At 43.7% G+C, this 72,089-nt stretch overlaps 1 protein-coding gene across 1 annotated transcript; it reads left to right on the top strand.

Moving 5' to 3' along the window:
• The first annotated feature begins 35,540 nt into the window (after positions 1-35,540).
• Positions 35,541-69,059, top strand: coq2 (coenzyme Q2 4-hydroxybenzoate polyprenyltransferase). Its single transcript, XM_063043464.1, has 7 exons — positions 35,541-37,159; positions 37,948-38,114; positions 48,018-48,139; positions 50,039-50,124; positions 52,055-52,188; positions 55,470-55,658; positions 67,301-69,059. Exons 1-7 carry the CDS (start codon positions 36,952-36,954, stop codon positions 67,451-67,453), a joined length of 1,059 nt encoding a protein of 352 aa, XP_062899534.1. The 5' UTR covers positions 35,541-36,951; the 3' UTR covers positions 67,454-69,059.
• Positions 69,060-72,089: the final 3,030 nt, after the last annotated feature.

Here is a 72,089-nt window from a genome sequence, read left to right as displayed (position 1 = left end):
CTGGCTTCAGCCATCACCCTCGAGCTAGTCCTCCTTTCCCCCCCCACTACTTTTTATTCTGACGCCTTTCCCCTTCCTTCTCAGTCCTGAAGAAGGGTCTCAGCATGAAACGTTCACTGTTTATTCATTTCCATAGATGCTGCCTGACCTGCTGAGTTCCTTCAGAATTTTGTGTGTGTTATAAATTAGAATGTGAATATTGAGGGACCCAATATTATTCTGACTATTCTGTGCTCCCCGAGTTCCTCCCAAATTTCTCAATTTTTCCAATTGTTCAATGAAAATGAAAACCAGAAGTATCAAGCTGCAAAGTTTCTGTATAACTATCCATGCCTGTGTGAGAGGAATTGCCACCTGAAGTTCAGGATGGCTGCCCATGCAACTGGAAATACTGACAGAATAAATAAGCAATAGGAGTGCTGGGCCATACAGATCACTGACCTTGGTCCATTATCCAAAACAATGTGGTTGATCCAGTGTCCCAAGAATGCCACTTCTTGTTCAAAAATCTAATAACTTTAAGCTTGAAAACTAATTATCCACAAAGAATTCCAGAGATTTATGGGGGAAAAATCAAGAGAGTAGAGAGATGTTTCCTCGTTTCAGTCCTAAATGGCCAATCTTTATCTTGAGATTATGCTGTCCTAGGTCCAGGCTCTCCAGCCAGCAGAAAGAGTCATTGGGCATCTATTCTTGAGATCCTTCCCACAGCCCTAATGGCTTCCCCTCTCGTTCCTTTGAAATGTTACAGTCAAGCAAAAGCTAACAAGCCTTTTTATAAGGTGTCCAGAATAGAATGGCTATACAGGACAAGTTATCAGGCTGTCATTTTGCTAAACATGTGAATGACAGCATCTTCAAATTAGACTGAACATATGTCAGAAGGACCAGATAGCATTATTACAGCATTATTACATTTTCAACCTGGTTCCAACAAAGAAATTAAGGTAAGCTTGCAGCTGCAATTTCTGTGTCAGCCATTTGAAAGCAGGTACCGAATACCCCAGATATCTGTCTTCAGGAAGAACATATACCAGTCCTCGCTGAGGAGTTGGTAGTGGAGAGTGTGAGCAGCTTCTTCTTCTTCTTCTTTGAGTTTTTACGGCAGTTGGCATCCACATTGTTGCATTACTGCCATCTTCAGGATTTATTGTCCTTCATTGTCTATTCACTTTAAAGCCGTCTTTCCAGTCCCGTCACCCTTAAAAAACTAAACAACCATTTCCTCCCCTAATCACTCTCCCCACATTCCAATAAACCTTTAACACTGTTCTCTACCAGTCCTAGTTTGTGTAATTGTTGTAACATTTGTTGCCTTTCCTGTGCAAATTTCCGGCATGAAATAAGGATATGCTCTACTGTTTCAGTCTCCTGACATAGATCGCAAAACCCTGTTGGATGCTTATTTATGATGGCCAGAGTGCCATTAAGGTTGCTGTGCCCAATTCTCAGTCTACTTATAATTACTTGCTCCTTCCGTTTTACTCCCCTACTTCTTCCCATATCCACTCTGTTCTGAATTGAATGTAAATATCTTCCTTTTATTGATCTATCCCAATGCTGCTGCTACTGTTGATTTATCCTTCTCCACACTATGCTCTTCCCCTCTGATTTTGATAGTTTAATATTGACCTCTATAGATCCTTTTTTGACTGCTGCTTTTGCCAGCCTATCTGCTGTCTCATTTCCCATAATACCTGAATGTGCTGGAACCCACATAAATGCGATATTTTTGCCTTGTCTAGCCAGTCTTGAATTTGCAAACAGGATTTCATAAAGCAGATCCTGGTGACCTCTAGCTGTACCCGCCTTAATGCTTGCAAGGGCCGATACAGAATCGCTACATATCACAATATTACTACAATCAACCTGCTCACTCCATTCTAGTGCTAACAATATGGCAAACCTTTCAACTGCATATACACTCAAGCAATCAGGTGTTCTCTTGCTAATTTCCACTCGATAACTTGGTACAACAATTGCAGACCCTGTTGCACCTGTTTCTGGATCCTTTGATCCATCCGTAAAAATCTGTATGCCTTTATATTTACATTCCCTATAACTATGATATTCACTGACTATCTCAGCCGTCTTATTACTGTGCTTAATCTTAAGCAATTCCAAATCTACAGAGGGATTTTCTAACACCCAGAAAGGTCTGACAGGCCACACCACACTTGGACAAAACTCTTCATCGTATACACCCATATCTTTTGCTGTTTGCTCTCCTGTCCATCCAAATCTTTCTTTTTGTGTCCTCTCCTTCTCCCAGCATGTCTGCAACACTCTTTTTGTAGGATGGCTATCACCATGCCCCCTTAAATCAATCCAGTAATTGGCCTCCAGCTGTTTACGCCGCAGCCCCAATGGCATTTCATTTGCCTCAACTTGGAGTGCACACACTGGGGAAGTTCTAACCGCTCCCAAGCACACCCTTAGAGCCCGAGCTTGCACGATATCCAGTTCTGCCAGCACAGATTTTGCTGCTGATCTGTATACAATACTTCCATAGTCTAATCTTGATCTTATTAATGCTACATAAACATACTTCAGTGATGCAAAATCAGCACCCCATTCCAATCCAGCAAGACACCTCATGACATTTATCACATTTTTACATTTACTAACTACATATCTAACATGTTCTCTCCATGTTAATCTCACGTCAAAGTGCACTCCCAAAAAGTGAAAACTTTCAACTCTCTCCAGGTTACTTCCATACAGATTAAAATTAAGTCTCCTGAACTTTTTCCTTGCAAAGAACATGGCTTTTGTCTTCTCCACTGAAAATTTAACACCCCACTTTGTCCCCCACTCTTCAACTTGATTAATTCCATCTGGCATTTTCGTAAATATGCGTTCAATATTTCTCCCTCTTTTCCACAAAGCCCCGTCATCTGCAAACAATGACCTCCCCACTTCCATTGGAGTATTTACAAATATATCATTTATCAAATGGAGAATAAAGTTGGACTCACTACACTCCCCTGAGGCGTCCAGTGTGAGCAGGTTCAAGTTTGCACTGTATATAAATCTATATAGATTTCTGCAGATGTACGATGGAGAACATTCTGACTGGTTGTATTTCAGCCTGGTGCGAATGCTCCAAAGTACAGCATCGCAAGAGGCTGTGGAGGGTTGTAGACTTAGCCAGCTCCGTCACAGGCTCAACCTTCCCCACCATGGAGGACAACCTCAGGAGGCAGTGCTTCAAGAAGACAGTATCCATCATTAAAGACCCTCACCATCTGGGACATTTCCCCTTCACCCGCCTAACACCAGGAAAGGTAGAGAGGCCTGAAGACCCACACTCAATGTTTTAAGGACAGCTTCTTCCCCTGCGCCATCAGATTTCTGAACACTCCATGAATCCATGAACACTGCCTCATTATTCATCTTTTGAACTGATCATTCATTTTTAACTTATAGTGATTTTTATGTCTTGCCCTGTGATGCAGCTGCAGAACAGCACCTTTCATGACATATGTCAGTGACAATAAAACCTGCTTCTGATTCCCTTCTCTAGCTACTAGAGAACGAAAAGTGAGGCAAATCGAGCAACACACATAGAAGTTGCTCCTGACGAAGGGTCTCAGCCCGAAACGTTGACTGTACCCCTTCCTAGAGATGCTGCCTGGCCTGCTGCGTTCACCAGCAACTTTTATGTGTGTTGCTTGAAATTCCAGCATCTGCAGATTTCCTCGTGTATGAGGCAAATCGACATATTTTGTCACAACCACGGACTTTGCAGTGGGGTCTACCCGACCAGGCGAGCTGCACAGCAGGTTTGCCAATTGCACTCGTGAATAGGCATGTTCTAGCAAATTTACTGTTTCATTATGGTGGTATTTAATGCCCTTTCTGTTGTAGTCTTGTCTGAAGCACAGCAACTGTACGCTTCTTGCTTGCCTCTGTATTTGGCTGAGATGGACGACTACTGTTTTTACTGACACTGGAATGGTGCAGTTTTCATTTAGTATTTAGGTATTGCTTTCAGCCGTAGTGTAGGCATTTTACTTTCATTTTGAGAGTTTTAGTTAACAGCCCTGTTGGCCTAGCGTGTATTGTTTTCCTTTCCCTTAAAATTCTGCAAAGTTGGCAGTCTGAACTGTTGACCCGCTCCAGTCTCTCCCTCTCTCCACGCTTGGGCCATATCTGAACTTTTTGACACATTTATTCTGAGTCTATCCTCTTCTACCCTCTAGTGGAAAATTACAAAACGGCACTATCAGAAAACCTCAATGACTGTTTCCAGAGGAGTAAAAGAATTGAAGTCTAACCTCGGCACTGCAAGAAATGCGCCCTGAACTGTACTAAAACATTTTTTTGTTATGGCACACCAACACCTCAACTTCCTCAGAAGGTCAAGGACAGTTGGCGTGTCCCTGATTACTTTTACCAATTTTTATAGAAATCGATCTCAGCTTTGTATGGCAACTACTTTGCCCAAGACATCAAGAAACTGCAGAGTTTTAATACAGCCTAGTCCATCACGCAGAGAAGCCTTTCCTCCATTGACTCGGCCTCAACTTCCAGCTGCGTCGGGAACGCAGCTAACAACTCAAGGACCCTTCCCATATCAGTCATTCTCTCCCTTAAAGCAGAAAAAAGCTTAAGAGTGAAAAACATAGGACTCAAAGAGAGCTTCTATCCCTCTGTTATCAAAGTCCTGAACAGATTTCTAAATGGTGAACTCTTGATCTGTCAATTTACCTCATTGCAACCCTTGCATTTTATTTCCACTGCACTTTCTGCACCTGCATTTTCCTTGTAACTGCAACACTATATTCTGCATTGTTTCCTTTTTAACTACCCTGATGCAATTATGCATGCCATGATCTGTCTGGTTGACATGTAAAATTAAAGCTTTTCACTGTATCTCAGTACAAAGTCGTGGAATAATACAGGCTGGAAAAGATCATTCACCTCAACTTGTCCACGGTGAGGCCGAATCTGGAGTATTGTGTTCAGTTTTGGTCACCAAATTACAGGAAGGATATAAATAAGGTTGAAAGGGTACAGAGAAGGTTTACAAGGATGTTGCCGGGACTTGAGAAACTCAGTTACAGAGAAAGGTTGAATAGGTTGGGACTTTATTCCCTGGAGCGTAGAAGAGTGAGGAAAAGTAGAAGAGATTTGGTAGAGGTATATAAAATTATGACGGGTATAGATAGAGTGAATGCAAGCAGGCTTTTTCCACTGAGGCAAGGGGAGGGAAAAATTTAAAGAGAACATTAGGGGGGGCTTCTTCACACAGAGAGTGGTGGGAGTATGGAATGAGCTGCCAGACGAGGTGGTAAATGCGGGTTCTTTTTTAACATTTAAGAATAAATTGGACAGATACATGTATGGGAGGTGTATGGAGGGATATGGTCCATGTGCAGGTCAGTGGGACTAGGCAGAAAATGGTTCGGCACAGCCAAGAAGGGCCAAAGGCCTGTTTCTGTGCTGTAGTTTCTATGGTTCTATGGTGGACACCACACTAGTCCCATTTCCCCACAATTAGCCTATTTCCTCTACACCCCTGCTATCTTTTGTCAAAGGAACTCCATTTTATCCAGCATGTTGCTTCATCTGAAACATGGTTTAAACATGACAACTTTGTGTCTTGAGAATTCAATTCAGTTAAATGTAAGTATTTTTCAAACTAACATTTATAGCATACATTACCTATGGTTTTCCTATTGTCAGGAAACTATTAGAAAAAAAACTAAGAGTTATAGGACGAGTTTTTAAAAAAATGTTCATTACTTGTTTTATGTGTTATTGAATTGAGATTGGATAAATGGCCTTTCTTATCCATACTTGTGTTTTAATGATGCCTATCTTGGCTTTGTTATGGGATTCAGGGCTGAGCTCATAACCCATTCCAAAAATTTGAAGGCAAAATCTGGGCTGATTTTCAGTGCAGGATTGAGGGAAAGCTGCCTTGATAAACATTTTCAGGTAAATAGTTTGAAAATGAAAAGATAGCTCCATTTGAAATCCCCAATAGACATTAAATAAGTGTATATGGATCAATATTACCTGGTAATTTTTAATTGGCTGCCATGATTTCTGACATTGAAAAATTTAGAAAATACTTCACTGAGAACTGCTTTAGTGTAGTTGAGAACATATGCTAATGCAAATACTTTGTCAGTTCGGTAATGAGCTTAATGATACACTGAGAGATCATTTAGTTTGTGGAATTTTAAAAGAAAGCATTCAAAAACAGCTCTTAACTGAAGCACAGTTAAAAGAGCAGTCGAAATCACTGTATCAATGGAAACTGCAGAGACACAACTGAGTTGCAGTCAGGAATGAAAGTGAGCTTGAACAAAATTGCAATATCTGAACTGAAACCAGCCTGGCCTAACAAATGGTGTTACTGTTGTGGCAGGGGTTCACATACACCAGACTATTGCAGATTTAAAGGTGAAACTTGTAGATAAATTTAACAAAGTAGGACACATATAAAGAGTATGTCAGGCAGACAGAAATACATGGACTACTCAGGGAAGAGAAAAAGCTAAAAAGTCAAATTGCAGTTTCAAAAAGAGCACAAATCTGACTGCTGTTGATGACAAATCTGGTAACAACGAGTGACACAGGACTGGGTAGCCTTCAGCTTTTAACAGAAGAGAAAAGCAAATTAATTAAAATGGATCATAAAGGGAGCAATAGAAGGATAAATAAGAGAATACTCCAGTAAACTAAATGGACCTTCCTGAAATCAAGAAGAAAAAGGGATAGAGGAGATGTAAAGAATGTGAATAAGAGAATGGTGTGAAAGAAAGAGTAAAAAAAGGGATCAAAGTAGATCCAGAAAGAGAAAAGGGGGAAGGTGTCCAGAGCTGTCTCAGGGTTAACTCTTACAACCAGCATGGAGGAGGGCCTAGAACCTGCGATGGCTTCACAGCCACGTCTCGTCTGCCAAGCTGTGGTGTGGTTCCTCCTCATCAGAAAGACGTTATCCAGCAAGAGCAAGAAATCCTCCACAGCAATTAAATCTCTAGGCCTGGATGGGCCAACTTAAACTTAATATGCTGTGGATGCCTGTACATAGTAGTTGTATTATATAAAGTGTATATAGTTGAGATGCATTCTATATTGATTTGGAATTTATAGCTAAGCAGGGAGGAGTGTTGTGTATTTAATATTTTAGTAATATTTGAGTAATCTTGCATATAATATATAATGTTCATTTAAATTATGATTTGTATAAATATGTTAACTGCACATGTCATCACGCTACCATGTGATATGAACATGCCTGGCTTAAAATGAATTTGAAGTTACACCCACATTTCAGACTCTCAGATCTTCCTTTGAATTAATTTAATGTTTTGAAGTTACAAAACATAACACATGCCCTCTGATATTAGGCATTTCAACCCTTGGAAAAAGATATTGTCTGCCTGCCCTATCTATGCCTCTCACAATCTTATAAACCTTTATCACATCTTCTCACAACCTCTGCTACTCCAGAGAAAACAGACCAAGTTTGTCCAACCTTTCACGATAGCACGTGCCCTCTAAACTGGGCAGTGTCCTGGTAAACCTCTTCAGCACCCACTCTGAAGTCTCATCATCCTTTCTATAATGGGGCAACCTGAACTCTATGCAGACTAACTGGAGTTTTATAAAGCTAAAACAAGACTTCCTAACTTTTGAACTCAAAGCCTTGACTAATAAAGTTAAGCATGCCATACACCTTCTTAACCACCCTTTCAACCTGTGTAGCCTCTTTCAGGAGCTATGAACTTGGACTCTGCTCATCAATACTGCTCAGGATCTTGTCTCTTTGCATTTGACCTCCCAGGTTGCATTTACATTTTGGGAGAGGTGTGCGTTGCAGCAATGCAGGCTCTCGCGTAGGGTTCCACATCGACTTTGCATAGGGTTTGCGGCAACGCAGATCTTACGGTGACGCGTTGACGCAGAAGTATAAACCAGGCTAAAATGTAACTGTGCGTCGCGGGAACGCAGAACGCAACAGCTGTGATTGGTCCACTTGGTAGCATCGCACTTCCTCCTACACTGCAGTAGCTTCCCATTGGGCGACTGAAGGGCAGGGAAGGAACTCTGGCTGCAATGCTTTCCATAAAGCTTTCCAGACCTCCGAGATTATGGAGGACACATTTCGCTTTTACAAAAAAAGACGCTCACTTTAAACTTGTTTACCCTGAGAAAGACTACCATGAGCATGAAGCCTTGCGCGGGCAGGTGAGTGTGCATATGTGACGCGCGTGAATTGCAGAGCGACGCAGACACACCAGCGCACAAGCATAAATGCTCACAACGCGCGTAGGCCACTTGTGTAGGTTACGGTGTCGAGTTAAGGCAGAAGTATAAATCAGGCTTTAAGTGTAAGCTTCGCACGTAATGACAGCAATTTGGTTTAGGCAACTGCACTGCTTGTAGCAATTTTTTAAAAGATATGCATGCTGAATGGGTCTACCCCCAGACCTAATGAACCCCTGATGTTGCCAAAGTGATCCAACATCATGCACCACCCGAAGGATTAAGCCTGATTTAGTCCGTGTAGGTGCGCACGGTGTAGCCCTCGTGCTCTCCCGCCAGAACAGAAGTCCCTTGGGGAAGGGTTTTTCCCTCTAAAATTTCAAATGCGGTCACTAGTGCACAGCCTGTCAATAGGCTGTGATTGTTAGACTTTCCAGAAAAGCCGTCCGCAAAGAGTATTAGATCTGGGTTGTCAAGAGGTGCAGTGGATAGGTCAGGTGGTGGAGACGTAACAATCTCTACTACTCTATACACAGGCGTGGGGTTCTGCGGCCTCTGTCATAGGAACAGGGGTATCCGGGTTGAGTGCGGGTGCTCTCTTAAAAGTCAAATTCAATTTGTTAAGTAACATGACTTGGTATCCCGTGGGGGGGAGGGGGGAAGAGGCAGTAGTGTCACGTAGTAGCTGGGTTGAGTAGCAACATTACAGCATGAAATGTCAGTAGTGTACCATACAGACATGGTCTAGAATAAACAGTGCAACATTTCCGACCATTACCACTATCGCTGCCACCGCCTTTAAACATCCTGGCACTCTAACCACTGGAGGCAATAGGGTGGAATAATATGTCACTGGTCTTCGTAAGCCACCATGTTCCTGGGTTAATACAGTACTCGCGAACCCCTCCCTTTCATTCACACACAGTTGGCACGGCTTGCTGTATTCGGGCAGTCCTGAGCCCACTGTACTGTATCAGATGCATCTTGGGTTACTGCGAGTCGCGGGGCAATAGCTGCGGTATTCAGGTACCCAATGTCAGCAGCAATTCGTCATTCCCAGGAAGGTACTGTATCATCCGTCTCTCGGTGGCAAGTCTGGAAGCCTGTACAGCAGTACTCACAGCAACACACATCCAGGGTGCCGGTGAACACAGCAGGCCAGGCAGCATCCAGGGTGCCGGTGAACGCAGCAGGCCAGGCAGCATCCAGGGTGCCGGTGAACGCAGCAGGCCAGGCAGCATCCAGGGTGCCGGTGAACGCAGCAGGCCAGGCAGCATCTCGAGGAAGAGGTACAGTCGACGTTTCAGGCCCAGACTCTTCGTCAGGACTAACTGAAGGAAGAGTGAGTAACGGATGAACGCAGCAGGCCAGGCAGCATCTCGAGGAAGAGGTGCAGTCCACGTTCGGGCCGAGACTCTTCGTCAGGACTAACTGAAGGAAGAGTTAGTTGCTGGTGAACACAGCAGGCCAGGCAGCATCTCGAGGAAGAGGTGCAGTCGACGTTCGGGCCGAGACCCTTCGTCAGGACTAACTGAAAGAAGAGCTAGTAAGTCATGCTCCCCAATCCAGGCAACATCCTTGTAAATCTCCTCTGCACCCTTTTTATGGTTTCCACATCCTTCCTGTAGTGAGGCGACCAGAACCAATTACTGAAACTGCAAACTAAGTGGTGTAATTTACCAATTACACTTCCATTCTGACGAAGGGTCTCGGCCTGAAACGTCGACTGTACCTCTTCCTAGAGATGCTGCCTGGCCTGCTGCGTTCACCAGCAACTTTGATGTGTGTTGCTTGAATTTCCAGCATCTGAAGAATTCCTGTTGTTTGTTACTCACATGCTCCGGTGGGTTCCTTTGTACAGTGCATACCGCAGATATATTACTGTAGGCTGGCAGAGTTGTCACTTTGACAGCGAGGTTCCACGTCCTCTGGTGGCCAAATGGTTCAACAAAGTCACAGAGTCTTCTCTACAACCAGTCAGTGTCTGTGGGGCCAGCAATAACTCGTCCGCATATTGTAAAACCATGCTGCCTCTGGGGAGTAGTCAATTTGCCAGATCATCCCGGACAGCGGCTGCGTAGACAGCCGGGCTTTCTGTACAACCCTGCGGTAACCTTCTCCACGCGCACTGCAGTGAAGGCAGCCAGATACTGTACTGACCGTCCCCATGCAATGGTACAGTATAGAGGAAAAGGGCTGTATACAAACACCACTCCGAAGGGATAGAGGCCAGTATCGCATACGTGTCCGGAACCACTGGTGAAATGGCCTGCACTATCTGATTTATAGCCCTCAGATCCTGAGCACACCGCCACTCATTCAGCCTCCCTGTGGGTAATATCGGCGTATTGCAAGGGCTTTAAGTCAGTCGCAGAACCCCTTGCGACAACAGATTTCATACCGCTTCTGGAGGCCGGCGATATTGTCTGACGGACTGTAGCCGGGCATTTCGTTTGAGGCCCCTGATGGGGAGCTATGGATTTTACCGATCCTACATGATTAGTGTAGGGGGTGCTCTGTCTATGCAATTCACAGTCAGCATGTAACGGAGTTACTGTTACCACTCTATCTGGTCCATAATAAGCCACCCCTCTTGCCTTCATGTTGAGTCTCATGGTTTCTGTAATCGTCGTCGGGATCTGGATCCCTGAGGGCCGCAGTAGAATGTAGTGCATCACTTACTAGTTTACAAGTTCCGATCAAATGGGCCAAGAATTCCCCCAGTTTAATGTTGACCGATTTGCTGCCACAGCCAATCTCCCAGCACCCCCCCTCCCATCTACCAGCTGTAAAGAGCAGCTGGACTTTGTTTGTTCAGTTTTAGGTAGCATTATAGTGCGGAGCTCAGCGATTCCAAAATTCAATCCTCCAGAAGTGCAGTGAATAATGGCATTTAGTTTAATGGGCTTGGTTCTATCATAAGAACTCCGGCTGTTCCTACAGTCTTAATACTTCCACTGCCTTCTAGTAATGCCACCTCAGATTGGTCAATTTAAAAGAATGTGCTACCTCTGGCTGGAGACACTTGATAAATGTTTGCGCTGCCAGTGGCTTGTTTCCTGCCAGGGTATCTCTGCGCTAGATCCCCAAGTATCTTTAAACTGGGCAATAAAATCAGTAATAGTCTCCCTTTCTTTTGCTGACATTTAGTTACCTCTCCAAAGTCACTGTGTTGCCTGGTGTGCGAGATTGGCATCTTTTGCTCTGTTCAATCAATTGTTCATTCCGTCAGTAGGACTCCCATCACCATTCCCCTCGTTCCCCGGTGCAGGGGCCCAGTGCCCTTGGGGCGCATTGGAAAAATCCTGTCCAAACTCCTAGCCAGGATTCCATAGGCTACCTTGAGCAATGAAATGAATTAAAATTTGGCAAAACTGAACCAACCAATTATGGAAGGCTACTGGGTTGCCTCGCTGATCATGTTGTGTACCTCTGCTGCGTCCTGCGTTTGAGCATCAGACTTTCCCTACCACTGCTGTTGGCAGTCACCATGCCGGGACATCCCAGCCAGTTCAACAACATCATCCGGAAGTTCCAGACTGGGGGAAGGCGTGCTATTTGAGGATATAGCCCGGTGCCTGAGGCAGTCAGAGATGAGGATCCTGATAGGCACAACCTATCAGTCCGCTTTTGACTGCTATCCTATTGAGCGAGAATCACGGGTGGGTTCAGAATCCCATCATCGTCACCAAATTACTGTTGAAGAATTTACTCTGATTTACCACACAAGAACTTCATTGCCAATCACTATGGGAGACTTTACTGTTAAGGAACAGAAATAAAAACACAGACCTCGGTATACGGTTAACCTGTCTATTGCACAATCACAGGGAGCTGTTTGTCTTATGACTCCAACAGTGTCAGGTTTCATCTCAGATTTGTACAGCAAATTTTGGGCAATAGTCAACGGCTAAACATACTTGATCAGCACTTGTTACGTATCTAAAGTTTGCTATGTTCCCCCACGAGGAACAAAATTAGAGATGCACATCTACAGTCCTCTATTTGTCACGGTCCTGACCGTTAATTCCTCATATTCTCCTAATTCCTTTTTCCCCGTGTTCTCCCAGGCTCCTTGATTGCGGACCTGATTCTCATCTAAACCTGCAGCATAAATACCCTGGCTTTGCATCCACTCATCGCCAGATCATTGTTTAGCCAGTGTGGTAATTAGTGTTCCCGACCGCTTAGGATTGTGTATTCTAAGTTTTGCTTCAGTACTGAGATTTGCCTGTGTAACTCTGTCTCTTCCTGTCAAGATAGGGATTGCCTGCCGTCTGCGTTTCCGTTCATTCTCCTGTTTGCCGTTCAGCTCCAGCAACGCTCCGTGTCAAGATAAGTATTGTCTGCCGCCTGCCTCCTGTTTGCCATTCATCTCTAGCAACGCTCCACGTCAAGATAGGGATTGCCTGCTGCCTGCTTTTCCGTTCATTCTCCTGTTTGCTGTTCTGCTCAGCCTCGCTCGCTCCCCAGCATTCCCTGCAACCGTTAAAAAACACACTTTAGATTACTCTATCGCCGTGTCAGTGTCCTGCATTTGGGTTCACCCGTTCCACTCAACACTATTTGGTACTTGCTAGACAAGTCAGAAAAAATGTTAACAATACCCCAGGTCTTGAGCAATATCTAGTTAGTCAAGCTTGACAACATTTTATTCAAACTTAATCTTAACTTTACAATTTTCTTATGTGAAAAAAAATCATTAAAACTGATTTTACTCTTTAACGAACAATCCATAGTGTTGGCATGAATCTGTAATTGTGAACAATCCAACAGTAAGAAAATATTTTACTTTTATAATGGAATTACACAATAGATTGAGGGAAAGGAGGAAAACCTGATGCAACAGGAAGATACACGTGACAATAAACCAATACTGAACAGGCAACAAAAGGCAAGTTCACAAGTGACTTTTTTAAAGAAAATTGAACTGCATCATTCTTGGCAACAGTACACCCCTGACCTGGACTACTCAAGAAAGCAAGAGTATATTGGGTGTTAACCCGAGTATGGTTCTAAATTAACAAAGACAAGGTGCTCTGGTTCAATTAGGATCAGAAGTGGGCTATAATGTGGGCTTTGCCTTCCAGCAAGATCATGACAGTCTTCTGTCAGCTCCATTACCCAGTCAACCTGATTTATGAGACGCTTCCTTTATAACATTTAAATTGACTGTACAAGCTTGTGACGAGAGTACCTAACCCAAATGCTGGAGTATCCGAGGCTGGGATCAAGAAAATGAGCACAAAACACTAGTAGGCTTACAATTAAGCACTGAACCTTCTTCCAACTTTTATGGCGGTTAGCAGTCCAACTTAAGGAGTGTGGTGTAGAGAGTTGGGAAATACGTTTGTAAAACCCCTACTAGTTCTTTATCAAATGAAAACTAAATTACCCCAAAAAGCCCTATGGTTTGTAAATCATGAAAGACAATATTGTGAATTAATTAGGTCACTTCCATATGTAGCCCCCCCGGTACTGCCTCAGGCTCACTCATCTCACTGTGGTCTAGGGGAAGTAGCCTTCGGCCCCACCAAACTGGGTAATTAAGTTTGTGTGGATGCTGTGTGATGTACCCCACCCCGCCAAATAACAGACAATACACCATATATGATTAAATGATTACAATTTATAGCTATTACTGGAACTATATAATTAATAGAGATAAAATATAAAAGGAAAGTAAAAGGCGCCATACTTATCAAAGTTCAATCTCTTCGTGCACAAACAGTTGGACCTCTGGTAATGATCCTCTTTTCGCCATTCGATCCCCTCTGACCATCTCAACCTGCTGCCTAGGACCAACCACGGTGGTCGACCAGACACTCCACACGAGTCTGTCTTTACCTCCTCTCCTCGTCGAAGACCCTGGACCTTGGACTCTGGCTCGGGGTCCGTTCCATCGGCCAGCTCACAGCATCACGTCCACTCTCTGTCTCCCCATCGTGCCTTCTGCCCAAACACCTGTGCATACAATAGCTTACAGACACACAAGAAAGAATAACATCTATCCCAATTGGTTAGCAACAGAATACAACTCGCTCTATAACCCAAACAAGCTGATAGCGAGAGAACTTTCTCAGCGGTTAACATAACAGAGAAGCCACTTTAATTAGCCTACGCAGTAACATAAAAGAAGAAACCCCTTACATATAACTAAGTAAATTTAAAAAAAATGAAAACTGTCAACCCCCAAAGCTAGTAGTGCAGCCTGCATTTGGTTTCTTTCAGCCTTGTATGCCTTACACATTGTAAAGAATGTGTTCAACTGTTTCATAATGAGGACAACACCTACACGCCCCAGAGTGATGTTTTCCAACAAGATAAGGAATAATTAAGCATCGGATGCACAATTCTAAGTCCAGTCAGTATAATTCCTTCCCCCCTTGTCTTACCGCCATCTCCCATCAATCCAGCAGTTTTATGTATTCTGTAAAGGCGTGAACACTGAACCGATATTCAGGTGTTTCTTGAATACCAAATAATGGCGTCTAAACATTATCAAGTCATTAAAGAGGCCGCGCCAGCTATCCATACTCTGGAGAGTTAGAGCAATTAAATCTCAGAAACTGGCGTGGTTGAAAACATATCGGAACAAGACACCCCCTTCCGCCCACCACTCCACAACTGACTCTTGACGGCCCTAGTTGCTCGGAGTAGTACTGATGGCAATCGTGGATGAAAGGGAGATCCATGACATCTTTTTCTGGCACCCGCCATCCAGCATCTCTCCCCCGGTCTGAATCCACCCCCCGCCAGTCCACTAGGTATTGCCGAACACCTCGAACAGTACGCGAGTCAGGAAGTCTTCACTGTGAAGACCCTTTCCCCCCTCGATGAACCTGGCAGGCAGGGAGTCGATGATGGAGGTGGGGCTAAGAGGCTACTGCAGACAGGTTTTAAGTTAGAGCTGTGGAAGGTGGTGTTGATCTTTAGGATCTTGGGGAACTGCAAGGTGTAAGGCACCGGCTTTACTTTCCTTGGGATCTTAAAGGGACCAATGAACTTGGGTGCCAACTTTCTAGATTCCACTTGGAGACAATTCATGAGTGGACAGCCAGACCTGTTGCCCTGGCTGTTACGTAGTTCCCAGAATTCTCCTTCAGTTTGCCTTAGTCTCTGCTCTCCAGGTGGGGCACAGCAAAATCACTCTTACCCTCGTCCAACGCTGCAATGAGAAATGGATAGATGTTCTGCCACAGGAGCCCCCACCTCGGCCTTCTGTTCTGGAAAGATAACCAAACTGGTAGTTGAACGGTGACATCCCATGCGCCGAGTGCTGCAAGATGTTGTGGGCAATCTCTGGTCACACCACTCATCAGGTCTTCCCGAGGCCAGGCAGCCCAGGGTACGTTCTAAATCTTGGTTGGCCCACTCCACCTGGCCGTCGGACTGCGGGTGAAAGCCAGAGGTAAGGCTTGCTGTTGCCTCTATCAGTTTACAGAATGCCCTCTGGAAATGTGATGTGGACCACGATCTGAGACGATGTCCACCACGAATCCACGGATCCTGAAGACCTGGTCCAGAACAATTTTGGCTGTCTCCGCCACGGAAGGTAGCTTCTCTAATGCAAAGAACTTGCAGGCTTTTGAAAACAGATCAAAAGCCACCATGATGACCGACTTTCCCTTGGATGGTGGGAGACCCGTGACGAAGTCCATGGAGAATGTGCCTAAGGTCTCTTTGGAACAGGTAGGATGTGGATGAGCCCTTGAGGTCAGGTATGAGGCTTCTTGTTCCAGGCGGACACCTGACATGCCTGCACATACTGCCGAACTTCTCATTCCGGGCCACCAATATCTCTTCTCGATAAACTCGAGGATCCTGGCAATCCTTAGGTGTGCAGTCATTCTTGAAGAAGGTCTTCATTGGAATACCTGGAACCAGTGGGAACTTGGGATGAACAGCTGACCCGTAGGACCGTTCTTAGGAATCTCCCCTTCAGCTTGCACCTGGTGAACAAGAGCGTCAATCCCCAGTGAGATGGTGCTACCATGCTGGCTTGGGGTAAAATGGTGGTAGGCTGTTCCTCTTGTTCCGGTTTGTCAAACTGGCAGGACAGGGCTTCAGTATTCTGGTTCTTAGACCCCAGTCGACAGGTTAGGATAAAATTTTAAAAAACAGACCACCTGACCTTCCTGGAGATCAGCCTCTTGGCCTCCTGAATATAGGCCAGGTTCTCATGGTCAGTCCAAATGATAAAAGGGATCTTGGCCTCCCTTTAAACAGTGAGGCCATTCCTGCAAAGCCAACTTAACCGCAAGAAGGTCCCGATTCCCGATGTCATAGTTCCTCTCTGCCAGGGATAGCCGCCTGGAGAAGAATGCCCACAGGTGCAGCTTACTGTCCGAAGGTGATCGTTGAGTCAAGACAGCACCTACTCTGATATCTGAAGCGTCCACCTCCACGATGAAGGGAAAGTCTACGTTAGGAGAAACCAGGATGGGAGCTGCAGTAAACCTCTGTTCAAGTTCTGTAAAAGCAGCCTCCGCTTCAATCATCCAGACAAGAGGGCCCGTGGATTTCTTAGGGCCGTCAGAGGTGCTGCCACCGAGCTGAAGTTCCTGATAACTTCTACCAGAAGTTCATCAAATCCCAGTAATCGTTGGACCTGCTTGATATTTTGGATAGTGGTGACCAGTCTCGGACTGCCTGGGACTTGGTAGGGTGCATCTCGAGGTTACCATTAGAGACAATTGAAACCCCGAAATGAAACAGTTGGCACATGAAACTCGGACTTCTCCAACTTGACATAAAGTCCATGATCTAGCAGCCTCTACCGGGAAGCAGGTCTATGGCACAGTCGTAGGGTTGGTGCAGAGGATGAGTCGAGGCCTTTCCCTTGCTGAAAACCTCCAAGTTCTTGTAAACGGAGGGGATTTTGGCCGGGCTGGGGGTTGCTATGTCTTCCAGACCTTCCTTTGAGGATGACTCCTCAGACTTCTTGGTGACAGGGATGCTTCGACGGGCTTCAGAATTCTCTGAGCTCAAAGTTCATTGTGGAAACAGTAACCAAACCAGAGTCAGACTCTCCGTCTGTATCCACAGGCAACGGCAGTGAGGCGTTGCATCCCCGGAAAAGATTTAAGGGATCGAAATAAAGGAGTCTTTCCCTTTTTTGAGACCTGGTGGCTGGATCCCTTCAGCTTAGAGGCATACTTAGTCTCCCATACTGCTCTGGCATCTTCTCCTGACCTAGAAATTCCTTCTAATTCCTGCGGGATTCCGACCAGACTGTGTCATGACTTACACTGTCCCGTTGGCCAGAGCTGGCTTTTCTGCTCTTGAGGACTGGACTAGGTCTCCAGGTCTCAGGTTCCCTTGCACTGAAGCCTGCCCCCTTGTGCGTTGTTGGTCAGTAGAGAGTCTGATTGTTGGAGCACCATGCCGTAAACACAGCTTCTTACAATAACTGGAGCAAGTAATGATTCTCCCCTCTCTCCCGTCCACGGATGGGTTATACAGGGACAATGAAGGGTACCCGGGGATCAGGGGTATGAGTGGAGAGTCAATAATGCAGAAACTAATGTCTTCCATATGATTCCCCCAACCTCATCTGTAATTCCATGGTCTGTTGCTGGACCTGCGTGGAACCTAGCGGCTGACCGGCCGTCCAAGACAGTTGTGGGCATAGACTGGCTCAGCTGTCACAGTGGTATGTCGAACTGACAGGCGGTTTCCAAATCCAGAAAATTACCTGCTGTCTCCGAGTCCATATCACTTGCCTCAAGTTCTCACCCCAGGTGAAGGCCGCCTTTAGCATGAAGCCAGAATTCATGGGGTTGGGCATAGTGGCTGCTGCCACCACAGTCCTCCCAACACTGGACCGTCTTGGCAGTTCCCCAGGTGGCTGCAGCTCTGGACATTTGGCCCACAGGTGACCTGCTACTCCGCACTAATACCAGCAACCTTGACTCTGACGCCGGGGCTTCTCATCGGCAGAGAGTCTAAAACGACCGCCCTGCATGAGTTCGACGAGATCTTGAGCAGACGACCGGCTCGTCAGGGCCTGAGGTTGGGGAGTGGTACTACTATGCATAGGGACCGGCTCTCTTTGAAGTCCTTAAGTGGTCCCACTTTCGCTCTGCCAAACGGTTATCAAGACGGACGGACTGGTCAATGAGAGCCTCTAAGTTCTTTGCTAGCTCTCCCAAGGCAAGAGCATCCTTCAGTTTGTCTTGGAGTCCGTGGCGGTATAGCGTGGCCAAGGCCTCCCGGGCCCAACCACGCTCCTAGGCCAAGGTCCCAAATTCAATCGTGTTTTCGGCCATTGACTGCCCTTCCTGTTGAATCTCCATCAGATGGTCTGAGGCTCGGCTGGCTCCGGCAGGGTGATGAAACGCCTTCCTCATGGTGGCTATGAACTCCTCCAAGTCGGCGCAGAACCCCAGCCTATGTTCCCAATGCACGGTGGCCTAGGCCAGGGCTCTTCCAGTCAGGCGAGAGATAACGAAGGCCACTCTTCTATGCTCCAAACGGAACCAGGACAGCTGAAGTTCAAATACTAACGAACATTGAATGAGGAAGCTGTAGCAAGAGCCCGGGTTACCGTCGAATCTCTCCGGGGTTGGAAGATGTTCTGCCTCCGGTGTGGGACCGACTAGTTCCCCCAAGCGACTCTTACTTTCTCCTTGCAAAAATTGACCAATGGCTACCTGGAGGTCAGGAATCTCCAGGCTCTATATCTGGAAATATCTTCGCTGTAGCTAGTCACAGCGGACGATAGACCCTGGTACCCCACTGGGACCCTGTTGGGGCTCAATCGTACTGTGACATAGGTCATTCAGGAGGATGGCTTAGACCAAGTGGTATCCCAATTTACAACTGGTCTCACCAGTGTGGAGGAGGCTGCATCAGGAGCACCGGACACAATAGATGACCCCATCAGATTCGCAGCTGAAGTGTTGCCTCACCTGGAAGAACAATTTGGGCCTCAGAATGAACGTGAGGGAGGAGGTGAATAGGCAGGTGTAATACTTGGGCCGCTAGCAGGGATAAGTGTCGGGAGGGACGAATGGACAAGGGAATTGCAGAGAGGGTATTGGTGGAGGGGAATTGGTTGAGTTCTTTTGTTAAGAAAGAAGCAGAGAGCTTTGAGACCTTCTTGATGGGAGGGATGGTGGATAGAAGTGTATGGGGAAATGAGGCGGTCAGGCCATGGAATTGAAAGTTAGTGAGAAGACCGACGGCACGAGAAGTGTCGTGGATGTAGGTGGGAAGGGACTGAACCAAGGGGAATAGAATGGAATTGAGGTATGAGGACACAAGTTCAGTGGGGCAGGAGCAGGCTGAGACAATAGCCCTACCGGGACAGTCAGGTTTATGGATCTTCGGTAGGAGGGAGAAGTGGGCAGTGCGGGGTGAGGGAACTGAGTTTGGTGGCAATGGATGGGAGTTCTCCAGAATTGATGAGGTCAGTGATGGTGTCAGAGAGTGAGGTAGGCATGAGGAGATGCCTGAGAGCTGTTGCCTGGCCTCAGCAAGGTAGAGGTCAGTGCACCACACGACAACAACACCCCCTTTGTCTGTGGTTTTGATGGTAAGGTTGGGTTAGTGAATAGAGAGTGGAGGGCAGTCCAAGGTAAAGTTCGAGGAGGAGAGAGGAGTGCTGAATTTGAGATGAATCTGCCCTGTTCATTTGTTTTGGTAATGACTCGGGTGAGGGATGAGGTAAGTACTAGCCAGGACACCAAAAAAATTTCACTTGGTTCTCAGGATTGTTGCCACTTTAAATATAATTTTCTTCTGTTTTTATATTTATGAGGTTTTTATATTTATGAGAACATCAAGCCCTGCAGGTTTACCCCACTAGTGAGTTGCTCGATAGATAGATACCTTATTGACCCCTAAAGAAATTAGCGTCACAGTAGCATTAGAAGTTCACAAATATACAAATATTACAAGAGAAGTAAGAAAGTTTAAAAAAATATGTTACCTCAAACAGTCTAACATGAGGGAGTCATCACTTCCCCAGCTATAGGTTGACTCATTATAGAGCCTAATGGCCGAGGCTAAGATTAACCTCATATTGTGCTCTCTGGAGCAGCGCAGTTGTCTTGGTCTATTACTAAAAGTGCTCCTCTGTTCAGCCAAGGTGGCACGCAGAGGGTGAGAAACATTGTCCAGAACTGCCAGGATTTTCCGTAGGGTCCTTTGTTCTGCCACAGACTCCAGTGTGTCCAGTTCGATTCCTATAACAGAGCCAGCCTTTCTGATCAGTTTATTGAGCCTGTTAGCATCATCTGTGTTGATGCCATTGCCCCAGCACACCACCAAATAAAAGATTGTATTGGTGACAACAGACTGGTAGAACACGTGAAGGAGGTGATCTCTATGGGAATGGGATTTTTATGTCATATGTGGATTTGCATGTGGGATTTTTATGTCATATATGGATTTGCAGAGGAAATACAACTTTGTAGATAAAGGGAACTTTTGGGAGTATTTACAAATAAGACATTGCATTAGTAGCATATTCAAGAACGGTGATCCACAAAATAACACTTTAACTGAATACTTCACATTACCACAGGAAGTTCATGAAGCATCAGTGTTTTATAAAATGTTCAAGCACTCTGTGGGTGAATCGTGTAGCAATCTCAAAGCAGTATGACAGAAGGATCTTGGAAGTGATATTGAAGATAATGAGTGGTCAAATACTTTATCAAATGTGGGTAGACATATTAGGGAAGCGAGAGGGAAATTTATTCAATATAAGATAGTGCACAGATATTACTGGACACCAACTAGACTCTACAAAATGGGGATTGTTGATAACAATTTATGCTGGAAATGTAAAAATGAGGTGGGCACATATTTTCAAATGATTAAGGAGTATTTCATGGTTCGCCCATTTTGGTGTAAAGTTCTTGATTTGTTGGGGAATTGGTCGGGTTCCGCACTGCCCTTGTGGCCACGGCTTTGTCTCCTGGGTGATAGGACAATGATACCTAATGTAAACAATGACAAATTTTTAAAGGTGGGTCTCATCACAGTTGCAAGAATTATATTGCAAAACTGGAAAAAACCAGATGTCCCACCGTGAAGGAATGGACTGAGGAAAGATTAAGATTTCATCATATGAACACGTTGGGAAGAATTAACAGTGAGGAAAAAGTGCAAGACGCGTGGGGTCAATTTTGGTTGTATGTTAATTTAAACTTAAATTAGAACTTCTTTCTGTTTCTAAGTTTTAATTGTTTTCCTGTCATGGGATGGCTGTGTAAATATGCTGTACTGTATCTGCTCTATGATATGCTATGCTGCTTTGTAAAATAAGAATAAATAATAAGAAGAATTTGAATTACAAAAAAAAGAACACGTGAAGGAGAGGCCTGCATATTCCAAAATACTCAGTCTCCTCTGGAAGAATAGATGATGCTGGCCCTTCTTGTACACAGCTTCTGTGTTGGTGCTCCACTCAAATTTGTCATCCAGGTGCAGCCCCAGGTACTGGTAGGTCCTTAACACATCCACATCCACATCCTCACCATCAGTAATAACAGGGAGCAGTGCAGGCTTAGCCTTCCTAAAGTCCATCACCATCTCCCTTGTCTTACTAATGCAGAGCTTGCACCATTGACAAAGTCCTCCACCAGGGCCCTGATAGCATCGGAGCTGGACTTGTTGCGTACCACGTTGCTGTCTGCTGCAGCCATCCAAGGAGGAAGGCATCAGAGGCAATGCATGGCCCAACAAACGGTGCAAATGATAGGGAGTTTTTTTTGTGATCGCAAGACCCCATTGGACATGGGTAGAACACTGCCAGTCCAGTTCACTAGTTCATTGGAAATACTGATGGAAGGGGAGCTGCTTTGCCTTGGCTGTTGTGCAGACCAGCCCTCACGCCGCGGGTTGTCCAGGGAAGGAGATGACAGAGCCGGTGTGGGAGAGAGCTAGAGTCTGTGCTGGGTCGGGGGCTGCCGTCCAATGTTCACTCAGTGGAGGACAAGTTGGATTTGTGTATGGTTGAATGACAATTAAACTCACTTGTAGTTCAAACATAATGCACATCCACTTTGGCACCTTCCTTTTCTGAAAACTAGCATGCAAACATCTCCGAAGCAGAGTAACAGTGAAGATCAAGATGTTCATGAGGGGAGCCAGAATGGGGAATGGAAAAAGGGAGAGAAGAGGGAGGGGAACAAATTACTAGAAGATAGAGAAATCAATGTTTATGCTATCAGGTGGCCCGTGTGGTTGCCCACGGCTACACTTTGGGTTTTGAAAATGTGGGAGGAGCCAAAAGAGAAATTGTTGAGAGCGAGGATCAGTTTCCCCAGACAGAGGAGGGTGTTGGTGTAGCGGAACTGGTTAGGTCTGTTGCCTAGAAAGAAGCAGAGAACTTTAAAGCCTTCTTGAGAAGTATATAGAGACTGGACATAGTGAAAATGAGGGAACTTAAAATTATTGAAGTGATTGAGAGTGTGTGAAGTGTCATGGATGTAGGTGGCAAAGGACTGAACTAAGAGTAACAGAACAGAGTCAAGTTTTGGTGTCAGACATATAAATCATGTGGCCTTCCTAATGGAGAAAACAAGGTACAGTATAAGAAATGCCATCATACTGCAGTTGTTAGCCCAGGAGAGATTTCTGACGTTGGGGTTCTGTTATTCTCCCAGTGAATTAGGACAGCAGTGGCAGTATTTTTCCAGAGCCTTAACGTGCCTGCTGTATGATGTCCACATCTCAAAAACATCTAGGATCAGCTCGATCCAGTACAGAACGAGTACGGTGCCCAATCTGTGGTCTGATCCTCAATCGACCAAAGGTTATATTAATGCACTGAATTTGAACACAACGGTTTTGAACAGCAGCCAATCAGAGATTGGAGGCGAGAGAAGTGACTCACACAGGTCAGCAAGTATGCATTAAAAAGCAGCGCTTTGCGGGAGTTTTGGAGTTTGAATAGCAGACAATCAGAGATTGGGATACATTAGCACGGGCAAATTTTAAAAAGGCAGGGCAAATGGAGCAGCCATTGTGGAGTGGACGGTGTTAGAGTGGGGCTTTTGAGACTTTAGCTCTTTGAGACTTCAGCAAGGAGGGACTTGAATGAGAGAAGGTGAAACTGTGGATAGATTTTTCTCAGCTTATTTATTGTTTTCTTCTTTTATCATTGCACAGTTAGAGTATAGGGATGCCAGTCATGATAGTGGAATGCTCTTGTGGATGTGGGAAGGCAGGGAAACCTTCAATGCCCTGACATCTTCACCTGCAAGAAGTGCATCCAGCTGCAGCTTCTAACAATTCGCATTCAGGAGTTGGAGCTGGAACTATATGAACTCCGGATCATGCAGGAGGCTGAGGGGGTGATAGATATGACATAGAGAGGTAGTTAGAGGTGATAGAAGTTAAACAGCCAGTGCAGAGTACCCCTCTGGCCAAACAATTGTTGGATACTCCTTGGTGGGGGGGGGAGAAGAAATGATCTAGCAGAGGAAAGTCACATCGGTCAGGTCTCTGGCACTGAGTGGTGATAGGGGATTTGTTAATTAGGGGAACAGAAAGGAGGTTCTATGATGAGAATGAGATTCCTAGATGGTATGTTGCTTCCTGGATACCAGGGTCCGGGACATCTCTGATTGAGTCCTCAGCATTCTCCAGTGGGAGGGTGACCAGCCTGAGGTCATGGTCCACAGAGGCACAATAACATAAGTAGGACAAGTGACAAGGTTCTGCAAAATTAGTTCAGAGAGTTCAGTGCTTAGTTAAAGTACAGGACCTCCATGGTTGGGATCTCAGGATTGCTACCCATGCCATGTGGCCAGAAATAGGAAGATCATACAGTTTAACACATTGCTAAGGAGTTGGTGTAAGAGGGAAGGCTTCAGATTTTTGGATCATAGGGCTCTCTTCCAGAGAAGGTGAATCTGTACAGAAGAAACGGGCTGCACCTAAACCGGAGGGAGACTAATATCCTAGCAGGAAGGCAAGTGGAGTGGGGGTGGGAGCGTAGTTTAAACTAAAGTTGCAGGGGGATGGAAAACAGAGTGCCAAAACAGACAGTGGAGAGGTTGTGGAGATAAATGTTATTAAGACCTCAAACAGCAATCAAAAAGTTGAGCATGGTGAAAATAATGTCCTGAGTAGCATATATTTCAAAGCAAAAAGTATTGTAGGAAAGGCAGATGAGCTCAGGGCATGGATCAACACATGGAATTATGATATTATAGCCATTTGTGAGACTTCGTGCAGGAGGGGCAGGACTGGCAGCTCAATATTCTGGGGTTCTGTTGTTTTAGATGTGATAGAACAGAAGAGATTAAAGGGGGAATGGGTGGTGTTACTAATCAGAGAAAATGTCACGACAGTGCTCAGTCATAACAGACTGGGGAACTCGTCTAGTGAACTAAGGAATAAGAAAGGTACAACCATGTTAATGGGGCTATATTACAGACCACCACAGGTTTTAGGGGAACTTGTATGTAGAAAGAGTAGACTGTTGCAAGAATCATAAGGTTGTGAACGTAGGTGATCTTAACTTTCCACATATTGACAGGGATTCCCATACTGTAAAAGGACTAGATGGGATAGAGTTTGTCAAATGTGTTCAGGAGAGTTTCCTTAATCAGTATGTGGAAGTCCCAATGAGAGAGCATGCGATAATTGATCTGCTATTAGGAAATGAGACAGGGCAGGTAACATAAGTTTGTGTTGGGGTACACTTTGCACCTAGTGATCATAATGCCATTAGTTTCAAAGTAAATGTAGAAAAGGATGTGTCTGGTCTGTGGGTTGAGATTCTAAATTGGAGAAAGGCCAATTTTGATGCTATCAGAAATGATCTCACAAGTGTGGATTAGGATAGGCTGTTTTCTGGCAAAGGTGTACTTGGGAAGTGGGAGGCCTTCAAAAGTGAAACTTTGCAAATATAAAGCTTGTATGTGCCTGTCAGAATAAAAGGCAAGGATAACAGGTTTAGGGAACCTTGGTTTTCAGGAGGTATTGGCATCAATCGCCTAGCAAAAAGAAAAAGAAACAAAATCTCACAATTTTGGCAATTTTTTCGGGAGTTTACCTCCAGAAGTCAGGAATCTGCACTACAAAGTGGGCAGCAGCTCTTCAGCCATGTGAAGGAGAGGGATGAGGAGAATCCGGACCGGGACATTCCCTGTCACAGGAAGTAAGGAGCTTCCACCGTCAGGTTTATCTCCCTTCTTGCAGATGGTCAGGACTGGGGCATCTGAGGCTTGTTAATATTTACCAGTTTTCCCAGATGTGGACGATTACTACAGCATCTGAAACAATCTCCTCCCACTGTCATGTATTGAAATGGTAAGGCCAGTTAATGTAGTTTGACACTTGTCAAGTATGGTGACGATGTCACCAGTCTGGGACAGAACAACACGTGATGTGATGGAGCGTGGAAGTGAGAATGAGAAACAAAGACACGTTCAGAGCATGAAATGTCGAGTCATGATTTATGTACTATCTGATTAAGCACTAAGATAGGTTGCAAATATGCGACAGTGGCAACGAGGATACGGACTTTGAAAGTAAGTTTAACATTAATTGATGAGAATGGAGAAATCCAGGATCTAACACTTCCAATGTTTTATGGAGCCAGCTACACCAGGTCCGAGGTGGCTCAACTCACTTGAACTTTATGCTGATAAAGAAGGGAAAAGAAAGTCTACTAATACAAATGAAAGGAAATGCTACAGATGTGGAAACACAGAACACCTAGGTAGAGACCCAAAGTGCCCAGCTCGTGGACAGATGTGCAGAAAATGCACTGGAAAGAACCACTTTGCAAAAATGTGCCAGAACAAAGGATTAAAAATGAACAATGTTGAGGATGAACAGAAGGAACTTGCATTTGTTGCTAATGAGACAGTGATCTAAAAAAATTACTTTTTGTGTAGGGGGTGTAAAACTGTGCATGTTAGTAGATTCAGGAATAGCCAGAAGTAATATACTGGGTGAACATGTGTCCAAGAAGGTAAAGTCCCATTCATATATTCCCAAGCAGAAGAGAAACCTGTCCCCATTTTCACCCAGCACATCACTGGAGGTCGAGGGGGTGTTTGAATGTGAAATAAGCATTGGAAACAGAACAGACCAGGTAGAGTTCATCGTGATAAAAGGCAATGGTGAAGCACTCTGAGGTAGAGACACAGCTACAAAATTGGGTGTGTTAATGACTGGAGAAAATGTGTCAATAGTGACAGACGTTAAAGAGTAACTTAAGCTACAGTATCCAAAAGTGTTTGAAGGGACAGGAAAGCTGAACATTAAGCAGATCAGTCTGTACATTGATCCCAGGTAAAGTCTGTGACCCAGCCACTCAGACACATAACTTACAACTTAAGGGAGGCTTTTGAGAAAAAAGTTGAAAAGCTAATGAAAATGGAGAAAGTTGAAGCCCTGATTCATGTGGTTAACTGGGTAGTAATTTTACCAAAACCCAACAAAGACATCTGAATGTATCTAGACACAAGAAGGGCAAATGAAGCATTTGTGAGGGAGAGATATCCCATTCCAACTGTAGATGAGATACTACAGGGTATGAATGGAGCTGTGGTGCTTAGCAAACTAGACTTGAAATGGGGCTATCACCAGCTCGAACTAACTGCAGAATCTAGAGAGATAACCACATATACTGTGCATATGGGGTGTATAGGTACAAGAGACTGACATTTGGTGTGTCATCAGCCAGTGAGCAGTACCAGCATGAGCATGAGACAGTAAATGCTTCAGATGGAATTGAAGGAGTTGAGAACATCCCAGATGACATGATTGTACATGCGCCTAACCAAAAACTACATGATGAGAGGCTGCATGCTGTCTTAAAGAGACTCGCAGAGTGTGGACTGACACTGAACCTGGAGCAATGTCAGTTCAACATGGACAGGCTGGTTTTCATTGAAATTCTCTCGTTGCAGAAAGGCATCAGACCAACTGAGGAGAGAATGCAAGCAGTAATGGAGGCTTGTGAACCACAAAATGCCACAGAAGTGAGTTGTTTCCCAGGTCTTGTTGGCTACAGAAGCACATTCATACCACAGTTTGCAACTTTGTCAGAACCACTGAGACAACTGACCTGCAAGAACATCCAGCTCAAGTTTGCAGAAGAACAGCATTCAAAGCCCTGAAAGAGGAGCTAGCAAGAGCAGGTACATTGTCCTATTTTGATAAAGATGCTGCAACCAAAATAGTAGCAGATGCCAGCCCAGTCAGACTGGGGCTGGTACTCATGTAAAAACAAAACGAAGAAGTGGTACCTGACTACTATGTGAGTCGTGGTCTCACAGACTGTGAAAGAAAATACTCACAGAGTGAGAAGCATTAATGCTAGTATGGGCCTGTGAAAGACTTCATCCTTATTTGTATGGGAGAAAATTTAACCTGATCACAGATTACAAACCCTTGGAGATGATTTACAGCCCAGGATCTAAACCAGCAGTCCCCAACCACCGGGCCACGGACCAGTACCGGGCCGCAGAGCATTTGCTACCGGGCCGCGAGGAAACAATATGATTTGGCGATATGAGTCAGCTGCACCTTTCCTCATTCCCTGTCACGCACTGTTGAGCTTGAACGCACACGAGCTCATTACCCGCATGTCATCCATGTCAGCGTGGGAAGATCAACTCCTCGAGCTTGCAAATGACGGCGGGCTGAAAAGTATGTTTGACATAACATCTCTGCCGGCATTCCGGATCAAAGTCAAGGCTAAATATCCTGAGACAGCCACGAAAGAACTGAAAACGTTGCTTCCATTTCCATCATATCTCTGCAATGAATGCAACCAAAACTAAATTGCGGAATAGACTGGACATAAGGAACCTCCTTCGAGTATCGCTGTCTCCCATCACCCCTTGAAAGGACCGTGATGTTGCAGGGAAACAAGCCCAGGGCTCCCACTGATTCAGCGATACTGGTGTGTTGCAATGATTTTATATGTTCATACGGGGAAAATATGTGCTGTGTGTTTAATATCCAAACGTTACTTAAAATGTTATGATGCTATTGACTGATAAGTGACTTATATAACCATATACCAATTACAGCATGGAAATAGGCGATCTCGGCCCTTCTAGTCCGTGCTGAAAGCTACTCTCACCTAGTCCCATGACCTGCACTCAGCCCATACCCCTCCGTTTCTTTCCTGGCCATATACCTATCCAATTTTTCTTTAAATAATAATATCAAACCTGCCTCTACCACTTCTACTGGAAGTTCTTTCAACACTTACTTCAAGCTCCCCGTCCTCCCCTGATGATTGACTTATCACTATATTCATGCGAGGAAAATATGCGCTGTGTGTTTAATATTAAATTCGTTAGATAGACCCTTTTAGAAACGAAATTGAGTGTATTAGCCCCTTATTACCAATATTCCGGTCGTGATGAACACCCCCCCCCGAACAGAATCGCCAAAAACGATTTGCAGAGAATAATATCGGCAGTACACACACGCGCAGATCACGCATGCACACTGGTGCATGCGCAAGGCTTCACGGTCATTGTAGTCTTTTTTTGACTGCTACTCTTGTCCGTTGGCAACCCTACCCCCCCCCCCCCGGGTCGGCCAGTCCACAAGAATATTGTCAATATTACACCGGTCCACAGCACAAAAAAGGTTGGGGACCCCTGATCTAAACCATGCGCACACATAGAGCGATGGGTCTTGAGGTTGCAACCATGTGGCTCCAGAGTCATACACATGCCAGGAAAACAAAACATTGCAGACCCAGTGTCACGGCTACTGGGAGAGACTGCTCAAAAAGAGAGACACAAGCATGGTTCAGAGGAATACGTCAGGTTCATAGCTGTGAGTGCCACGCCTGAAGCCCTGACAACACAAGAGGTAGAGAGAGCGTCAGCCACAGATCCAGAGCTGCAGGAGGTGTGTAAAGCCATCATGAGTCATGATCCACTGCACTTCGAGAACTCTAAGGCATAGGCACCCATTGTAAATGAGCTGTGTGGAGTGGGTCATCTTACCCTCAGAGGGACACAGATCGTGTTACCTAAAGCCTTGCACACACGGGCACTCGCCCTAGCTCATGAAGGACACGGGATTAGTTGGTACAAAGCATCATCTCAGAACCAAGGTTTGTTGGCCTGGTTTGGACAAAGCAGCTGAGAAATACTGCAAAACTTGTCATGGCTGTTAAACTGTATCTAGACCCAACCCTCCAGAATCACTAAAACTGAAACCATTACCAGATGGTCCTAGGCAGGAGGTAACTGTGGATTTGCTTGGACCATTACCAACAAACCATTCCATTCTAGTAGGAGTTGATTACTACCGCTGATTTTATGAATATGACATTTTGTCCTCCATAACCAGAGAGAGAGTTATTGACAGTTTAGAGAACATTTTCAGTAGATATGGACTGCCCTTATCTATCAAATCAGAGAATGGACATCAGTTCAGATCTGAACAGTTCAAGGAATATTGTGAGAGTAACGGAATCAAACACCTGAAAACAACGCCAAAGTGGGCTCAGGCAAATGGTGAAGTGAAACGCCAAAATGCATCACAGGTGAAAAAGGTTAGGATAGCTCAAGCAGAAGGACTTGACTGGAAACGTGAACTGAGAAAGTACGTATCTGTGTACAGATGTGTGGAACATGCCACTACAGGGAAAAGCCCTGCTGAACTTCCCTACAACTACAAAATGAGGGGTAAGTTACCAAACGTCAAGGAGATACACACAGCAGAACTGAAAGTATGAGATCGGGATGCAGAACAAAAAGGAAAGTACAAGTTGTATGCAGACGATCACAAGCAGACATCCCACCTCCCCCATAAGTTCCGGGAGTCTCCCGCATATCAATAGTGGCTCCCTGATGCCCAGAAATTATATACAATATCCCGGAAATCGATTTTTTTGAGAAAGAGAGGGAGAAGGAGAGCGAGCATCCTGATTGGTCTATCTTCATGTTTAAGAGTGGTCCCCAACCACCGGGCCGCGAGGAAACGATATGATTTGGCGATATGAAATGATATGAGTCAGCTGCACCTTTCCTCATTCCCTGTCACGCACTGTTGAACTTGAACGCACGCAAGGTCATTACCCGCGTGTCATCCATGTCAGTGCGGGATAAAGATCAATTCCTCGAGCTTGCAAATGACAACGGCTGAAAAGTATGTTTGACATAATATCTCTGCCAGCGTTCTGGATCAAAGTCAAGGCTGAATATCCTGAGATAGCTACGGAAGCACTGAAAACGTTGCTTCCATTTCCAACATATCTTAGCGAAGCGGGGTTTTCTGCAATGAATGCAACGAAAACTACATTGCAGAATAGACTGGACATAAGGAACCCACTTCGAGTATCGCTGTCTCCCATCACCCCTCAATGGCACCGTCTTGTTGCAGGAAAACAAGCCCAGGGCTTGCACTGATTCAGCGATATTGGTGTGTTGTAATGATTTTATATGTTCATACGAGGAAAATATGCGCTGTGTTTAATATCCAAATGTTACTTAAAATGTTATGATGCTATTGACTTATCACTATATTCATGCGAGGAAAATATGCGCTGTGTGTTTAATATTATATTTGTTAGATAAACCCTTTCAGAAACAAAATTGAGTGTATTAGCCACTTCAAAGTGACTTATAGTTGACTTATCACCTATATTCCGGTCGTGATTAACACTCCCCCCCCCCCCCCCGGGTCGGCCAGTCCACAAGAATATTGTCAATATTAAACCGGTCCACGGTGCAAAAAAGGTTGGGGACCCCGTTAAGTAGACCTATCAGTTTTCTCTGTGGGCGGGCTTTACAGTCGACCTCAAAAATAAAGACAGTGTTGCTCATAGAAACATAGAAAATAGGTGCAGGAGTAGGCCATTCGGCCCTTCGAGCATGCACCGCCATTCAGTACAATCATGGCTGATCATCCAACTCAGAACCCTGTACCAGCCTTCCCCCCATAGCCCCTGATCCCTTTAGCCACAAGGGCCATATCTAACTCCCTCTTAAATATAGCCAATGAACTGGCCTCAACTGTTTCCTGTGGCAGAGAATTCCACAGATTCACCACTCTCTGTGTGAAGAAGTTTTTCCTAATCTCGGTCCTAAAAGGCTTCCCCTTTATCCTCAAACTGTGACCCCTCGTTCTGGACTTCCCCAACATCGGGAACAATCTTCCTGCATCTAGCCTGTCCAATCCCTTTCGGATATTATACGTTTCAATCAGATCCCCCCTCAATCTTCTAAATTCCAACGAGTATAAGCCTAGTCGATCCAGTCTTTCATCATATGAAAGTCCTGCCATCCCAGGAATCAATCTGGTGAACTTTCTTTGTACTCGCTCTATGGCAAGGATGTCTTTCCTCAGATTAGGGAACCAAAACTGCACACAATACTCCAGGTGTGGTCTCACCAAGGCCTTGTACAACTGCAGTAGTACCTCCCTGCTCCTGTACTCAAATCCTCTTGTTATGAATGCCAGCATACCATTCGCCTTTTTCACTGCCTGCTGTACCTGCATGCCCACTTTCAATGACTGGTGTATAATGACACCCAGGTCTCGTTGCACCTCCCGTTTTCCTAATCGGCTGCCATTCAAATAATAATCTGTTTTCCTGTTTTTGCCACCAAAGTGGATAACCGCACATTTGTCCACATTAAATTGCATCTGCCATGAACTTGCCCACTCACCTAACCTATCCAAGTCACCCTACATCCTCCTCACAGCTAACACTGCCACCCAGCTTCGTGTCATCCGCAAACTTGGAGATGCTGCATTTAATTCCCTCATCTAAGTCATTAATATATATTGTAAACAACTGGGTCCCAGCACTGAGCCTTGCCGTACCCCACTAGTCACTGCCTGCCATTCTGAAAAGGTCCCGTTTATTCCCACTCTTTGCTTCCTGTCTGCCAACCAATTCTCTATCCATATCAATACCTTACCCCCAATACCGTGTGCTTTAAGTTTGCACACTAATCTCCTGTGTGGGACCTTGTCAAAAACCTTTTGAAAATCCAAATATACCACATCCACTGGTTCTCCCCTATCCACTCTACTAGTTACATCCTCAAAAAATTCTATGAGATTCGTCAGACATGATTTTCCTTTCACAAATCCATGCTGACTTTGTCCGATGATTTCACCACTTTCCAAATGTGCTGTTGATAACTGACTCTAGCATTTTCCCCACCACCGATGTCAGGCTAACCGGTCTATAATTCCCCGGTTTCTCTCTCCCTCCTTTTTTAAAAAGTGGGGTTACATTAGCCACCCTCCAATCCTCAGGAATTAGTCCAGAATCTAAAGAGTTTTGAAAAATTATCACTAATGCATCCACTATTTCTTGGGCTACTTCCTTAAGCACTCTGGGATGCAGACCATCTGGCCCTGGGGATTTATCTGCCATTAATCCCTTCAATTTACCTAACACCACTTCCCTACTAACATGTATTTCGCTCAGTTCCTCCATCTCACTGGACACTCTGTCCCCTACTATTTCCGGAAGATTATTTATGTCCTCCTTAGTGAAGACAGAACCAAAGTAGTTATTCAATTGGTCTGCCATGTCCTTGCTCCCCATAATCAATTCACCTGTTTCTGTCTGTAGGGAACCTACATTTGTCTTAACCAATCTTTTTCTTTTCACTTATCTATAAAAGCTTTTACTGTCAGTTTTTATGTTCCCTGCCAGTTTTCTCTCATAATCTTTTTTCCCCTTCCTAATTAAGCCCTTTGTCCTCCTCTGCTGAACTCTGAATTTCTCCTAGTCCTCAGGTGAGCCACTTTCTCTGGCTAATTTGTATGCTTCTTCTTTGGAATTGATGCTATCCCTAATTTCCCTTGTCAGCCACGGGTGCACTGCCTTCCTTGATTTATTCTTTTGCCAAACTGGGATGAACAATTGTTGTAGTTCATCCATGCGATCTTTAAAGGCTTGCCATTGCATATCCACCGTCAACCCTTTAAGTGTCATTTGCCAGTCTATCTTAGTTAATTCACGTGTCATACCTTCAAAGTTACCCTTCTTTAAGTTCAGAACCTTTGTTTCTGAATTAACTATGTCACTCTCCATCTTAATAAAGAATTCCACCATATTATGGTCACTCTTACCCAAGGGGCCTCTCACGACAAGATTGCTAATTAACCCTTCCTCATTGCTCAATACCCAGTCTAGAATAGCCTGCTCTCTCGTTGGTTCCTCGACATGTTGGTTCAAAAAACCATCCCGCAAACATTCCAAGAAATCCTCTTCTTCAGCACCCTTACCAATTTGGTTCACCCAATCTATATGTAGATTGAAGTCACCCATTATAACTGCTGTTCCTTTATTGCACGCATTTCTAATTTCCTGTTTAATACCATCCCCAACTTCACTACTACTGTTAGGTGGCCTGTACACAACTCCCACCAGCGTTTTCTGTCCTTTAGTATTATGCAGCTCTACCCATATCGATTCCACATCCTCCCGGCTAGTGTCCTTCCTTTCTATTGCATTAATCTCCTCTCTAACCAGCAATGCTACCCCACCTCCTTTTCTTTCATGTCCATCCCTCCTGAATATTGAATATCCCTGAATGTTGAGCTCCCATCCTTGGTCACCCTGGAGCCACGTCTCTGTGATCCCAACTATATCATATTCATTAATAACAATCTGCATTTTTAATTCATCCACCTTGTTACGAATGCTCCTTGCATTGACACACAAAGCCTTCAGGCGCGCTTTTACAACTCTCTTAGCCCTTATACAATTATGTTGAAAAGTGGCCCTTTTTGATTTTTGCCCTGGATTTGCCGGCCTGCCACTTTTACTTTTCACCTTACTACTTTTTGCTTCTACCCTTATTTTACACCTCTCTGTCTTTCTGCACTTGTTCCCATCCCCCTGTTGTGAACTAACCTCCTCTCTCCAAGTATCTTTAATTTGATTCCCACCCCCCGCAATCATTCTAGTTTAAAGTCACCTCAGTAGCCCTCGCAAATCTCCCCGCCAGGATATTGGTCCCCCTAGGATTCAAGTGTAACCTCCGTCCCTTTTGAACAGGTCATACCTGCACCAAAAGAGGTCCCAGTGATCCAAAAACTTGAATCCCTGCCTCCTGCTCCAATCCCTCAGCCACGCATTTATCCTCCACCTCATTGCATTCCTACTCTCACTGTCGCGTGGCACAGGCAGTAATCCCGAGATTACTACCTTTGCGGTCTTTTTTCTCAACTCCCTATATTCTCCTTTCAGAACCTCTTCCCTTTTCCTATCTATGTCATTGGTACCTATATGTACCACAACCTCTGGCTCCTCACCCTCCCACTTCAGGATATCCTGGACACGATCAGAAATATCCCCGACCCTGGCACCAGGGAGGCGAACTACCATCCGGGTCTCTGGACTGCGTCCACAGAATCGCCTGACACCCTTACTATCGAGTCCCCTATTACAACTGCCCTCCTCTTCCTTTCCCTACCCTTCTGAGCTACAGGGCCGGACTCTGTGCTGGAGGCACGGCCACTGTCGCTTCCCCCAGGTAAGCTGTCCCCAACAGTACTCAAACAGGAGTACCTATTGTCAAGGGGCACAGCCACTGGGGTACTCCCTATTACCTGACTCTTCCCCTTCCCCCTCCTAACTGTGACCCACTTGTTTGCCTCCCGTGGCCCCGGTGTGACCACCTGCCTGTAACTCCTCTCTATCAACTCTTCACTCTCCCTGACCAGACGAAAGTCATCGAGCTGCAGCTCCAGTTCCCTGACGTGGTCCCTTAGGAGCTGCATCTCGGCGCACCTGGCGCAGATGTGGACGTTCAGGAGGCTTGGAGACTCCAGGGTCTCCCACATCCGGCACCAAGAACAACAAACTGCCTTCACACTCATACTGCCCCTCTCCTCAAATAACAACACAAAATGAATACCAAACCTTCCTTGCCTCGTCCGTTTGCCTCGTCGGGCAGTGAACCGCGGAAGATTTAAAAGGAACAGAGCCTCATATAGCGGGCAGCGGAGTGCCGCCACCCGCAAACTCCGCTGCCCGCTATATGAGGCTCTGTTCCTTTTAAATCGCTTGCGCAGTCCCGCCTCTCAGTGCTGACTGCACTGTTTGCAACAGTGACTTTTCTATTGCCCATGGTGGGTTAAAATGTAAAAGACATGTTGAGGTGAGTTTAACAGGTGTCATTTGTTCATTAGCGTAGCTAACGTTATTTAAACTAGCTGGCTAGCTGCTAAGGAGCTACGCTATTGATGTCCTACGTGATGAGGCCAAACTCCCTGTAGACTTACTTAAAGTTGTAATAGAATAAACATGATAATATAAGTACATATTTTAATGTCACATTTTCTACATATACCCAACTTGGTTCACAGATTAGATAAAAATCACTAAACAAAGTATTACATACACCCTTGGAGGTCGACGGGGGGCAGGGGTGCTACCTCCTTGAAATGAGTTTTTGCAGGGTGGGATGTCTGCAAGAGTCTACTGTAAAAGTTGGGGACACTGTTCTTATGCAGCAAGTAAATGTGGACAAATTCACCACACCTTTCAACACCCTACAGGGTGGTGAGGCAAACAGGAAATCAAGTGGTAATTGAATCTCCAATTGGAGTGCAGTATGCAAGCAAAACCACATATGTAAAAAAGTTCAACTCGGGAGACTTCTGACAAACAGGAGGAAATTCAAGGATTTGACAATGAGGTACCGGGACAAGAGGACAGATAAAGACAAGCTCAGGTTCACAGTAAGCAAAAGTCATTACCAGATATTGAAAGCAAAGATAGAGAGACTTCAAAAACACCCTCTGAAGTTTAACAATTTTGTATCGAAGTAGAGCTTTCAGTTGTGGGTTTTGAAACGAGAACTGTTAACATGAAGTTTTCAGTTCTAGAGTTATCATTAAGTTAAAATAGAAAATGTGTTGGTTATAGTCATGAATTGAGAGAATATGTGTGTTGAAATGGTTAAATCAGTGAGTTGAATGTGGTCTAAAACATTTCTCAGGAAAGGAGCGATGTCATGTATTGAAATGGTAAGATCAGATAATGTAGTTTGACACTTGTCAAGTACAGTGATGATCTTCTCCACGGATTGTCACCTTGTCGTAGTGGAGAAGCTTGTGTGGTCCTGTGATCCTGAGAGCGATGCCGTCTGGAGCTATGCTCCTGGTAGGGTCACCCACGGCGGTAAGGTCGGGGGTGAGGTCCCTGACAAAGAACAATCCGACCAAGACCTCAATGGTGGAACAGGCAGACGAAGTTACTTCGAACTCAATGACTGTGAAGGCAGATGAAAGCTGCAACAAATCCATCAGCTCCAATCGTCGTGGTTTCCATGCTATTGGAATCAGTTGGTTGATTTGTGAAGTATCGTGTGCTTCTTGGAGTGCAACATCTAGTACACATTAAACAAATATATGCACAGGAATCTTCGCTCTGCGGACTACTTCTTCAGAATGAAGACCATCATCCAAGGGATAGCCACGACGACGACGGTGATGATGTCATCAGTCTGAGACAGACAACCGTAATGTGTGGGAGCGTGAGAGCGAGAATGAGAAATAGACACCAGTGCATGAAGCGTTGAGTCATGATAGATGCACTGTCTAATTCAGTAATAAGACAGGTTGCAAATACACAACACCCACCATCTCTGATTTCTCAAAAGCCCTGCAGTGCGCGGCCATTGGCTTTTGCGGAAGCACGCATGCGCAGCGGCTGACCTGGGGAAGGAGCGATGGTGCGCTGCGGGGCCGGAGACCGGTACTGACACACGCTTGGGGCGCCTCGCTGAGCCGCTGGCGATGCTGAGGTGCGCCGGGCCACGCCGGTTGCTGACGGCTGCGAGTCGTGGCCGCTGGCCGGTGGCGGCCGCGTGTGATCGGCGGGCCCGCGCGCCGCCGGCTTCCCACGTCAGGAGGAGCGGCGGCCTATCAGCGGCGAGGTTGGTGGGGCTGACGCCGCCGCTCGTGCAGCCTTACCTGAAGCTGATGCGGGTGGACAAGCCCACCGGTAAAGCGGGGAAAGGGCCGCCGAGGGTGGCGGAGAGAGTGATGTGGGAGGCTCATAACAGCTGGAGGGTGCTGACACCTGCAAGGCCGTGAGAAGGGGTGGAGTAAATGGATGGGGAGAGGCTGGGACCTTTTCAGGGATCGTTACTGATGCCAGCCCGGAGATCAACTCAACTCTGGGGGGTCCACACCGAACAGAATGCAATTTCCCCATTATTGTAAAAGCGAAGTCCCACTGACACAGGAAACCTGAAATAGACAGACAGATGAGAGCAGGTGCAACCTGCCAAATCACTTGCAGATCTGTCCTCACGGTTGAATAATTAGAATGAACTACACAAACTTTTTAAATGGTGTAAGGCGTGTAAGGATTTTACAACACAGTCATCTGAACTAGTCGATACCAGCAGTCCATGTACTTCTTTCCACTGAACTTTTCTGCATTTCATGTTCTTCATTTGCTTTTATGACTTCCATTTTAAATTATTTTGATCAAAAGAAATGTGTAAAACCTCATTATAATTTGATTCTGTAATGAATCAGTGGGAATCGCTGTAATGATTCAGTGAGATCTCTTGGTCCAACTGAAAGAGTAGATTGAATTTCATTTAATTATCGCTTTTGAAAGATCACACCTCTGCTTCAGATTGTTGGATTAGATGTTTAGAGTGAATCCTGTAGCATGCTGTTTATAATAATGTTAGAATTAACATCCTTTCTGCAATTTTAATTTAGTAACATTGCATTGGCAATCAATAAGTTTTAATTTCTTGTAATTTAATATTTTAGGGACCTGGTTGTTGTATTTGCCTTGTACCTGGAGTATTGGTTTAGCAGCAGAGCCAGGATGCCTTCCGGATTTGTCCATGCTGACCCTTTTTGGAACGGGGGCACTGTTAATGAGAGGAGCTGGGTGTACAATCAATGACATGTGGGATAAAGACATAGATAGAAAGGTAACTTATCTGCTCGAACACACTCTAAGCTGCTTGTGTAATACGCTTTTCATAGTTTATATTATTTTAAGAAAAGTGCCCATTTCAGAGCATATACTTGCTTTTTGTTTTGCATAATCCTTCGGCAGTATTATAAGACCATAAGACGTAGGAACAGAATTCGGCCATTCAGCTCATCGAGTCTGCTCCACCATTCCATCATGGCTGATCCTGGATCCCACTTAACCTCATACACCTGCCTTCTCGCCATTTCCTTTGATGCCCTTACCAATCAAGTTCTGCGTTAAATATACACACAGACTTGGCCTCCACTGCAGTCCATGGCGGAACATTCCACAGATTCACTACTCTGTCTTAAAAAAAATTTCCTCCTTACCTCTGTTCTAAAAGGTTACCCCTCAATTTTGAGGCTGTGCCCTCTAGTTCTGGATACCCTCATCATAGGAAACATCCTCTCCACATCCACCCTATCCACTCCTTTTAACATTCAGTAGGTTTTAATGAGATCCCCCTGCGTTCTTCTGAATTCCAGTGCAGTACAGGCCCAAAGCTGCGAAACACTCCTTATAAGTTAACCCCTTCATTCCCAGAATCATCCTTGTGACCCTCTTCTGGACCCTCTCCAATGACAACACATCCTTTCTGAGATGTGGGGCCCAAAACTGTTAGCAATACTCCAAATGCAGCCTGACTAATGTCTTATAAAGGCTCAGCATTATCTCCTTACTTTTATATTCTATTCCCTTGGAAATATTTTCTCATGAGTCTCCAAGTACCTCAAAACCTCATCCTTAATAATAAACTCCAACACTTTCCCCACCACTGAGGTTATGCTAACTGGCTGATAATTTCCTTTATTTTGCCTTCCTCCCTTAAAGAATGGAGTGACATTTGCAAATTTCCAGTCCTCCGGGACTATGCCAGAATCATGTGATTCTTGAAAGGTCATCACCAATGCATCCGTTATCTCTTCAGCAACCTCTCTCAGGACTCTGGGATGTCATCGATCTGGCCCAGATGAATTATCCACCTTAAGACCTTTCCATTTGCCTGGCACTTTTTCCTTTGTAATAGCAACGGCACTCACGCCTGCTCCCTGACACTCGCGGACTCTGGCACACTGCTAGTGTCTTGCACAGTGAAGACAGATGCGAAGTACTCATTAAGTTCATCTGCCATTTTTTTGTCCCCATTACAACCTCAACAGCATCATTTCCCTGTGGTCCAATATCAACTCTTACTTCCCTTTTACTCTTTATATAATTGATAAAAAGTCTTTCAGTACCCTGCTTTATATTAATGGCTAGTTTCCCCTCATATTTTATCTTTTCCCTTTTTGTAGCTTTTTGTTGGATTTTAAAAGTTTCCCAATCATCCAACTTCCCACTCAGTTTTGCTACTTTATATGTTCTTTCTTTGGCTTTTATGCAATTCTTAACTTCCCTTGTCAGCCATGGTTGCCTACCCCTGCCATTTGAGAACTTCTGTGGGACATATCTATGCTGTGCCTTGTGAACTATTCACAGAAACTTCAGCCACCTCTACTCTGCCGTCATCCCTGCCAGTATCCTCCGCCAAACCACGTGACAAGCTCCTCTCTCATGCTTCTGTAATTCCCTTTATTCCATTGTGATACTGATACATGTGAGTTATGCTTTTCCCACTCAAATTGCAGTATGAATTCAATCATATTATGATCACTGCCTCCTAAGGGTTTGTTTATGTTAAGCTTCCTAATGAAATCTGGGTTATTACACAACACCCAATCTAAGATAGCCTTTCCCCGAGTAGGCTCAACTACAAGCTACTGTAAAAAGCCATCTAGTAGAAACTTATAAAAATACTAAAAGAGAAAAGCCATCTCGTGGGCCTTCAACAAATTCCCTCTCTTATGATCCAACACCAACCTGATTTTCCCAATCCTCTTGCATATTGACACTTACAACACGCTGGAGGAACTCAGCAGGTCAGGCAGCATCCGTGGAAACGATCAGTCAACGTTTTGGGCCAGAACCCTCCATCAGGACTGTAGAGGGAAGGGGCAGAGGCCCTATGAAGAAGGTGGGGGGAGGGTGGGAAGGAGGAGGCTGGTAGGTTCCAGGTGAAAAACCGGTAAGGGGAAAGATAAAGGGGTGGGGGAGGGGAAGCAGGGAGGTGATAGGCAGGAAAGGTGAAGAAGGAATAGGGGAAAACACAATGGGTAGTAGAAGGAGGCGGAACCATGAGGGAGGTGATAGACAGCTGGGGGAGGGGGCAGAGTGAAATAGGGATGGGGGAGGGAATTACCGGAAGTTGGAAAATTCTATGTTCATACCAAGGGGCTGGAGACTACCTAGACGGTATATGAGGTGTTGCTCCTCCAACCTGAGTTTAGCCTCATCATGGCAGTAGAGGAGGCCATGTATGGACATATCCGAATGGGAGTGGGAAGCAGAGTTGAAGTGGGTGGCTACCGGGGGATCCTGTCTGTTGTGGCAGAGGGAGCTGAGGTGCTTGATGAAGTGGTCCCCCAATCTGCGTTGGGTTTCACGACACTTCACTTGTGAGTCTGTTGGGGTCATCTATTGCATCCGGTTCTCCCGGTGCGGCCTCCTCTACATCGGTGAAACCCGACGCAGATTGGGGGACCGCTTCATCGAGCACCTCCACTCTGTCCGCCGCAACAGACGGGATCTCCCAGTAGCCACCCACTTCAGCTCTGCTTCCCATTCAGATATATTCATACATAGCCTCCTCTACTGCCATGATGAGGCTAAACTCAGGTTGGAGGGGCAACACCTCATATACCGTCTAGGTAGTCTCCAGCCCCTTGGTATGAAAATAGAATTCTCCAACTTCCGGTAATTCCCTCCCTCTATCCCTATTTCACTCTGCCCCTCCCCCAGCTGCCTATCACCTCCCTCATGGTTCCGCCTCCTTCTACTACCCATTGTGTTTTCCCCTATTCCTTCTTCACCTTTCCTGCCTATCACCTCCCTGCCTCCCCTCCCCCACCCCTTTATCTTTCCTCTTACTGGTTTTTCACCTGGAACCTACCAGTCTTCTCCTTCTCACCCTCCCCCACCTTCTTTATAGGGCCTCTGCCCCTTCCCCCTACGGTCCTGACGAAGGGTTCCGGCCCAAAACGTTGACTGATCGTTTCCATGGATGCTGCCCGACCTGCTGAGTTCCTCCAGCGTGTTGTGAGTCCTGACGAAGGGTCTCGGCCTGAAACGTCGACTGCGCTTCTTCCTATAGATGCTGCCTGGCCTGCTGCGTTCACCAGCAACTTTGATGTGTGTTGCTTGAATTTCCAGCATCTGCAGAATTCCTGTTGTTTGTGTTGTGAGTGTTGCTTTGACCCCAGCATCTGCAGAGTATTTTGTGTTTACTCTTGCATATTGAATTCCCCTATTACAATTCTAACAATGCTCTTACTACATGCATTTTCCGGATCCTTTTGCAATCTGAACCCCATATCTTGGCTACTATTTGGAGGCCTACATATGATTCCAATAACGGTTTTTACCCTTGCAGATTCTTAACTCCACCCACAAAGTTTCAGCATTCTCTGACCCTATGTCACCTCTTTCTAAAGATGTAATTCCATCTCTTACCAACAGACCTACACCACTGCCTGTGCCTTCCTGCCTGTCCTTTCGATACAAAGTTTATCCTTTGATGTTAAGTTCCCAACTATAGCCTTCAATCAGCCGTGACTCAGTGATGCCTACAGCGTCATACTGACCAATCTCTAATTGCACCATGAGTTTGTCCATCTTATTCCGAATGCTATGCACATTTAAATACAGCACCTTCAGTCCTGCATTCTTCGCTCTTTTGAATTTTGTCTCTGTGGTACAATTTAACTTACTGCTCTGTATACAATTTTTTTTATTTATTAATTTACGGGATGTGGACGTCCCCAGCTAAGCCAGCATTTATTGCCCATCCCTAGTTGCCCTTGAGAAAGTGGAGATGAGCTGCCTTCTTGAACCGCTGCAGTCCCTGAGGTGTAGGTGTACACCCACAGTGCTGTTAGGGAGGGGAATTTGTTGATTTTGACCAAACGAAAATGAAGAACAGTGATATGTTTCCAAGTCAGGATGGTGAGCGACTTGGAGAGACATTTCCAAGTGGTGGTGTTCCCAGGTAACTGCTGTTTTTGTCCTTCTAGATGGTAGTGGTTGTGGGTCTAGAAGATGCTGCCTTAAGAACTTTGGTGTGTTGTTGCAGTACATCTTGTAGATAGTACACACTGCTGTAACAGTTTGTCAATGGTGGAGGGATAGGATGCTTGTGGAAGAGGTACCAATCAAGTGGGCTGCCTTGTACTGGATGGTGTCGAGCTTCTTGAGTGTTGATGGAGCTGTACTCATCCAGGCGAGTGACAAGTATCCCATTACACTCCTGACCTGAGCCTTGTACGTTTGTAGATGGTGGACAGGCTTTGGGGAGTCAGGAGGTGACTTACTAGCCTTTGACCTGCTCTGGTAGCCACGGTGGTTATATGGCTAGACCAGTTCAGTTTCCTGTCAATGGTAACCCCCAGGATGTTGATAGTAGGGGGATTCAGTGATGGTGATGCCACTGAATGTCAAGGGATGATGGTTAGAGCCTCCCTTGTTGGAGATGGTCATTGCCTGGCACTTGTGTGGCTCGAATGTTACTTGTCACTTGTCAACCCAAACCTGGATATTGTCCAGGTCCTGCTGCATTTGGGTATGACCTGCTTCACTATCTGAGGAGTCACAAATGGTACAGAACATTGTGCAGTCATCTGCGAACATCCCCACTCCTGACCTTATGATGGAAGGTTATTGATGAAGCAGCTGAAGATGGTTGGAACTCCTGCAGTGATGTCCTGAGGATGAGATGATTGACCTCCAACCACCACAGACATCTTCCTTTGTACCCAATCATTGGCTTGTCCTTCCTTAAATTCATATTACACCATCATTTATTTGTAAACCTGCCGACTCATCCTCAGCTCTATTATATTGGTTCCCATCCCCCTGCTATATTAGTTTAAACCACTCCCAATAGCTGTAGCGACCTGAGGGGGATATTGGTCCCCCTCAGATTCAAGGGCAACCCATCCCTTTTGTACAGGTCACACCTGCCCCAGAACAGGTACAAATTATCCAGAAATCTGAATCCCTGCCCCCTCCCCCGCTCCAAATCTTCAGCCACACATTTATCTGCCATCTCATTCTATTCCTATCCTCATTGTCGCTTGGCAAAGGCAGCAATCCAGTGATTACATACTTGAAGTCCTACTCAGCTTCCTTCCTAATTCCCTGTATTCTATTTTCAGGACCTCTTTCCTTTTCTACCTTTTTCTACCAATATGTACTATGACTTCTGGCTGCTCACCCTCCCTTTTCAGGATATTGTGGACGTATTCAGAAACATCTTGGACCCTGGCACCTAGGAGGCAAACTACCATCTGTGTTTCTTTTTCACATCCACAGAATCATATATCTGTCCCCCTAACTATAGAGTGCCCTTTTACTGTCATCCTCTTCTGTTCCCTACCCTTCTGAACCACAGGGCCAGAGTCAGTGCCAGAGATACGGTTGCTGTTGCTTCCCCCCCGGGTAGGTCATCCCCTCACTACAGTACTCAAAATGGAGTATTTATTATTGAGGGGGACAGTCACAAGGGTGCTCTCCACTGTCTGATGTTCACCCTTCCCACTCCTGACAGTCACCCATTTATCTGTCTCCTGTAGCCTTGGGGTGACTACCTCCCTGTAGCTCCTATCACCTCTTCACTTTCCCTAACAGGCCGAAGGTCATCTCTTAGAAATCCCATATCTTGACACCCAGGACAGAAAACTGGCATACCCTCTATTTTCTCAAGAGTTAAATAAGAAATAAAGAATGAACTTTCCTTCTTACCTTGCTCCTGCCTGTTCTTGCTGAAGCCCTGTTGAGCCAAAGCCTTACTACTCTGACTCAGACCACTCCCACAATGACCACTCCACTAGACAGTACCCCTCTTTTATAGAGACTGGGTTTTTAAAGCTCTTCGCCAGACTTGCGCAGGAATGCTTCTACTGTGTCTCTGCAGTACTCCAAATAAAAGAACGCTGTAACATTATAAATATAGAACAGGGCTTGAATACTAAGGGGAAACTAACAAAAGGAAATGGATTACAGGTTAGGTGGGCGGTAAAGCTAGGAGAGATGTTTTTAGGACAGAAGGTGAATAGTCTCAACTCAGAAGCGGTGGTGTTCAAGGGAGACACAAGACTACAGTTGCTGAAATCTGGAGCAACACCAATCTGCTGGAAGAACTCAGCAGGTGAAGCAGCATTGGTGGGAGGAATGAAGTTGCTGACATTTTGTGCCAAAACCCTGAATCAGAACTTGACGCAGGGTTTTGGCCCGAAATGATGCCTATTTCTTGCCTCCCACTGGTGCTGCTTGACCTAATGAGTTCTTCTAGCATATTGTGGAAGACTTGAGACATGTTACGTACTTGATTGGAGGGTTGGGGATTCATTCCAATTAGGGATTGATTAAGAAAGGAATGGATTGGTTCTGTTTGATAACAAGCAGATATTGGAGGGAGAGTAGGATCGATCTGAGAGAAGTTTGATGTCCTGGATTCAAAAATCTAATCATGGTTTTGTGCTAATCTTGAAGCCAGTTGAAACTAAGTGCCCTCTTCTTGTTCATCATCCATATCTCTCAATTCCTTTAATTTTCATGTGTCCATGTTAAACTCCACCAAACTGCCTAATTTCACTACTGCTCCTGGTAACTATTCCAGAAACCTAACAAACTGCATTCTAAAAAAAACAACTTGCCTCCTTTAAACAGCAACAACCCCCCAAAGCATCTTTCCTAGTGTATGATATTTCTTCCTGGAGAAATCTCATTATTTAAGAAGAGCTCCTATCAGGACTCCCCTTAGCCTCTGATGTTCCAGGGAAGGGGTTCCCAATCGTTTCTTATGCCGTGGACCTCTACCATAACTGAGGAATCTGTGAACCCCAAGTCGGGACCTCTCGCCTCTGCCCTAGGGAGAACAACTGCCATGGTAGCGTAGTGGTTAGTGCCATGCTATTACGTCTCAGGCCGTCAGAGTTTGGAGTTCAATTCTGGCATCCTCCGTAAGAGGATATATCCTTTGTATATTCTTCCCGTCTGCTTGTGGGTTTCCTCTGGGTGCTCCACTTTCCTCCCACAGTCCAAATTCATGGCAGCTAATAGGTTAATTGTCCTGTGATTAGACTAGGGTTAACGAAGGGTCTCGGCCTGAAATGTCAACTGTACCTCTTCCTAGAGATGCTGCCTGGCCTGCTGCGTTCACCAGAAAATTTGATGTGTGTTGCTTGAAATTCCAGCATCTGCAGAATTCCTCGTGCTAGGGTTAAATTAGTGGCTTGCCAGGCGGAGCGTCTCAGTGGGCCAGAAGGGCCTGTTCTACCTTCACTATTCTTCGATTCTTCTCTCAGTAAATAGTGAAACAGTGTACTCATTTAATACCAGAGCCACTTGCTCTGACTCTAAGCACAAATTCCCTTCTTTGTCCTTCAGTGGACGTTCCCTTTCCTGACTTATCAATGGTAAATATGCCTTGGGATTCCCCTTGATCTTGTTTGCCAAGGACAATGGGCCCTACTGGCCTTCCTAGTTGCCTGTTTGAACACTTTTCTGTTGTGTTTATACTTCCAAGGGCCCAGTTTGATTTTAACTTAATAAGACCTACATATGCTCCTTTCTCTTCTTGACTAAATTTAGGATCTCTTGGGTCATTCAGAGTCCCCTGACCTTATCTTCCTTGTCCTTTCTAGAATATGCCAACCTTGATCAGCTGGTCTTTAAACTCCCAAATGTCTGATGTGGATTTGTCTGAGAGCAGTTGCTCCCAATCACACCCCTGCCCCCCTTAGCTCCTGTCTTAATTTGCCCTCCCCCCATTGAGTACCCTCCTGCAAGATCTGATTTTATCCTTACTCGTAACAGAATAAGTTGTGGTTACTGTTCCTAAAATGTTCACTTACTATTAGGTCTGTCACCAAGCCAGGTCCAGTATGTTTGCTCCTCTAATTGGACTCTCAACATCATGCCCCATCTAAGCCTCTTGAATTAGCAAAATTCCAAACAATCCTGAGGAGGTTAAAGTCCCCCAGTATGCCAACAATTTTTGTTTCTGCACCTTTTCATGATCTTCGACATGTTTCTCCATCTCTCAGTGGCTATTAGAGTACCTATAGTATAATCACATCAGTGTAATTGTACCTTACTTATTTTAGAGCTCAGCCAAATTGCCTCTGTGGATGAGCCTTCCAGTGTGTCCTTGAACACTGTTGTGGCATTCTCCCTTATCAGTGGTGCAGCCCCGCCACCTCTTTTACCCACACCCCCATCACCATGTCAAAAACAACAAAACCCATCAAGCCTATCCCGTGCCTCATGTAACCAGGTGTCCATAATGGCAAAGGTATCATAATTCCATGTACTGATCCAGGCTCTGACTTCGTGCTCAAGCACGGAAATAAGCCCACCAGTTCCACTATGTTTATTGGCCTTCTCCTTGCTGCCCTCCCTTTCAGTCTTACTTGTCATACAGTTCTCCTTGCCCTCAACCCGACCACCTGCTGCTATGGTTTCCATCTCCTCCGCCGCTCTAGCTTAAACCCTCCCAAGTAGCACGACCAAATCTCCTGGTGAGGGTATTAATTTCCCTCCAGTTCAGGTGCAAGCCATTTTTCTGTAAAGATTCTACCACCCAGAAGAGAGCTCAGTGATCCATAAATCTGAAGTCCCCCTCCTGCACCTGCTCCTTCGCACTATATCTCACCTCACCAGCACACGGCATGGGTAGTAATCCTGGAATTACCTTCTGCTGAAAAATCCCTTTGCAAGACCTCATCCCTGCTCCTGCCTATGCTGTTTGTACCTATTATACCAAAGTTCATAGTAAAATTTATTATCAGAGTACATACTTGTCACCACATACAACCCTGCAATTCTTTATCTGCAAGCATACTTTGCAAATCTATAGAGCAATAACTGAACTATAAACATCAGGAACTGTTATCTGTAAAACAAACCTAACCACGACCTTAGTTGCTCACCACCCCCCCGCCCGTCAGAATGTACTGTAAGCACTGCATGACATGCTGGACCATAGCACCTGGGAGGCAACACACGTCTCAACTGTAGCCAGAAACCTCCTTGTGACAGGCCCACATTATTTGTGAGCCTTCGATCCACAAATCCATTTGTGCAAATATATGTGGTGCATGCTGTTTGTTCAGTCGTCTCCACATATAATTTGCAAGCGTTGAAAACTCAGAGCAAAGAAAATCAGATGAAGATCAGACTACATAATTAATGCAGGAAAACAGGTAATTGCAAAGGGTTCACAACCTTTTTCTTGCAACTGTAATTGTCTAGCAATTCATTTACATGTCCTGATAGTCAAAACATCGACTATCCCTTTGTCTCCATAGATACTGCTTGGCCTATTGAATTCCTCCAGCAATTTGTTTTCGCTCCAGGTTACAGCGTTTACAGTCTCTTGTGTCTCCGGTCACATTGGCACTGGCCTTTTAAGAGCAAGGTCTCTAAAATTCCTTGTATCCGGAAGTATAATCTTGCACAATTTTCACAGTCATTGATTTGCATTGCAATTAGTCACAGAGAATGCCTGTTAACTTTGTTTCTCTGGCTACAGATGCTGTTAGATCTGCTGAAGTTTTGTTTTTGCTTTTATAATTCTAAATGAGGGTTTGTTTCATCCTAAGTTTCTGCCTGTCTTTTGTACATTTCCAGTATTTTTTTAAAATTGCAAAATGAAAATAGATTACTGTGATTCCAATGCCACATTTTCTTGTGCTGTCTTCCACCGCGTGTCCTCAAGGGTTCCTGTTAATCATCATGTATTTCCTCTGTTCTTGAACAGGTTGTTAGAACTGAAAATCGGCCCATAGCTGCTGGAGAAATCAGTCAGTTTCAGGCCCTTGTGTTTTTAGGTGGTCAGCTGAGCCTAGCACTTGCTGTTCTTTTATGTTTAAATTATTACAGGTAAGTGAAGTAGCTGCCCTCTATTTGTAATAGGTCAGATTCTGCTATTTGATTTTTGTAAATGGAATGAGAGAAATAGATTTCATATGTCTACTTTCTATTTTTATAACCCAAATGTTGTATTGTCTTTCTAGGACAAAGGTGCCACCTTCTTGAGGCACTGCCTCTTGAAAGTGGCCTTGATGGCTAGGAGGGTTGTTGTGTCTGAAACTGACAGTGTATTGTGAAAGATCAATGTACGTAGGAGTGCTTGTGACTGGGAAATTTTTTTCCCCCAAGATGCTGCAAAAGAAGGATTGCACAGGAAGTGATGTAGTTGATGCTTCTCTAGCAAATAAATCACATTAGTTGTACAGTCTTAGCACAACACTAAAGTGCCTGGACAAATTTCAACTGGCATGGAATGACCCAGATTGATTGTTACTCTTTTTTTTTATTCTGTTGTAAGTAGATTTTCAGACCTACGACACAAAGACAGGAGCTCTGTGTAACCTAATTATTGGGTTTTATTTGTCAGGAAAATAATTTGTTCATATTTGCCTGCTGAAGGTACTCAAACTTTATTTCCTATATTATCCAGATTGGATCAGTTAATATCCTCAGCTGATTAGGTCGATCATTTTCGATGAATGGATATGTACGTGGTGGCCCCTGCAACATTATTAAGGGCCAATTATGCAGGTGATTAACCAGCTGTTAGCAGAATACAGACATCCTTGCTTGTGACCTACTACAGAATGTGCTGAAGGTGATATGCTGGTGCATCTCAGAATCAGGGTTTCATTTCACTGGCATATGTCTGCAGGTCTTTCACTGTTACCTTTGGGTTCTTTTTCACCTCTTTCAGCATTCATTGATTGGATCACCTGACTCCACATAACTTTGGTAGAATCCATTACCCAGAGCTTCACATACTTTTTTGAACCTAGACTGTGATTGTTTAAATGGTAATTTCAGTATTGATGAGAAGAAGTACAATTGTGTATGTTATTAGTTTAGGCAGATTGTATTTGTCTATTATTGTGACTTAAAATGAAGATCAGACCACATTTTATGAGTAATTGATGCAGAAAACCAGGTCATAACAAAGGGTTCAAACTTTTTCTTGCAACTGTATGCTCTATCTTCATTGTCCATGAAGAATAGAGGCATGTACTTCATGTGGATGAAACAAATGCAGAAACCACTAAGGTTCTGTCATGAGTCCAGTGCACCTGCCAAATAACAATAAATGTATTGATTGTGTTGACATTTATAAGCAGTGAAAATACAACGCATCTGTATAAACAAAGACTCACCTGTCTTTGAATAGCAGTTATAATGTTACACAGCTTGCAACCACTAGATGAGTGTCTTCTGGAAACTGTTCACAGCAACTCTGCAGCAAGGATGTAAAATTCATTTGGTCCTTCATTGAGAAGCATCAAAAAAGAATGTTTTATATCGGTACATATCTCTGCTCCTTTGGGCTATTTCAGATGTTTATTATACTTCAAAATCTTTAGAGAAGGTCAGGGTGGTGTGGACCAATATCCATAGAGAGCAAATCAATGGATGACAAGGAGTAACTGTGCTACATTCTTTATGCAGTGCACAGAGCATTTACGTGTAAACTATTGAATAAAAATTTGTTGCTTGAGTGAATAGAAATTAATCCACTTAAGTTACATGAAAATATTGTGGTTTAATTTCATGTTTGTATTGGATGGTGTTCTGTGTTGTTTACTGAATACATTTTGCTAGCATCTGCAGTTTCCTTTTCATTTTCAAATCCAGCAGCTTTAACAATTTGCTTTATATCTCATCACTTCATTTCCATGGAAGCTGGCTAAGACACCAATTTAAATCTAATTGCTCTATTTTTGTAAATCTTCTGAAATATTTTTTTTCTCTTAACAGTATTGCACTTGGAGCTGCATCACTGGGTCTCGTGGTCACCTACCCTCTGATGAAGAGGCTAACTTACTGGCCACAGTTAATTCTGGGTAAGAAAGTTGTGACTTCTGAGTAACTCCATGAACAGGAGGGAAACCTGTTGAAATCCGCAGCTATAAATAAAATGCTATAACTTGGATTTTTAAGATTCTTCTGAAAAATATTCAAGTTCTGTCATTACCAATTTTTAAGACATAGGAGTAAAATTAGGCCGTTCAGCTTATCGAGTCTGCTCCATCATTCAGTCATGGCTGATTGATTACCCCTCTCAGCCCCATTCTTCGGACTTCTCCCCATCACCTTTGACACCCTTACTAATCAAGAACTTATCAGCCTCTGCTTTAAATATACCCAATGACTTGGCCTCCACAAAGGCAATGAATTCCGCAGATTCACTGTCCTCTGGATAGAGAAATTCAGCTTCATCTCTGTTCTAAAGGGACGTCCTTCTATTCTGAGGCTGTGCTCTCAGGTCCTAGACTCCCAGTAGAGAAAACACCTCTCCACGTCCACTCTGTCTAGGCCTTTCTATGTCAGATAGGTTTCAGTGAGAACACCCGTCATTCTTCTAAACTCTAGTGAATACAGGTCCAGAGCCATTAAACGCTTCTCATACATTAGCCCTTTTGTTCTCAGGATCATTCCTGTGAACCTACTATGGATCAGCTGCAATGCTAGTACATCGTAGCATTGATAAGGGGCCCAAAATTGCTCACAATACTCCAAGTGCAGTCTGACCAAAGTGTTATAAAGCCTCAGCATTACATCCATTGCTTTTATATTCTAGTCCACTTGAAATGAGTGCTAACATTGCATTTGTCTTCCTTACCACTGACTCAGCTTGTAAGTTCACCTTTATGTTAAACTGCACAGGACTCTCAAGTCCCTTTGAACCTCTGATTTCTGGATTTTCTCCCCGTTTAGAAAATTTTACTTTGTTATATGTCTTGAGTTAAAAAGAAAATAGATTTTAAAACAATGTAAGAATTCAGTACGGTGAGACCACTTAATTTATTGCACTGTGCTCCTGTGTACTGAGAAAAAGAGATCCATGTTCCTTCAGCTGAATCCATGCCTCTTGCTGAATAACATCCTCTGCTCTATTGAGTAAAGTTAAGGGATCTGGCCATTGAGATTCTATCAAGCTGCCTGAGAATTATTTAACCTGTAATTTCTTCCGAAGAATTGGAATTGAACATCTTCCCCCCCCCGCCCCCCCCCCCACATTCTCCACTAATACTCTCAACTATTTCCTTACCCATCTTTTCTTATGTAGGAATATACAAAATGTAAATGTTAGTTCTGCTTTTGAAGTAGCCAGCTTTCAGTTATTCCAACCAGGTGATACATTGCCATATGCTACTGCCTCCAAATACCCTACCGCCTTTTGCATGCTATGTAGTTTCATTCATTTTAATAATTTCTAAGCAGTCTTTAAATTTAGCTTTATTCTGAATAATCTTAAACAAACTAAAAAGCATTGTAAGATCAAGTTCCTATTCCTAGACTACTTGCAGTTTTTGAGTTATTCACATGACCCTTCCATTAAGATGGTGATGATCATATCTTTGTATGCAGAACTAATTACTTTCCACTTGTCCATCTTTGGTATTTAAATTTTTTATGTAGTCAATGAACTACTGTTTCACAAAATAAAAAATTAGGAACTTATTTATCAGAAATAGGACTAAATTTTTGTAAGATGCTATGGATGAAGTTCATTAGAAGTTTTCATGTCTTGGGAAAATTATTTCAAGAGATTAAGCCGTTGCTTGATGCCATTTTTAAAATAAGAACGTCTATTTGTTTGAGATGTTTGAAGCAGTGGTTTCAAGTAAAATGCAAATAGTCAATAGCTGTTTCACTTTACCTCTCTTCTCTTCACCCCCCCCCCCCGCTTGATGCCCACTAAAATTTGGGGCAAGTCTTTTATAATTTATCTAAATATAGTTGATTTATCATAAAATTATTGTCTTATAGGACTTGCAATAAACTGGGGAGCACTTTTAGGTTGGTCTGCTGTGAAGGGTTCCTGTGATTGGTCAGTCTGTCTACCGCTTTATATTTCTGGTGTAATGTGGACATTGATATATGACACAATTTACGCACATCAGGTAAGTTAATATAATAGTTCATCTAAATGTTGTTTTCGTAGCACCCAAACCAAACCATGGAGCCTCACAAGAGTTGTTAAAACCTAAGTTGCGTTATTTGAGGGAAACAGCTAAAACTGCATTTCATCATACTATAGCATTCCAGATGGTAACCAAACAACTTGTACTTATAGAGGTTTTAGATGGGAAAACAGGAAAACTATCAACATGGGTGGAAGGAAGATATAGTCTGACCCTGTGTACTGATACAGTATAAACATGAGGTTTATATTGTTATATTTTCTAACTTCAAAACATAAAACTAATTGAAAATGTAAGACGGGAGCCCAGAGTTAACGGGTCTTAATTTCATTTTTGCTGTAAGCAAAGCACGTGCTTGTAATGTGGCGGCGTAATGACGTATGCCATTTACATACTTTTGTATATAACCTGCAATGCATTATGTAAACAACAAAGAATGCTTAATCAAACAATATATTTACTATATTACTCAAATATTACTGGTGTATTAAATACATATATATACAGTACACTACAGTACTGTGCAAAAGTCTTAGGCACATGTAAAAAAAAATGTAAAGTAAAGATGCTTTAAAAATAATGAAAAGCTTCTAAATATTATTTTATAAGAAAGTCGATTGGTAGGTTGTTCCAAGCATCTTGGAGAACTTGCCACAGTTCTCCTGCAGATTTTGACTGTCCCGCTTGCTTCTGTCTCCCTAGGTAATCCCAGATAGCCTATCACCTTCTAGCTATCTTCTCTCTCTCCCCCCCCCCCACCCCACTTTTTATTCCGGCATCGTCCTCCTTCCTTCTCAGTCTTGAAGAAAGCTCTCTGCCCAAAATGTGGGCTATTTATTCATTTCCATAGACGCTGCCTGACCTTCTGAGTCCCTCCAGTTCCTTCTATCTGCCATTTTTCAGCCCAGTTTTCCAGCTGGTCCAGATCCCACTGCAAACTTTGATAGTCTTCCACTCTCTCCAGTACACCACCAATCTTGGTGTCATCTGTAAATATGCTGAAACAGTTTACCTCATTATCGTCCAGATCATTGATATGGATGACAAACAACAATGGACCCAACACCGATACTTATGGAACACCAGTAGTCACAGGCCTCCAGTCAGAGAGGCAACTATTTACTGCCACTCTCTGGCTTCTCCAGTGAAGCCAATGTCTAATCCAATTTACTACCTCATCTTGGATGCTAAACGACTGAACCTTTTGTGACTAACCTTCAATGTGGGACCTTGTCAAAGGTCTTGCTAAAGTCCACGTAGACAGCGTCCACTGCCTTGCCTTCCTCAATTTTTCTGGTAACTCCCTTGAAAAACTCTTAAGATTGGTTAGACATGACCTACCAAGCACAAAGCCTTATTGACTATCCCTATCAGTCCTTGTCTATCCAAATACTTGTACATCCGGTCCCTTAGAAAACCTTTCAATAACTTACTCACTACTGATGTCAGCTTTACGGCCTATAATTTCCTGATTTATTCTTAGAGCCTTTTTTTAAACAATAGAGCAACATTAGCTATCCTGCAATCCTCTGGCTCTTCACCCATGGTTAAGGATTTTGCAGAAAGAGCTCTGTCACTTTTCTGCCCAACTGACCAAACCTTTTAATACTGAGCTCAAATGCTTTCTTTCTCACTGTCAATTGTATCTTCTATTTTGTATCATCTTCAAACATCTTTATCATGCAACCTACATTTAATTCAAATCTTTAATATATAATTAGTTTTTCATATTCTAAGGAATTTCCCACATTCTCACAGCCCAGGATTGTTTTTTTTTGTTTGTTTACCCATGTGTTTAACCAATCCCTTCTTCAACAAGCAAAGCTCCATTGTTCAGTTGATTCTGACACCAGCCATAGTCCTTACTGCCTGTTCATCCTGCAGTCCTTTATTTTTGCCAAACCCCTCCCCCTCCAATTTCTCATGCTTAAGACATGACATTCTGAAACCTTCTGCATCATTGTTGCATCATGTCTTTTTCCATATGCTGAATTTCTAGCTCAATGCACCCTATTTCATAGTGTATTTCAATTTTTCTGTAGCGTAGAATATAGGAACAAAGAAGGTTTAGATAGAACTAACAGACAACACTAGCTAGGCAATATTAACATAATCCAGGGCTGCAGGAATGTCACATTTATAATTCTTGTCATTACATCAGAGGAAAGTTTTGTTACCTTAAACATTTATAATCTTGCATTCTTGTGCAATTAACTACAGTTAAAACATTTGCTTTCCTGGAACAACTGTTGTTTGCCAATTAATTTAGCAGTACAATGTTTAACATGCTTTTGTTGCATTTATTGATAAAGCAAGATTTATGTAACACCTGAACAATCATATACTGTTATTCTACTTGTTAATATGCACTTTCTGTGTAACTAACATTTTATTCTGCACTCTTATTATAGATTTACTTTGTACCTCATTGCACTGTGGCAATGAATTGATCTTTATGAATGAGTATGCAAGACAGGGTTTTCATTTAACCTTGGTACATATGACAATAATAAACCAATTTACCAAGTGGTGTGTGTTTCAACAGGCAGTCTTGCCCTCTTTTAACCATAACTTGAATAAATCCAAAATATAATTATGAAGCTATTGTGTTTCATTTTCTCATGTCTAAATGAAATTTTACTAGTGAGGAGGCTAGTTTAAAAAAAAATCATGTATGGCGGAAAGGATCTTGGAAAATTTTGTTTTACATACAAAATATAAGTGTTTTACTCCTTTGCTATATTTGGGAGGAGCGATATTTACTGAAATTTTTTAATGTTAGATTAAATATTTAATTAGAAACATAGAAAACCTACAGCACAATACAAACCCTTCGGCCCACAATGCTGTGCTGAACATGTACTTACTTTGGAGATTACCTAGGGTTATCCATAGCCCTCTATTTTTCTAAGCTCCATGTACCTGTCCAGGACTTGCTTAAAAGACCCTATCGTATCCACCACCGTTGCTGGCAGCCCATTCCATGTGCTAGCCATTTTAGCCCTGGGGAAAAGCCTCTTGACTATCCACGCGGTCAATGCCTCTCATCATCTTACACACAATTTTGTGTATTCCAAGTAAGTAAATGTTGTAATTTTTTTAATTGAAGAAAAGCATTGTCTCCAGATACTCATATACCTATTATGAATTGATAGATGTTGTATCTTGGTTTTGGGTGCATGATTATCATGAGAAAACAAGAGTTTTTTTATGTGACATACTGTTCCTCAGCTTATGTTATTGTGGGTTTCTGTATCTAGGATAAAGCAGATGATATTCTGATAGGAGTGAAATCAACCGCACTGAGGTTTCAAGAACAGACCAAGCAGTGGCTAATGGGATTTAGTGCTGTCATGCTGACAGGATTGACGGTGGTGGGAGTGAACAGTGAACAAACATTGCCCTACTATGCGGCTGTGGTAGCTGTTGGAACTCATCTAGCCTATCAGGTATGCATATCTGTAGTTGTCCCTTTTATAATTAAATGAGGCTGGAGTTGGGTTGGAATTATTTTTGTTACTTTCTATTCCCTTCCTCCTAAATCACAGTAGCTGCACTTTGGCATGGGAATGGTATTTCCTTTTAAAATACTGTTTGTTCTAAGGAAGCGAAATCCCTTGCAAGCTGCCATAAAATGCTTCAATAAATTAACACGTAGTAGTACAATTTGAGGAGAATGTCCATCCAGTCTTGTGGTTACAGATCCTGCATAAATTGCGTTCTGTAAGAAATTACTTCTTTAACATGCAATTCGGTTCTGCATTTGGCTACATAAGCAGGTCTTCATAATATTAAATCTTTAATAGTTCAGAATAGCTAACAATGAACATTTTGATTACAGATGAATAATCAATGCAGAAGATCACTGAATTAGAATTTTTAATACAGGCAGATACTCCTTGTGTAATTTTGAACTTTATAAAACTCTAATGAATAGTAAAAATTACAAGGTTTCATTCCACCAGATTGTAAATGGTTGTTGGAACTAAATTTTAAAAATATAAACATTGATTTACTTTCTTTAGTTAATTCTTTTTTTTAAATTTCATTTTCTGTCCCTAATTTGACATAGAATTTATTCATTCTCATTCACCCTAACCTGTCTGTTTTTCCTTTGATTATTTATCTAATTCTTTAAATTCATAGATTTTGTCTCCTTCATCATAGGAGGCCTCTTGGAATTGAGGATGGCCTGCTTCACTCTTATTCTTGTGAGTTCTGTGGTAGCTGATGAGGCAAGTGTAGGAACCATAGACTCTTCCCCAAATGAGGTAACAGGTGACCAGTAAGATGAGTGGATGGGTAGATTATGAGGTGGTGCACTTCTATTCAGGGCAGACATCCTGCTTCGGATTTGATTCGAAGAAGGAGTCTGAGAGTCTGAGTGGGAGTGCCGAGAAAGAGATTTTTGAAATTTTCGTTATTTTTTTTCTCCATCGGCTTTCTGAGAGGCGGGACTGCGCAGGCGTGTGACGTCGGGCAGTGCAGCGCGGCAGATTTAAAAGGGCAGACATCCTGCTTCGGATTTGATTCGAAGAAGGAGTCTGAGAGTCTGAGTGGGAGTGCCGAGAAAGAGATTTTTGAAATTTTCGTTATTTTTTTTCTCCAACGGCTTTCTGAGAGGCGGGACTGCGCAGGCGTGTGACGTCGGGCAGTGCAGCGCGGCAGATTTAAAAGGAACAAAGCCTCATAGAGCGGGCAGCGTAGTTTGCGGGCGGCGGAGTGAGCCGGGAGCAGAGTGAAGACTTAAGGGCTTCGGCTCACCGGGCTTAGGCGGAAGCGGGCAAGGCGAGGAAGGTTTGACATTCATTTTCTTTTGCTATTTGAGGAGAGGGGCATTATGACTGTGAGGGCAGTTTGCTGTTCTCGGTGTCGGATGTGGGAGGCCCTGGAGTCTCCAAGCCTCCCGGACGTCTACATCTGCGCCAAGTGCATCGAGATGCAGCTCCTAAGGGACCGCGTTACGGAACTGGAGCTGCAGCTCGATGACCTTCGTCTGGTCAGGGAGAGCGAGGAGGTGATAGAGAGGAGTGGAAGGCAGGTGGTCACGCCGGGGCCACGGGAGGCAGACAAGTGGGTCACGGTTAGGAGGGGGAAGGGGAAAAGGCAGGTGATGGGGAGTACCCCGGCGGCTGTGCCCCTTAACAACAGGTACTCCTGTTTGAGTACTGTTGGTGGGGACAGCTTACCCGGGGGAAGCGACAGTGGCCCTGCCTCCGGCACAGAGTCTGGCCCTGTAGCTCAGAAGGGTAGGGCAAGGAAGAGGAGGGCAGTTGTGATAGGGGACTCGATAGTAAGGGGGTCAGATAGGCGATTCTGTGGACACAGTCCAGAGACTCGGATGGTAGTTTGCCTCCCTGGTGCCAGGGTCCGGGATATTTCTGATCGTGTCCAAGATATCCTGAAGTGGGAGGGTGAAGAGCCAGAGGTCCTGGTACATATAGGTACCAATGACATATGTAGGAAAAGGGATGAGGTCCTGAAAGAAGAATATAGGGAGCTAGGAAGGGAGTTGAGAAAAAGGACCGCAAAGGTAGTAATCTCGGGATTACTGCCTGTGCCACGCGACAGTGAGAGTAGGAATGCGATGAGGTGGAGGATAAATGCGTGGCTGAGGGATTGGAGCAGGGGGCAGGGATTCAAGTTTTTGGATCATTGGGACCTCTTTTGGCGCAGGTGTGACCTGTACAAAAAGGACGGGTTACACTTAAATCCTAGGGGGACCAATATCCTGGCAGGGAGATTAGCGGGGGCTACTGAGGTGACTTTAAACTAGAATGGTTGGGGGGTGGGAATCAAATTAAAGTGGCTAGGTGTGAGGAGGTTAGTTCACAACAGAGGGATGGGAACCAGTGCAGAGAGACAGAGGGGTGTAAAGTGAGCGTAGAAGCAAAAAGTACTAAGGAGAAAAGTAAAAGTGGCAGGCCGACAAATCCAGGGCAAGCATTAAAAAGGGCCACTTTTCAACATAATTGTATAAGGGCTAAGAGAGTTGTAAAAGAGCGCCTGAAGGCTTTATGTGTCAATGCAAGGAGCATTCGTAATAAGGTGGATGAATTGAAAGTGCAGATTGTTATTAATGATTATGATATAGTTGGGATCACAGAGACATGGCTCCAGGGTGACCAGGGATGGGAGCTCAACGTTCAGGGATATTCAATATTCAGGAGGGATAGACATGAAGGAAGGGGAGGTGGGGTGGCGTTGCTGGTTAAAAAAGAGATTAACGCAATAGAAAGGAAGGACATAAGCCGGGAAGATGTGGAATCGATATGGGTAGAGCTGCGTAACACTAAGGGGCAGAAGACGCTGGTGGGAGTTGTGTACAGGCCACCTAACAGTAGTAGTGAGGTCGGAGATGGTATTAAACAGGAAATTAGAAATGTGTGCAATAAAGGAACAGCAGTTATAATGGGTGACTTCAATCTACATGTAGACTGGGTGAACCAAATTGGTAAAGGTGCTGAGGAAGAGGATTTCTTGGAATGTATGCGGGATGGGTTTTTGAACCAACATGTCGAGGAACCGACTAGAGAGCAGGCTATTCTGGACTGGGTTTTGAGCACTGAGGAAGGGTTAATTAGCGATCTTGTCGTGAGAGGCCCCTTGGGTAAGAGTGACCATAATATGGTGGAATTCTTCATTAACATGGAGAGTGACGTAGTTAATTCAGAAACAAAGGTTCTGAACTTAAAGAGGGGTAACTTTGAAGGTATGAGTCGTGAATTAGCTAAGATAGACTGGCAAATGACACTTAAAGGATTGACGGTGGATATGCAATGGCAGGCATTTAAAGGTTGCATGGATGAACTACAACAATTGTTCATCCCAGTTTGGCAAAAGAATAAATCAAGGAAGGTAGTGCACCCGTGGCTGACAAGAGAAATTAGGGATAGTATCAATTCCAAAGAAGTAGCATACAAATTAGCCAGAGAAAGTGGCTCACCTGAAGACTGGGAGAAATTCAGAGTTCAGCAGAGGAGGACAAAGGGCTTAATTAGGAAGGGGAAAAGAGATTATGAGAGAAAACTGGCAGAGAACATAAAAACGGACTGTAAAAGCTTTTATAGATATGTAAAAAGGAAAAGACTGATAAAGACAAATGTAGGTCCCCTGCAAACAGAAACAGGTGAATTGATTATGGGGAGCAAGGACATGGCAGACCAATTGAATAATTACTTTGGTTCTGTCTTCACTAAGGAGGACATAAATAATCTTCCAGAAATAGTAAGGGACAGAGGGTCCAGTGAGATGGAGGAACTGAGTGAAATACATGTTAGTAGGGAAGTGGTGTTAGGTAAATTGAAGGGATTGAAGGCAGATAAATCCCCAGGGCCAGATGGTCTGCATCCCAGAGTGCTTAAGGAAGTAGCCCAAGAAATAGTGGATGCATTAGTGATAATTTTTCAAAACTCGTTAGATTCTGGACTAGTTCCTGAGGATTGGAGGGTGGCTAATGTAACCCCACTTTTTAAAAAAGGAGGGAGAGAGAAACCGGGGAATTATAGGCCGGTTACCCTAACGTCGGTGGTGGGGAAACTGCTGGAGTCAGTTATCAAGGATGTGATAACAGCACATTTGGAAAGCGGTGAAATGATCGGACAAAGTCAGCATGGATTTGTGAAAGGAAAATCATGTCTGACGAATCTCATAGAATTTTTTGAGGATGTAACTAGTAGAGTGAATAGGGGAGAACCAGTGGATGTGGTATATTTGGATTTTCAAAAGGCTTTTGACAAGGTCCCACACAGGAGATTAGTGTGCAAACTTAAAGCACACGGTATTGGGGGTAAGGTATTGGTGTGGGTGGAGAATTGGTTAGCAGACAGGAAGCAAAGAGTGGGAATAAACGGGACCTTTTCAGAATGGCAGGCGGTGACTAGTGGGGTACCGCAAGGCTCAGTGCTGGGACCCCAGTTGTTTACAATATATATTAATGACTTGGATGAGGGAATTAAATGCAGCATCTCCAAGTTTGCGGATGACACGAAGCTGGGTGGCAGTGTTAGCAGTGAGGAGGATGCAAAGAGGATGCAGGGTGACTTGGATAGGTTGGGTGAGTGGGCAAACTCATGGCAGATGCAATTTAATGTGGATAAATGTGAAGTTATCCACTTTGGTGGCAAAAATAGGAAAACAGATTATTATCTGAATGGTGGCCGATTAGGAAAAGGGGAGGTGCAACGAGACCTGGGTGTCATTATACACCAGTCATTGAAAGTGGGCATGCAGGTACAGCAGGCGGTGAAAAAGGCGAACGGTATGCTGGCATTTATAGCGAGAGGATTCGAGTACAGGAGCAGGGAGGTACTACTGCAGTTGTACAACGCCTTGGTGAGACCACACCTGGAGTATTGTGTGCAGTTTTGGTCCCCTAATCTGAGGAAAGACATCTTTGCCATAGAGGGAGTACAAAGAAGGTTCACCAGATTGATTCCTGGGATGGCAGGTCTTTCATATGAAGAAAGACTGGATGAACTGGGCTTGTACTCGTTGGAATTTAGAAGATTGAGGGGGGATCTGATTGAAGCGTATAAGATCCTAAAGGGATTGGACAGGCTAGATGCGGGAAGATTGTTCCCGATGTTGGGGAGGTCCAGAACGAGGGGTCACAGTTTGAGGATAGAGGGGAAGCCTTTTAGGACCGAGATTAGGAAAAACTTCTTCACACAGAGAGTGGTGAATCTGTGGAATTCTCTGCCACAGCAAACTGTTGAGGCCAGTTCATTAGCTATGTTTAAAAGGAAGTTAGATATGGCCCTTGTGGCTACAGGGGTCAGGGGGTATGGAGGGAAGGCTGGGTTCTGTGTTGGATGATCAGCCATGATCATAATAAATGGCGGTGCAGGCTCGAAGGGCCGAATGGCCTACTCCTGCACCTATGTTTCTATGTTTCTATGTTTCTATTGCATATTGTGGGGCTTCTGTGTGCTCCCAATGCATTGTTAGTACCATCCTGAGTGGCCCTTCTCCATTTGAGTACCATGGGCCAGGGGTTGCCATAAGTCAATGGAAATGTCTTAGAAAAGCTTAAGCGTGTTCTTAAATCATTTTCTCTGTCCACTTGTTAATCTTCTCCCATGACAGAACTAGGAACTGAGCATCTGTCTGGGGAGCTCTGTGTCGGGCATGTGAACAATATGGCCTCCCATAAGTCACTGGTGCCTTAATGCAGGGGATTTCCTCGGGAGATGGTTTGGTATTCCTTCCAATGAACTTGGATAGAGGATTGATGGAAATATTTCTAGTGCTTTGAAATGCCTGAGCTTTGAAGCATTTAGGAAAGTAAGGCTACCTGCTGCCGCGTGGGTGGAGTTTTGTAACTATTTTAAGGTTTTGATCTGCAAACACCCTTTTCTTCAATTGACCAAAGGCTGTGTTGGTGCATTGAGTACTTTGGTAGATTTCATCATTCATGTCTGCCTTCCCTAACAGTAGGGCCTGAAGTATGGAAAAACGTCCACATAATTCAGGGTCTCACTATAAGCCTTGATTGTAGATTATCTATGTACAGTACACCATGCCCACTTCTCCTAATAGCCTTCACTGCAGTCTTTGTATTAGAGGTTGCCTAAATATATTACACCAAACATCTTCTGACTTCTGGATTCTCTTATAAACCACAAAATTTATCCTATGGCCTAACTCAATGATCAGTTTTTTATGTAGTATATTTTTACTTTGTTGAATGCAAATAGCAAATAAATATCAAATGGTACGTGGGAGTAGTAAGTTACAGAAATAGTCCAATCATGAGTGTGTCCAAGAAATTAGAAAAGTATATCCTGCTTTCCAGAATGGAATGATTTTGTTACAAGCTTCTTCCAGTATTCAAAAACATTTCTCCTTGAGGGAATCACCATTGGAAAAAGCTGTGAATCATATTTTGTTATAAAAGCAAAAGATGCTGAAAATACTCAGCAGATAAGGCAACATCTGTGAAGAAGTAAATGCAGTAATGTTTCAAATTAATAATCTTTTAGTACATTTGGTAAATTTAGGAAACAGGCAAAGAAGGGGGAGGGTGGGGAGAATGTCATAGGTTGGTGACAGAGAAAATAGATGAAGCCAATTGGTGTTTTCTGAGAAAGGGTGAAAATGGCTTATGATGGATGCTATCTGTTGGAGGTTGTTGGAGCAATTTTAGGGTTTAGGACATATAGCAAAATATTGACTTCAATGACAACCTTCAGATTTGAATATACATCGATTAAATTTAAAATGCAGCTCAGAACAATAAAATTTCAGTCCAGACAGACCAGGAAAGGAGCACTTAACTAATTGTCTACATATGTACGAATCTAATCAATATCCAATTGCATGGATACAACAGTAATTAACACTTATTTTGGGTGTGATGGTGGAAAGATCCAGCCATTGAAGCTGTTACATATAGTTCAAAGAAAGCATTGTAAATATGGATTTGTTGGAGTTGTCCTGATTTTTTTTCTTTGATCTTTAGCACATAAAAAGTTGTGTAGTCTTGGGCCAGGCAGACCTTTTCCCTTTGAAAGGGTCTCCATCTGATGCCTGCTGTATCTTAGTTTGTGGAATAAAGAGGCGGCTTCATATCTACTAGTATTTCTCTCCAGTGACTTCATTCACACAGCAATAGAGGTGCCAAAGAGGAAGAACAGGAGAGCAAGAAAGAAGAACTAACCATGCTGAAATTGTGGAGTGAAGAAAGAACTTGTCGTTGGAGATCTGAAATGAGGAGGATGTCCAGCACTTCAGGCAACACTTTTGGAGAAAGAAAACATGAAAATATAGATTGGGAAATCTGAAACCAAAAGAGAAAACAGGCCAGGTGTCATCATGGAAGAAAGAAACAGAGCTAACACCACAGTTTTGACCTACCACCCTATTCCCCTCCCCACAGCCACCACCTGTTCTTCTGAACATTCCTCTTATTGCTGAACTGGCCACTTCTAACAGAAACTGAAAAGGCTGGTACATAGAATGCTTGAATTTGAGCTAGGGGATAATGTGAAAGAGAAAGAAAGATGTTGTTCCTCAAGCTTGCATTGGATTATGTTGGAAAGGTGTATGATTGTAAGTGGAATAGGCAATTAAAGTATCAGGCCACAGGAAGTTCAGGGTAATCCTTGGGAATTGAGAATTCTATAGATTGCATCTGGGGTGAGCTTTGCATGCAGAACTCTAAATTGAAAGAAGTGTGAGTGAATTGCCACTTCACTTGGAAGGACATTTCTTTTATTATATCTTAAACACAAGAGATTCTGCAGGTGCTGGAAATCCAGAGCAACACACACTCACAATGCTGGAGGAACTTAGCGGGTCAGATAGCATCTATGAAAATTAATAAACAGTTGACATTTCGGGTCAAGACCCTTCTTCAGGACTGTAAAGGAAGGGGGGAAGATGTGAGAATAAGAAGGTGCAGGGAGGGGAAGGAGGACAAGCTAAAAGGTGATGGGTGAAGCCAGGTGAGTGGGAATGGGTGAAGTAAGAGATAAGGAGGTGATAGGTGGAAAAGGGAAAAGAAATGAGGGGTTGCTCCTCCAACCCGAGAGTAACCTCGTTGCGGCAAAAGGGGAGGCCATGGACTGGCGTGGCAGAATGGCAATGGGGATAGGAATTTAAATGATTGGCCACCATCTAGGGTCCCAGACAGTCCTCCCAAGTGAGGCAACATTTCACCTGCACCTCCACTCCATCTGTTAACGGTTTATTCATTTCCATAGATGCTGTCTGTGTGGTGGTGCGTGGCCAAGTGGTTAAGGCGTTCGTCTAGTGATCTGAAGGTCGCTAGTTTGAGCCTTGGCTGAGGCAGTGTGTTGTGTCCTTGAGCAAGGCACTTAACCACACATTGCTCTGCGACGACACTAGTGCCAAGCTGTATTGTTCTCTTGGACAACATCAGTGGCGTGGTGAGGGGAGACTTGCAGCATGGGCAACTGCCGGTCTTCCATACAACCTTGCCCAGGCCTGCGCCCTGGAAACCTTCCAAGGCGCAAATCCATGGACTCACGAGACTAACGGATGCCTATTATAAAATGCTGTCTGACCCGCTGAGTTCCTCCAGCGTTTTGTGTGTGGTGCTTTTAGTATATTGTTTTGGAAGTTGGTCTGTTTATCCCATTGTTTAATTCCAAATATTTGACTCTGTTCCTTCTATGCAACACAGGTAATTACACCTGTGTGGAAATTGGAAAGGAAGTTATAAACTATTATGTTGAGTTTATTGCCATATATTGTGTATCACAGCTTGTTGTTCTGATTGTACTTTGTTTGAAGTGCACTATTATGCAATCAGTATTAACATATCAATATATTGTCAGTTCACATCAAAGGTGGATAATATAAATCCTCTACTCTAAAAAGATGTTGCTAAATGGATCATTCATTGGAAAGTCCAAATACAGCGAGGAAACATTTTTTAAAAATTAACTTGTTTATTGTGGAGATTACAAAGATTATTGGACACCAGAGAGAAGGAAAGGCGTCATCTAGTTCAGGAGGAGATGAGAGCAGTAGTGGAGGAGATGAGAGCCTGCAAGGCGGTGGGAATGAAGCAACAGGGAGCTTGGACAAGATGGGAGAATGCGGTTAAGAGGAGAGTGTCCTGGGCTGATCTTTGGAAAGCCAAACCACACCGCATCCAATTTCTCATCCAGGCAGTGTACGATGTGCTTCCAAGCCCATCAAACCTGCACACATGGGGCAAGGCAGAGTCATCTGTGTGCCCACTGTGCTCCAAGCGAGGAACCCTGGAGCACATCCTCAGTGGCTGTGCAAGGGCACTTGGTGAGGGACGGTACAGGTGGAGGGATGATCAGGTCCTGAAGACCATCGCTGAAGTCGTCAGTGCAGGAGTTGAGTGGGCGAAGCGGTCCCGACCCTCCAAGCAGACCATTGCCTTTGTCAGAGCTGGGGAGCAGCCAATACCTGCCAAAAGGACATCTGCAGGCATTCTGACCTCTGCAAGGGACTGGCAGTTGTTGGTGGACCTCGAAGGGCAGCTGAAGTTCCCCAACCATATCGCAGCCACCACCCTGCGACCAGACATTGTCCTTGTGTCTGAGTCTACTAAGCAAGTGGTGCTGCTGGAGCTGACGGTCCCATGGGAAGATAGCTTGGAGGAGGCCTTTGAAAGGAAACTCTCCAAGTACGCAGGACTGGTCAGCAACTGTCAGCAGGCTGGGTGGAGAGCGAGGTGTCTCCCAGTGGAGGTTGGTTGTAGGGGATTTGTAGCCCGTTCCTTAGTTAGAGCCTTCAGCATTTTGGGCATCGAGGGAGATAGGAAGAGGAGAGCCATCCGCAGTACCACCGATGCGGCAGAGAGGGCCTCAAGATGGCTGTGGCTCAAAAGAGGGGAGCCATGGAGTCATAAGTAGCTAGCCATCTGGACACAAGCTGGGGTCTGATGAGACCCGGCTGGGTCACCTGGAGGAGGTTGTATGATGTTGAAAGACCCGAAACACCCGATGATTCCAGGAACATCACTGAAGATGTGTCCAGAAGCATCAATAGATGTATGTACACAGCTAAGTTATGAGATGGGAAAATTTCAAAGTCTGTATGTCTGCAGTCCAAAGCCTCTTAGTGATACTTAGCAGTTGTCCACAGAGTGCTAGTTTCATATAAACAGGTGTGATCTGGGCTTACTTATTCAGATGTAAATATCATTCCCAGTAATTAGTTTGTGCCAGCGTGAGTTATTTCTAGAGTAAATTCATTGCAAGGAAAGGAATAAACTAGATAACTTGCAGCATGTTTGCAGCATGTTTAGATTTCATAATTTAACTGGATTGTCCTGGGTGCTACAGACTTAAAAAGGAAATTTATAACTGGGATTATTTCATCATTTTTTACTGCAGAGGTTTCCTTTGCACCAGGGAAGAACAAATTTAGTTCTATGACTTCTAATTTCAGAATCAGGTTTATTGCTACTGACAAAAGTCGTGAAATGTGTTGTTTAGTCACAGCAATATTATGTAGCCATAACAAATTACTGTAAGATATAATAATAAAAAAATAGTGCAAAAGAGGAATAGTGAGGCAGTGTTCATGATTTCATGGACTGTTCAGAAATCTGATGGCAGAGGGAAAGAAGCTGTTCCTAAAATGTTGAGTGTGGGTCTTCAAGCTCCTGTACCTCCTCCCTGATGATGGTAGTGAGAAGAGGTCGTGTTCCAGATGGTGAGGGCCCTTCAGCCTTCTCACCACCTTTGAAGATGTCCTCAATGATGACGAGGCTTGTGCCTGTGATGGAGCTGTCTGAGTCTACAACCCTCTGAAGCCCATTGTGATCCTGTGTGTTTGAGCCTCCATGCCAGATGATGATACAACTGATCAGAATCTTCTCCTCAGTGCATCTGACCTGTAGAAACTTGCTAAAGTCTTTGGTAACACACCAATCTCCTCAAACTCCTAAATAAAGTATAGCCACTGGCGTGCCTTTGTCATGATTACATCAATATCTTGGGCCCAGATTAGAACCTCTGAGATGCTGATGCCCAGTATCTTTAAATTGCTCACCTTTTCCACCCCTGACCCCTCAATAAGCATTGGTAGGTTTTCTTCAGAGTTTACCTTCCTGACATCTACAATCAATTGTTTAGTCTTACTGATGGTGTGTGTTATTGTGACACCACTTGACCAGCTATTTCACTCCTGTATGCCTCCTTGTTGCCATCTAAAATTCTACCAATAGGATTTTTAAAATCAATAAATGTTGATCTAAGCATAGAAAATGTTCCTTTCACTCCTTGTGGTTCATCAAGTGACTTTTTTTTGCCACTTCTGTAGCATTTGACTTTTTTCCAGCACAGATGAAAAAGTGTGCTGGCCGTGTGATGGAGCTGGCTGGATTTGAACTTGGTACCATTGGCCCCAAAGTCCAGTACTGATGGCACTACACCTCCAGCCAGCTAAGGATTGGTAATGGCTGGCTTTACAGTTATGAGTTAATGGTCTTATTAATCAAAATAGCAGTAAATAAGCCTCTTATAATCATGCATAATTATGCTTTTAAATAAGAAAATAGTTTTATAAAGATGCCTGTAAAATTTCTTTTTACTTAAGATGCTGATTTATCTGACTGTATATTTTGCTCTTTCTAAAACAGATGTACTCATTGGACATAAATAGTCCTCAAGACTGCTGGAAGAAATTCTGTTTGAATCGCACATTGGGACTAATACTGTTTTCTGGAATTGTGTTTGGAAATATGTGGAAAGGAAAGACACAGACTGACGAAGTAGAAAAGGTGCAGAGCTGATGTGACTTATCAGAATCTATGTGCCAGAAATTAAATATTATAGTAAAACAGATAAACTTTAATATCATACCTTCACTACCTTCATATAGTTTGGATATGAATGAGTACAGATACTTGTAATAAATACAAGTTCTCTGTTATTTCAGAGAAATAATAAAATTATTCCACATTCATTCCAGATTTTAAAATAGTTTTGACTAATTCAGGTATTTAATTAAATATGCTGTATAAAAATCTACTGTTAAATCATTGGACTTTACTCAAATATTTCAATCTCAATCTGCACAACACATCAGAAACCTTATAATTGGTTGTCATCTAAACTTATGGTTTAGTAAGAATAAGAGCTTTTAACCGTCTGTTTAAAATGAACAACAATGAAGTTGAGTAATGCGTTTAGAACATGGAACATAGAACAGTACAGCACAGGAACAGGCCCTTCAGCCCTCAGAGTTGTGACCGAGTAATTTAATCAGTAATCAAGTAACCAGCTAAACTAATCTCTTCTGCCTACACAATGTCCATATCCTTCCATTTCCCCTCACACTCATGTGACCATCTAAATGTCTCTTAAAAATTCCTAATGTGTCTGCCTCTACCACCAGGCCAGACAGTACATTTTAGGCACCCAATACTCTCTTAAAAACTTGCCCTTCACATCTCCTTTGAAATTACCCCTATTTTTCTTTGGTAACCTTTTTACTTTATAGTTTTTATTTGTTGTTATTACTGTTGCAGCTTTTCTTTATTTTCTAAGCAAAAAGGAAAGATAATCAAAGAGTTGCTGGAAATCTGAAATAAAACAGTAAATGGTGGAAGCCTTCAGCAGGTTACAGAGCATTGGTGGAAAGAGGAACAAGTAATGATTCTGATTGAAATCCTTCGCCAGAGCTGGGGAACTCAGCAAGCAAATTTGTGGCAAAAAGTTAAGAGGGGGATGAATACATTATAGAGAATTTCTCAGATAGGGTGAGATCAGGCCCACCCAGGTGATCCCAAAATTTAGGAAGAGGGTTAGTTGATAGATCAGTGAGGGAAGTTAGTGAAAGGAAGAGAAGAAAAGTTGTTGAACCCTGAATGTGAGTGCTGGAAATGGCCAGTAAATCAGGCTAATATAACAGGTGGATAATCTTGCAGTAGTTCTCATATGATCAGAAAAAGCAAATTATCTAAAATTGTTGAATTTTATATTGTTCTAAAGGCTCAGATTGAAGATATAGTGCTGTTCCTCCAACGTATTGGAACATGGCTAGAAACAAAAATGCAAGCGGAATGGCCAGTTAAGGTGACAAGCAGCTAGAGTTCAAGGTCATATCTGCTGGCTCCAAATAGCAATCATTCTGAGCTTGTTCCTCCATTGAAGTGGCCATCAGTCACAGACTCCCAAACTGAATTTTTAATCGTACTTTTCTTTTTGTCTGTAACCAGTCCTCAAGCCTTGATTGGATATTACCTTTAATCACGTGGTCTAATTTTGTTGAAGGTCATTGACTGTCCAAATTCTCTGTATCCAGTAGTTCACCATTATCACTGCAACTTGATAAACCTTCAAGAAGCTCTAACAAGTTGATTAAACGTGAATTCCTTTTAATAAAACCATGCCGACTTTGCCTAACCCTGTTATTGCTTGTTACTCCTTCCTTAATAATAGATTATAGCAATTTGCCTAATACTGATGTCAAAGTAATTTCTAGTGGCATGTTCTGCTTTCTATCTGTGAGGGTGGAGGAGCAGAGAAAATTGTGCAATCTCTTACAAGGTTTCTGAAATTTTGTAAAGTGTGAAGCAATATATCCAACGTCTTCATGGCCACCTCTGAAAATCTTGGAATGTAGGTCTTCAGACCCTGGAGGTTAACAGATTTTCAGCCATATTTCTATTTTCTTACCTATTAGTATCTTCTGTACTTTTAAAGAAAATTAATATAATTTCTTTCGTCTCCATATTCACTCTAGATAAGATGACCATTTTTTTCAGGACATATTCTATGATTTCTTGTGTGAATAATTTCTTTGCTTATTTTCTAATTATTATTTCACTGTTGTATGTGTAACAGATTAAATTAATTTTTGTTATTTTTATTTATTTGGCAATACAGCACGAAGTAGGCCCTTCGAGCCACACCACCCCAGTATCCCCCGATTAACCCTAACCTAATCACAGGGCAATTTGCAAAGACCAATTAACCTACATCCTACATTATTCTACATTATTTATCAATTTCTTGAAACTCCTTTGCAGAAATCTAAGGTTTTCAGTCTTGGGCTTATACTCTTATTGGCAGCATTGTAAGCCTTTTACTTTATTCCAATGCTATGTTTAGCTTTAGTTACTTCCAGTCAATAGAGAAGTGCTGTGAAAATCGCAATATACCATTGTCACTGAGTACATCTGGCAGTTCACATACAGTCTCTACCCATGAGACCTGGTGAGGTGCTGTACTTCAGAGGGCACCTTGCCTGCTTGGGTGGCCTTCCAGTTTCTTGCAGTTTTAATCTAAATTGAATAATCGAAAACAATGAGGTTTTTTTAGAGAATGAAAGTTGGAGGTTTCAGGCAAGATGTGTGTGTGTGTATGTGTTTTAAGTGCTATCCAATGGGGTTGTGGCATTTCTTCAATATTGATATATTGTTGTAAATTTAAATTTTTAGAGGAGAGTTCAAGCTTCCTCATGAAAAGTTTTCTGTTATGATGTTCATGCCCTGCTGAGGCATAGGACTTTCCGGAGAGTATCCCAGTTATAAGCACTTTGTTGCCCTATTGTATAATTGTGGAACTCCCTTCTATCCTCAAACCTTTTGTCTTCATGGCAGCCATAACATGTCCTTTAAATAGCCAGCAACCTTTTCAGATTATTACACTGCAAGGTGTTCACATTTGTGTTGAATTTAAACACAAGCTTGCATTTTAGCACTTTTAGATGAAAAACATAGTAATGTTGTTGCATTTGAGTGTTTCACTGAGTTCACTTTTTTAGAGAGACCTGATCCACAGTAATGGCACTCACAGTAAAGCTGAATACAGCAAAAATTGTGAAATTTTGTTTTTAGATATAACTGAATACATTAGAGTAAAGGGAATATTACATTTTTCTGAAATGTTGAGGTGGGAGAAGACAAGTATAACCTATAGCCACATTTATAATTTATAACCTGGTGGCATTCAGTAATTTTATTACATTTTTGTTATTTTAAATGAGGACACAAGAGACTGCAGATGCTGGAATCTGCGGCAAAAATGAGCTACTGGAGGAACTTAGCAGGCCAGGGAGCATCTGTGGAGGGAAATGGACTGTCTGCTTTTTGGGTTGAGACCCTTAGAGTTTGGAAGAACTGGTGATGGTAAAATAGACCTAGAGCTATTGTATTTTTTTTATAAATTACTCCTTGCTGACAGTGAACACAGGTGCATGCTTATGCCACTGGTCTCTTCTATACTCATGACTGTGTTGCTAGGCACAGCTCAAACGCCTTCTATAAATTTGCCATTGACGCTACTGTTGTTGGCAGAAGCTCAGATTGTGATGTTGGAGGTATGCAGGCGTGTGATAGTTTGATAGTTGAATGGTGTCACAACAACCTCACATTCAACCAAGGAATTGATAGTCGACTTCAGGAAAGGGAAATCAGAAGAACACATGCCAGCTCTCGTTGAGGGGTCAGCAGTGGAAAGAGTGAGCAGCTTCAGGTGTCTGGGTGTCCACATCTCAGAGCATCTATCCTGGGCCAAACACGTTGATGCAGTTATGAAGAAAGACCACAGCGACTCTACTTCGTTTGGGGCTTGAAGAGATTTGGAATGTCACGAAGACTCTTGCAAATTTCCAGAGAGGTACTGTGGAGAGCATTCTGTCTCGTTACCTCACAGCCTGGTGTGGAAGCTCCAATGTACGGGATCACCAGAGGCTGCAGAGAGTTGTAGGCTCAGCCAGCTGAATCACAGGTACAACTCTCCTTGCCATCCAGGACATCTTCAAGAGGCATCATTAAAGATCCTCACTGTTTTAAGAACAGCTTCTTCCCCTCCACCATCAGACTCCTGAACGGTCCTTGAACCCATGAATGCTACCTTGTTATTTTCCTTTTGCACTATTGTTTTGTAACTTACAGTAATTTCTATGTCTTGCACTGTACTGCTGCAGAGCAACAAATTCAATGACATACAGTACTCTCCAAAAGTCTTAGAGGTATATGTAAAGATAGCTAGGGTGCCTAAGATTTTTGCACAATATTGTAATTTTATGTAATGCACCATACTGCAAAAAAAAAACAGATTTCATGACATGTGAGTGATGATAAACTTGATTCTGACGTGTTTTTTCTTGTGGACTGAGTGGGAAGGGGACAGGGAGAGGAGAATAATGGTTGGAGAAGGGGGCAGGGAGAGGAGAATAATGGTAGAAGGGGGCAGGGAGAGGGGAGGGAGCAGGAAACAGAAACATTCTGTAATGATCAATAAACCAATTGTTTGGAATCAAATGACACTGCTGGTGTCTCAGGGCTGGGTGTGTCTGCATCCATGCCACCTGCCGCGCCCACACTCCTCCTCTGCCACTTGTCTCACACCCTTCCATTGGCACTCCACCTTCACCATCCCCAACATCCTTCGTTCCTGCCAGATTTACAAAATCACTCT

This window comes from Mobula hypostoma, chromosome 3 (genome assembly GCF_963921235.1).
Source record: "Mobula hypostoma chromosome 3, sMobHyp1.1, whole genome shotgun sequence".
NCBI classification, from domain to species: Eukaryota; Metazoa; Chordata; class Chondrichthyes; order Myliobatiformes; family Myliobatidae; genus Mobula; species Mobula hypostoma.
Note: the sequence above shows the minus strand (reverse complement) of the source record. Positions and strands in the feature narration are given on the sequence as shown.

Excerpts from the sequence above, each read along its gene's own strand:
- coq2 (XM_063043464.1), top strand. The coding sequence starts at position 36,952 with ATGCTGAGGTGCGCCGGGCCACGCCGGTTGCTGACGGCTGCGAGTCGT. Across the intron at positions 38,115-48,017 it reads ATAAAGACATAGATAGAAAG|GTTGTTAGAACTGAAAATCG; the intron begins GTAACTTATCTG and ends GTTCTTGAACAG. Across the intron at positions 48,140-50,038 it reads TTATGTTTAAATTATTACAG|TATTGCACTTGGAGCTGCAT; the intron begins GTAAGTGAAGTA and ends TTCTCTTAACAG.